This window comes from Lissotriton helveticus, chromosome 12 (assembly GCF_964261635.1).
Source record: "Lissotriton helveticus chromosome 12, aLisHel1.1, whole genome shotgun sequence".
In the NCBI taxonomy this organism is placed as follows: domain Eukaryota; kingdom Metazoa; phylum Chordata; class Amphibia; order Caudata; family Salamandridae; genus Lissotriton; species Lissotriton helveticus.
In genome coordinates, this window is record NC_136073.1 from 190,227,299 (window position 1) to 190,299,387 (window position 72,089).

The window sequence follows — 72,089 nt, forward strand, 5'->3', positions numbered from 1 at the left end:
AAAATGTATTTTTGCTTTATGATTTGTGTAAATACATGTACATAGATATATTGTTTTTCAAACATTACTGTATGGTATATTAAATCAATCGTCCCAATTGGACTTTCTTTTGTTTCATTGGTTATTTGACACGTACCGTAATGATAATTCTTTGAGGCAGTGGGCTATTATCCTCTATACTATCAAGTCTACAGATTTAGTCTGAATTTGGAGTCAATTAATTTGATTGAAGATTATGATTATTCTTATTGGCAAATCTATGTCGAGGACCATTTGTTGTCTGTACTGCTGAATACCCAGGTCCTTGGACTTCATTGGGTCAACCCCTGTTCTATAACAGCAGGCCCACTAGTAGCATTTGAATCGCCAGCCCTGGCACACTCAGTGCACTTTACTAGGGACTTCTTGGTAATACAAATATGCCAATCATGGATAACCAATCACAATAACAATTTATACAGAGAGCATATGCACTTTAGCACTGATCAGCAGTGGTAAAGTGCCCAGAGTCCTATTGTCAACAACCACAGGTCAGGAAAAATAAGGTAGGAAGAAGTAAAAAGTTTGGGGATAACCCTGCAAAAAGGGCCATTTCCAACAGTCAGCACTTGTTAATGCCTATTAACTCCATTGAGAGTTTGCTGGGTTTTTTGGGGTGTACGTGCTGATTTGATGACATGTGTAAGAACGCACCTAGCACTACAAACTCACAAGTTGTTCGAAGCTTTGAAAAAGAAGCAAGTATTGAACACAATTTTAATATGAAATATTGAATTAATTTTGACATTGCTTTTTGGTTCCCTTTATGCTGTTTGAAGTTTTGAGGAAATTGTGCATCATGCTTTCTATATTGAGCTGCCCACTCTGGCATCTAAAGTACAATTTAAGCTATTAATTAAGGAAGAACCAGTTTAAGTTGGTTCTACTTTCAAATATTCTTGCCAGGCTGATCTTCAGACACAGCCTTTGTGCAATGATGCCTCTTATAGCAAGATATTACCAGCCTGGATCACCCTCTACAGAAGCACAAAGAGGTGTGATGCTGCAGCATGTAGTTCTGTCATCAGCCAAATTGAAAGTGCGATCAATAAAAACAAAAAGCTGAGCCCTTCACCTTACACAACAGAATATGCAGGTCTAACTGCATGCATACCATCTATCAAAGGTGTCTGCTTCAGAAGTCTTCTTTAGTTTGACCAGCAGCCCTTACTAGCTTTTATGGATTTTCCTAAGGAAGGTCCTTCGCCTCATTATGTTGATCTCCACCCACAGGAATTCATGAAATACACTTCCACTCTATGGGGAAGCTGATCACACCCTCTGTGAGAGGTCCAAGCACCCTGCCTTCAGGATTGCAAAGGCCTGCTATAGGGGTGACTTATAGGTTTTAAATTAGGTGACTCTTCGATATAGTAAACCTAAATATTTAGTAAGTGGTGCATGCAACAACTTATGCAGGCTGCAGTGGCAGGCCTATAGTTCCATTTTGAATAGTCTCTCATGGGTGGCATAATACATTCTTCAGCCCATGGGAGACCTCTGGTGTACCTATGCCCTGGGTACATGGGTATCATATACTAGGGACTCATAAGGATACCCCAGTATCCAATCGGGGGTGTACCTAAGTACTGAACTAACCAATTTAGGCAGAAAGCAGATGGACTGGGGTCCTCCTGATTAGCAGAATCCCAGTGAGACTAGTCAAAAACAGCAAAACATCAAGAGAAAAAGTGGGGGTAACCATAGAAGTAGATCCTACATTCCTACACCCTCCATCTTGTGCCCTGCCATACAAGACATTTCTTAAATGGACCCCTTTGTACTTTATAACTAATACTTTGAGCAAAACCTGAGGATGATCATCAGTAGACATTCTCTCCAGCATTTACAGAATGTCCTTTCAATGTTTGCATAGAGCTAATACTTTATGCTTCCAATCCAAGCTGATTGACTCTTCTTGCTGAAACAGTTATCTAGTGGTCCGTTAACAGTGGGCTGACCTGTACCTTACTCTAGCGTAAATATATCTTCACATGCAAACACAGTCATGCATTCCCAATTTCATGCTATCTCTAAATTGTTTTGCAATATTCCTAAAATTCAGCATGAAACATTAACCTTCTCTTAAAACTTTTGATGGCCACCTCTCCTTTTTAATTCTAAGTGACTGTCTCCTTCCTATCTATCCCCTGTGTGCTTCTCTTCTGTCTGAGAATAATTTTCTCTAATTCAAATGTATATTTGCCTTAATCTTCATCAATGTATTTCTGAACATTTCCCACATCTCATTTTAAAGAGGACAACCTCTCCTATTTTGGAAAGTGATACCCTGCAACTCAGCAGTACCCAATCTCCTGTCGCACCAAACATCTTCAGGAATTCTCCTATCTCCATTTTACCAAGAATTATCACACCTATCTCCTACTATTTTAATCTACCACAAAGAAAGTGGAGTGACTGCATGGAATGGTTTGCCTGAGTGCCTGAAGACTAATAACAATAACCAACAAGAATCAATTAAACTGACTGGAATACTAACCTTTTTTGGGCTTTGTGTAAAGGCCTGGTGTGAAGAGCTTCAACCACTCCTCTGGGGTGGTAAATGCTCTATTAATGCAGCCACATTACAATATAAATGCTATTCCAATGACTCATATCAGTTCATATTAGCTGCAAATCTGCAGATTGTTCCATTAAATCATTAGTGTCCCATATGATTAGCACAATTTCATAAGCACACATTTTCACAGAGTTATTACACATTTGTAAATTGTTGCAATGCCATTAAGGAATATGCTAACAGAATTCTCACAGCACAAAAGTAAAAAGTGCTCAAGAATTATTTCTTGTTTTTTTAAATCAAAACCGCAATGTCCTTACAATGATTCTGCATACCATGTCTGGCAACCAATTTACCAAAACCTATCAACTTTAAAAAGGTTATTTTTGTATTACTTGTTTTGCATTATACTGACATTAACATATGCACACTTAAATGTATGAACTGTGTATTATTGGCATTTAGGTTGGCAGCAACTAATGTAGGCCTTTGGGTAACATCCAGTTGCCATCTTGTTTCGTGCCACATGCCTTTCTTTATTTCTAGGAGGATTCAAATTCTTTATTAGTCAATGCGATGTGTCCTTGTTTTCTTTCTCTTGTGAAATATATTCATCTTACATGGTAACTGCAGAATATGTTAAGGAGCTGTTACAATGCACCTCCAGTGTACAGCTGGTCCAATGTATCTCAATTGTTGTAAATAACTGTAAGTTTGAACGTTGGTTAAAGAAACTTTATTGTGTAGGAGCCTGAGAATCTAATGAGCTAGTCTTTTATACCAAATGTAGATCTAGCAATGTTAAACGTCTGTGGTTTAGGTTTGTGCAGATCAAAACCTCTCAAGAGGCAAGAGACATGTGCTTGTCCAATCTGAAGGAGAGTAGGCTGTTCTCTTTGTGGAAGAACTGATTTATTTAACTTTTTTTCTTTTGAGGCAACTTTGTAAATGTAAATGCGTTTGTATCTATATAGCGCACTTCTACCCAGAGGTCTCGTAGCGCTGTATTCATACTGCTGTGGAATCCATCCTGGCTTTCCTGTGAAATGTCCACTGCTGGGCATCCCCAATGTGAAGCCAGGCATCCCAGCGCTGCTGGGGCCGTTGTGGAGATTAAGCAAGCTATTGCCCAGAGTCACACCCATGATTAGACTAGGCACCGAGGCAAGAATTATCAGGTCCCGGGAAATTGAGTCGAAGAGCCGCCGAGGCGGGAATTGAACCCTGGTCCCAGGCCAGACCTCTGCATCAGGGTCTGCCGCTCTAACCATTGAGCCACGCTTCTCCACTTTACACTATGTCCTTCATTATATGATATTTAATGATTTGAACTTCATAATTAGTAAATGCATTTATGCATTGATTGGCATTAATTAAATAATTTTGGATTTGTAAAACCTTTTACACTTTATTAAACCTTTAGGATATTAAATGTAGCCACTCTATGTCTTACTTATGGAGCCTCATGTGCTTCATGTATTTTAATGTATTGATTGGATGACTAGCCTCTGTTGTAGATTCCTATTATTTGGATAGCGTTTTTGTGGGCCCGAAATTTGCATAGAGAAAAATGCTACAAGAACTTCCTTTTGTGTACACTATCCTTAGCATGCTTCCTCTCCTGCTAGTCCATGTCCTTAAACTATTAAACCCTACTTTTTTAAACTCACTTCTAAAGTGCATCTCTGCCTAGCCTTTCTATTCAATCACTCTGCCCTATTTGTACTTACTTGCAATGTTTCCAATCTGCTGTAATATTACCATTACTGAAAAACACACTGCTGATCCTTCTTCCCTTTCTATCCTCAAATATACCAATGCAGTCCATTGTAAGATGCTGGAATACCTCATGTTCTACCAACTTACTACACTCTTTAACCTTCTCAACCTCTTCCAGTTGTGCTTCGGTGCTCTTCATTCAACTGAAAATCCACTCTTTACTCCTACCCATTTTATTTTCTCTGCTGATTGTAATCATATATCTTGCATCCTTATTCTTCTTGGTTATTCTGCAGCACTTGTACTTGCATGAAGAGCTTACCTTTGCTATGGTTCTCCTCATATCCATCAGGCAGTAGATTCTCATTTCCACAGGGCTACAAGAGATCTTGCTTGGTAAGCCAATGATCCATAAATCTTCTGTTGTCCTACCCTCGCTTCTTGTCGCTAGTCATTCATCTCTGTCTGGCTCACTGTAATTTGACATTAGATGGCCCGAGGTCCTTCCTCATCTCTACTTATTACTTTTCCCATTCTGTCCAGTTGCCCTGAATACCTTGACTTTCTCCTCTGCAGGAAATCATTATGTGCCCCATTCACAAAAGTAACCTGAGACAAAATCCTAACTTTCCGACTTTTGGTATTCACAAAAGGCATTTAGTAGTAGTACTACTACTAAACTGAGACAAAATCCAAACTTTACGACTTTCGGTATTCACAAAAGGGATTTAGTAGTAGTAAAGTTAGGAATCCTAACTTTACTACTACTAAATGCCTTCTCTGAATACCAAAAGTAGTACGTTTAGTATTTTGTCTCAGATTAGTTCTGTGAATCGTCCCATATATGTTTTTTAACACTTTGCTGTGTACGAAATTGTTTATTACTACACCTGCCAGAGCAGCATAATTTCAAGCACTAAGTATGGATAAATATGTCCATGTCTAACACTTTTTACAGCTAAGCTACTATTCATTCTCTAGTACTCAGCACATTGGACTATTACCACAATCTCCCTTAACAAATTCATTTTCCCTATAGGATAAGGCTTTTAACTTTACTACAAATTCCTCATTCCACCTCCACAGTCCCACTACCACGAATTCTTTTTTCAACATGAAGCCAAGGGACTCTCAGCTACAAAAATAGCACACTCTGCAAAAAGATGATCTTCCCAACATAATTTCCCATTCCAGATGCACTAGGAATTTGCTGCTCAGATCCAGACCACCTTGTGCAGCCTTCTGATTCTGGGGTGTTAGTTCTCTGAGTTCCTGTCAAGGGAACTTGCAGCCTCCTGAGACTCAAGTGTGGCTTTTATTCAGTGAGGTTAAACTAGGCGAAAGTGTCATCACACTGAAGCAGAATGTGAGAACAACCAATGAACCACAATGTATCAAAAGTATTGCTAGCTCTTTTGTGAGACTACCTTGTAACTTATCAAGATGTTTTCATTTGCCTTTCGCTCTCTTTGCTTGTCAAAACAGCAACGTTATGCAACCCCTCTACCACCCACTGTGGTTTGTGTTGTTCACCGTATCTGCCTATCACAGTTGGATCGCTGCTGTCATTTTGTGTGACATCCCTGCAAGAAAAGTCAAGCTGATCATGCAAATAAATCAATAACTACCACACAAAGCTGTCACAGCACAATACAAGTGTCGGGTGGTGCTGCTAACAACTTAGTTAAAGTGCAAACTTAATTGTGGCTGCAATCACAGCACAAACTTTGGAATGTAAGCTTGCGTTTAACCTTTGTGAGTGCTGGCATACCTTGAAAATATCTGAGCACGGACATACCTGCGAATCTGTGGGTGTTCATATACTTCACAAGATAACCTACCCAGGAACCCTGTTCGTTCAAGCAAATTTGCTCACACATATTATCACTCTGCGCTGGTTTCATAAAATTGCTTTATGACTGTTAATTCACATTTTGTGAATACAAAACGTAAAACGAGCTATCACACCTCCTCTGCATATTACCTAGTTGTGGTAGTGGCTTTTGGAATCATACCGTCTGCTTACAAAGTGCACCCTTTGGTTTTTGAGGGCACAAAACTGGCGTTTTCAGATTTAGCCAAATAGCCAATGATAATTGTGTCAAAAAGGGGCCAGTTCTAATTAGTTGAAGGGAGGCAAATCAGATTGGCTTCAGTATCAGGTTCTTAAAGTAATTCTCAAAGCCCGTCAATCAGAATAAAATCCGTCACGGAATATATTGCACATACGGGATGCAGAACAGCAATGAAAAATATTCTCAAATTCATACATTCCCTCTGAGCGGTTACTCTTTTTTCTTGCCTTCAGTGACACATATCCATGGATATGTATGTGGATCCCAGAAACGGTCAATCTACCCCACAACGTGCATATGGTATCTGTCATTCGGAAACCGTGACTCCTGAACACATGGGTCGTTAACAACCACAGGGGCTGTCCAAAAACCCCGAACCCGGGACAATCAGTTATGGCATCAAACAATAGGTTCAGGGGGAGCAGAAAACACCTTAGAACTATACGTGATTTAACTCAGAAAAATGGGGAAAAGGAAATGGAATAAACAGTAAATGGAAAAGCCTATGGAACAACGTAATCAGTATCATTGAAAATATATTTATTATTTAAAATCATTAAAAACAACTACGCTCAAGACAAAAAATGCTGGTATACATAAAGAAACATATAACAAAAACCAGAAAAGTGGCACATAAAATCTTTACATAATAAAAAAGGAACAACAGGGACATAAACACAATGTCCTTAACAAATTTGCGCCACAAGAAAGCGTCGACGGCGTTTCGACCGCTGCTTGTTTTAAGCGGTCATCTTCAGGACAAAATCTCACACGTTCGGAACAAGTTACATGCCGCAAGTTACATGCCGCAAATTCGTCTCGCAAAATTATTGGGTGCTATGCTGGCAGAAAATGTATTGCCACAACTGCAAGATCTGAATCAACTCTACTGACTGAGTGTGGGGTTGTTTTTCGTTTTTAAGTTTTAACTCTTCAAAGTTACTTGTGGATGACCATAAATTATTGATTGGTCCCCATCATTTACTTGACAGATACTCAACGCTCAAGCAATCTTTTGTCCTGAAGATGACCGCTTAAAACAAGCAGCGGTCGAAACGCCGTCGACGCTTTCTTGTGGCACAAATTTGTTAAGGACATTGTGTTTATGTCCCTGTTGTTCCTTTTTTATTATGTAAAGATTGTATGTGCCACTTGTCTGGTTTTTGTTATATGTTTCTTTATGTATACCAGCATTTTTTGTCTTGAGCGTAGTTGTTTTTAATGATTTTAAATAATAAATATATTTTCTATGATACTGATTACGTTGTTCCATAGACTTTTCCATTTACTTTTTATTCCATTTCCTTTTCCCCATTTTTCTGAGTTAAATCACGTATAGTTCTAAGGTGTTTTCTGCTCCCCCTGATCCTGAACACATGGGGTCATCCACCATCCCTCCCAGCTCCTACACTCCACTATGCTTGGATCCCACCATGCCACTGACTCCTGAACATGTGCGATCATCCACCATCCCTGCCAGCTCCTACACTCCACTCTGTTCGGATCCCACCATGCCACTGACTCCTGAACATGTGCGATTAGCCACCATTCCTCCCAGCTCCATCACTCCTCTGTGCACGGATCCCATCATGCCACAGACTCCTGAACATGTGAGATCATACACCATCCCTCCCAGCTCCTTCACTCCTCTGTGCACGGATCCCATCATGCCACTGACTCCTGTACATGTGAGATCATACACCATCCCTTCCAGCTCCTTCACTCCCCTGTGCCCTTATTCCATCATGCCACTGACTCCTGAACTTGTGAGATCATCCACCATCACTCCCAGCTCCTTCACCCTTCTGTGTACGGATCACATCATGCCACTGACTCCTGAACATGTGTGATCATCCACCATCCCACCCAGCTCCGACACTCACTTGTGATTGGATCCCATCATGCCACTGACTCCTGAACACGTGAGATCATCCACCATCCCACCCAGCTCCGACACTCACTTGTAATTGGATCCCATCACGCCACTGACTCCTGAACACGTGTGATCATCCACCATCCCTCCCAGCTCCAACACTCACTTGTGATTGGATCCCATCACGCCACTGACTCCTGAACATGTTAGATCATAAACCGTCACTCCCAGCTCTTACACTCCCTATGTTCGGATCCCATCATGCCACTGACTCCTGAACATGTGTGATCATCCACCATTCCACCCAGCTCCGACACTCACTTGTGATTGGATTGTAGTGTAGTTCCTATATTCCCAATAGGCTCTGCGCATTGTAATAATATATCCTGTAGTTTAGACATAGGACTGAGGTCGACTAGGGCTCTACCGAATATACTAGACTTAATGGTGTATGTGCCAGCTAGCTCAGAGCTCCCTAGAAACTTTCTCGAATGAACAAGAAGGGATTAGTTTCTGACAACTGCTTAAAACATGACAACTTTGTTCCCCAAGAATAAGACATATATCTCTAGAGTCGCTGAAACAATAGATAGTGTTTTCCCTAAGTCAATCGTGCATGCTTCGTTTCACCAGAGGTGCAGAGAAATAGAGAGACAGGCGTTTTCAATAAAAGGTATTTATTGAACAGTCTTCTTTCTCAAGCATAAGAAATGAACTGCTACAATCGTAATACTTGTTGTAAAGTACAATGCATACAGTATGAAGAGTATTGTAAAATAATACTGTAAAAGCATGATATGGTTTCTAAGCCATAAAATACATAAAATACATACATTGATAAATAATGACTAAAAGTACTCAACTGGTGCTTCTAAAATACGCCTACCCCGGTGTACATAACCTAGGTCTAGTACAAGGGAAGAAGTAAGTGAGGTGTAGCTTAAGTTTAGTATTCTTTTGCCAAGAATCTAATCCAAGAATTCTCTTAGGGTCTAATCAGCTCCGTACCTTGGTTTTAGAATGTAGGAGGTCTGGTATCTCTCTCTCTCAGGACTCGATTTCCCAGCAACCCGCAAGGGTAGCCTGGAAAAAACGGAGCTGGATTTCTCGGCAGGAGAAAGTACAGCGTCTCTCAGTGCGTCTGCTGGAGGGTCGGCTTCCTTCGGCACTTGCTGCAGCAGGTCGCGTCGGGCAAGTAGATAGTCGAACTGCTCCAAACCACCATGTGTCTGTTTGGACAAGTGTGAGCATATTTATACCTTGAAAGTGCCGAGTTTGACATAGGATTGGACATAATAACGTAATTAGAGACTTAATTCTCTGAAAACTCTATGAGTTCTTGGATAAATTAATAGTCATGCAGGGGAAAGTCCCTGACTGCTGAAGTTGGGTTTTTCCAAGAAATCGTTATAGATTTTCAGAACTAGTGGAAGTAGCCAAGCCGTATTAGGACTACTTGAGCTATGTCTTAACATGGTTAAGATTTCTATGCCTATATAAGGATACAGTACTTTATACCTATATAAGGCCATAAATCGGGAAAATTACACTAGGGTCCTAAAATGCTATACAAAAGGATCCCATCACGCCACTGACTCCTGAACATGCGAGATAATCCACCATCTTTCCCAGCTCTTACTCTCCCCTATGTCCGGATCCCATCATGCCATTGACTCCTGAGCATGTGTGATCATACCTTTCAGCTCCTGCACTCCCCTATGCTTTGATCCCATCATGGCATTGACTCCTGAACATGTGCGATCATCCACCATACCTCCAAGCTCCTTCACTCCTCTGTGCACAGATACCATCATGCCACTGACTACATGTGTGATCATTCACAATCCCTCCCACCCCGACACTCACTTGTGATTGGATCCCATCACACCACTGACTCCTGAACATGTGAGATAATCCACAATCTCTCCCAGCTCTTACTCTCCCCTATGTCCGGATCCCATCATGCCATTGACTCCTGAGCATGTGTGATCATTCACAATCCCTCCCAGCTCCGACACTCACTTGTGATTGGATCCCATCACCCCATTGACTCCTGAACATGTATGATTTTTAACCATACTTTTCATTTCCTGCACTCCCCTGTGCTTGGATCCCATCATGCCACTGACTCCTGAGCCCGTGCGATCATCCACATCCCTCCTGGCTCCTGTACTCCCCTGTGGTTGGATCCCATCATGCCACTGACTCCTGAGCCCGTGCGATCATCCACCATCCCTCCTGGCTCCTGTACTCCCCTGTGGTTGGATCCCATCATGCCACTGACTCCTGAGCCCGTGCGATCATCCACCATCCCTCCTGGCTCCTGTACTCCCCTGTGGTTGGATCCCATCATGCCACTGACTCCTGAGCCCGTGCGATCATCCACCATCCCTCCTGGCTCCTGTACTCCCCTGTGCTTGGATCCCATCATGCCACTGACTCCTGAGCCCGTGCGATCATCCACCATCCCTCCTGGCTCCTGTACTCCCCTGTGGTTGGATCCCATCATGCCACTGACTCCTGAGCCCGTGCGATCATCCACCATCCCTCCTGGCTCCTGTACTCCCCTGTGCTTGGATCCCATCATGCCACTGACTCCTGAGCCCGTGCGATCATCCACCATCCCTCCTGGCTCCTGTACTCCCCTGTGCTCTGATCCCATCATGCTATGACACTTTCAGGCGGGAGCAATCTGTTTAGATTCCTCTCCCGCCTTGCCCCTACTATTTGTAAGATATTTTGTCTTGTGAAGAATGTATTTGTACAATAGGGAAGACAACAGCAAGAAAAATATATTGATTTTAATTTTTTATAAAGAAAAACAATACATGTTTTTAAAGAGAGGACTGATGCTCCACCAAACGACGTAAGTGTTGCAAAATGACTCTCTGTTCATCGGTGCATTATCATGCAGAGAGGGCGAAGGCGGGACGGGCGGTCCTTTTCCATAAGGACTTGCAAACTAGGAGACGCATTTTTCGAGCTCTTGGCCTAAATGTTCACAGTGTCAAAGAAAATGTGGAATATTTCACAGCTTCTGTTTAGCTTCTCTCCAAGCAGTATGGCTGGCATCCATGAGTGACTTCCTTTGTGTCTTCATCAGTGCAGAATTATAGCTTTTTAGGTCTGTGAGCTGCACACAAATCTGCCCAGGAGCACTGGAGCATGCCAATGCCATCTGTGCTGGAGTCTGCCGGTAGATTATTAGCTGCAAGCACAGCGCCCATTCCAGTCCATCTGCCTCAAGGCACTTCTCGGGAAAACAAATTAAGAACCCTGGATTTCTGCAGAGTAGATCGCCAGGAGACCCTTCGTTTGTTGGATCTTGACATAGATTTTCTTCTGATATTTAGTTATTGAAATCTCTACTAGTACATGTTTGATAAACCCACGACCCCTCTTGTGTTATTGTGTTACTGCAGCCAGCAGCTTCCTGTTTGAGAATTTTACTGGAAGTTCAAAAAGTCTTAAAATGCTGAAGTGTGATAGGAAAATGTGATCTTTGACGTTTTATCATCAGAGTGTGAACAGTGCAGTGCATTGCAATGACAGCCGTGAAAGAGCCGGGGTGTGTCTGAGCAGTGTAGGGTGACTTGTGTGTGAAGTGCAGTCAGAACACAATACTCAGGCCGCCCAATGTGGTGTAAAGTAGTGCAGTGTGGTCTGAGGGGTGTGTGAGCGCTGGTGTGAACTCTGACCTGGGGCGCCCGGTGTATGTTATATGAGGACAAAGTGGTTGAAAGTTGTGTAGTGTGAGTGCTAGCACCTGTTGCTGTGGTGTTACTGCTGCGTGAGCAATGTGCGTCCATCCAGAAGGCAGCCACACCGACAGACTCCAATGTTTATCCCAAGACTTTCACAATAATCCTACAAGAGCTCACAATGTCAGCACTGTTGATGCCTTATGTCAATTTGAAAGCTTTTATTCGGTTAAATAAATCAACCATATAAGCAATACAATCATAAATCAATCTACAATAATAATTGTGAGATATAAAAGTACAGGGCTAATGAAATATTTATACATAGAAATTTGTAAACATATAATAATCCTAATACAGAAAGTGCAAGTACAATAGTTCTTGTATGGACCCTAGCGATCTACATAGACATGTATAGGTCCTAATACAAAAAGTGCAAGTGCAAATAGATACATGTGAGGCCCTAAAAATCTTACAGTCAAGTGACAATGGTCATCGATTTCCTAATAGTAATAGATTTCAAAAGAAATGTAGCTAAATAAAAACACAATCCTGGGTCCTCTAATCTAAAGAGCAATTTCATGCATCTTTAGTAGATCTTATATTATAGTATAAAAAGAATGGTTTTAAATAAAATTTTCTAAAATGCAAATAAAATCTGCAGAATATTCACATGTGGCAGCAGCTTTGTCGGGAAATTCCATCACATGGGCATGGTTGAACAGAACACTGTTTCATAACTGGGAAATTAACAAGATGATGTACAGTACCCAATCTTAGGTGTGTCAACACAAATCGGTGTGAAGCTCTTGTCACGACTGACAGGTAAGTTTGGAAACTCTGTTTAAGATCCAGTTGCAGATAAAAAATAGAAGTTGTTTGGTTCTTAGTTACATGGGAGCGGGCCTCTGTTTTATGGGCTAATAGGATTGATTTTATCTCCGTTCTGGCAACAGAGTCTGCACACCCAGGATCCAACCGAATATCACAATTAAAAAGGATTTTAAACCAGTAATAAATGTAATTAAGCCAAGGTATTCTTAAACAGCCGTTTTGAGACAGTCCCGTATTATTGTTTGGGTGAACCTTGTCTCCTCTTTCGACCATATAGATTTCCATAATAGGAGAGGGCGTAATGAAGCCAAGTCTGAAATATATTTAATGCCCACTTCGCGATGAATAAGGTCCGTGGAGGCCGATGGGATTTGTTGTAATAGATTACCTTGGCAATGTCCCCAAACACCTGCGCCGTAAAGTGCAGCAGTAACACATCTTACCTCATAGATTGTCATCATATCTTTGATACGTCGGTTGCCCAGTTTAGCAGAAAATCTAAAAATACCATTATTATTTCTCATCAACTTAGAACAGGCATTTTCCTGTTCCTGTGCCCATGACCTGTTCCCAGCAAATGTAATACCCAAATAGCAAAATGTTTTAACTGTCTGGACCTTGGAACCTTCTATATAATAAGATCTAGATGTTATTGGGTTCTTGCCATAAGCCATAACAAAGGTTTTAGTTTTATTGATTAAAAGCTTTCTTTTAGTGATAATACCAGTAAAATTATCAATAAGACGCTGTAACACAATGGCGGTGCGAGAAAGTAAAACCGCGTCATCAGCGTACAAAAGGATTGGAATGGGATTCCCATTCACCCTCGGAGCATCCGACTCAAACAATTTCAGGGCTGCATCTACATCATTGATAAACAATGAAAAAAGTAGTGGAGCTAACACGCAGCCCTGTCGGATGCCTCTTTTAACTTTAAAAAGGGGGGTATATTCACCTGAATGACCGTACCGCACCTTACTTGACAGCTCCCCATATAATCTTGGTAGAAAATATACTATCTCTTTGGGAGCACTCATTTCTAGCAATAAGGGCCATAAAGAAGAGTGGCCTACAAATCAAAAGCGCTGCTGAGGTCAGCAAAGCATAAATATAAATTACCCTCCTTTGCTAGGGTATACTTGCCGATCAAGAGATCCAAGTTGACGCACTGCTCTAGTGTGTCAACTCCTTTTCGAAACCCATATTGCACTTGTGTAAGGATCGACTTCTCTATAACCCAAGCTTCTAATCTTGATAGCATGACCCTACTCATAATCTTTATAGAAGAATCCAGTAAGGATATTGGACGGTAGTTAAAGACGTCAGTTTGTACTCCGTTTTTATGGATTGGTATTATTATTGACTGGTCCCATGATGATGGGAATTGGGTCTCAACAGCGTCATTAAAAACTCTGGTTAAAAGCGGGGACCATAGGACCAATTTGTTTTTATAAAGGTCTATCGGGACCCCATCAGGACCCGGTGCCTTACTCCCCTTGCTACTAGTTATACCCTCAGTGACCTCCTCTATACTAATTCACAGGGGTATTATTGGCCAGTGAGTGGGAAATTGGGAAGGCAAAATGGATAGGGCACCTCTATCAATTGGATTAAAAAAAATGAAAAATGTTCTACCCAGGAATTGCAGTTAATATGGGAACTGAGTTCTGGTATATGATCATCCTTAAAGAAAGTACTATTAACCGTATCCCAGAACAATTTACTGTTTTTAGTGTCAGCTGCGTGACTTACATTTTCCCAGGCTATTTCTTGAAGCTCTACTTTTCCGGCTGTTAGGGCTGAAACATATTCTGCATGTAAGACCTTAATTGTATCCGGGTATCTTGGGTTACAACCCAGGGCTTGTTTAAGATGATGTAGAACCGCTGTACAATTACCGTCAAACCAGCCCACCTTAGGTTTTTTATTTCCGCGGACTGGTTTCGTCAATAGGCTCTCAACGACATTATTAATTTTAGTAAAATTGGCAAGCATCAATTGTGTATCAACCTCATCACCTAAACAAACTTGGATTTCATTCTGGCATTGCATAATGACATCATACTGGATTTTGGATTGGTCCAAGCCAGCCCATTTTATCCGGACACCATTCGGTCTAATGGGGCAATGCACGGACTATAAGAGACACCAGTTAAATTTTTAAAACCCCAATATAATAAATAAAGAGAAATACTATTATGATCACTAGTTGGTTCATCCGTTATCCAGGGTAATGAAAACAGGTTTACACTATTACACAAAGTTATGATGTGATAAATATTGGACATTGCATTACTGCCTGCAAATGTAGGACGCTTCACATTATGTTTATCAGGGGCACAGTGCAATCATTCTAAATCCAGCTTAGCAATAACACTATTTAAAGACGTGCCGTATTCACAATGGGGGAAATGCATACAACGGTCGTCATCAGTTTCCCCCCTCCTGTGCCCACAAACTTTGGTCAGGGATAGTGGACATGCTTGAACATTAATATCACCAACCCAAAGAATAATAATCGATTTCCTAATGGTGCTAATCAGCTTATCGAGTTTCCTTTTCAGGGCATGAACAAATGACTGGCGGGAAGAGTTGAACACATTATTATCAAAATTGATCAAAATAACATCTTTACCCACGGGGGATACCAACCACATAATCTGGGAATGGGTACCAACAGTAGTACAACATTTAATCTTACATCTATTCAAGTTGGTGGAGATCAAGATCAAGAGGCCGCCCTTTCCTCTGCCCGAGGGAGAAACCTGAGCTGGGAGCCAGTATGAAGTAAAACCCTCTACATATCATATTGGGCCAAAATAAAGTCAGACCATGATGGTGTACCTATTTTGCTTTTGAAACCAGAGATGTTCAAGGTGGTGACTTGTGATCCATTATCAGTATTAAACTCATGAGCTTCCTGAAGGGGTACTTCGTGACCCACCACTTCGCTAGTGGGAATTGATTCTGCTAAAATACATTCTGTATCACTAGGGGTGGTTGGTATCCATGTTACATTTGTAGGTAACATTCCACCCTGCTCTATCACACATAATTCGGCCTTTCTAGATAAATCATCATCGTTCTTGGTTCCCATTATAGAGCTTTTGAGTACATATCTTACCCGTTCTGCCTGACTAGAGTGTATAAATCCCTCACGTCAATCATTAGTATCAAGATTACTCAGGGCCTGGTATCTATTGGCTTATGGAATAGCAAAATTAGATAAAGCAGGAAATTGGGGTGGTGGGCTAGCAGAGGTTGATTTCCCTGCGTCACCATTAAATGTCTATAGAAATACCCTAGAGCAGGGGTCTTCAAAGTTTGGGGCGCGACCCCCAGGGGGGCCGTGGAGGGATGGAAAGGGGGTTGCGCATTCCCGATCACACTTCTGCCCGGGCCCATCTGACTACAGGGATTCAGCCCCCCTCCTCCCCCGTAGTGTGTCTCAGCTCGAGCTGCAGTGAGCTCCGCTGGGCTGTGTCTGCAGTCTTATCTTCAGCACAGCCCGGCACCCCTGAGTTTTTCACAGGTCGTTAACTACCATTTGCATATTTACATACCTTTTGAAAACTGGTTACTGAGGCGTAGTTTTTTTTTATAGTTCCAGTTCCCCCTGGGCCCCAACTCAGCCTTTTCCTTACATTTGTAATTTACATTTACTGCAATAGTGTGAGAATGCATTTCAGGAAAAGAAATAAAAAGTAGGGTTGCCAGAAGAAAAAAACAATACCAGGCATTTCTCTTGTAACACACTGTTTGCTACTTCTCACATTTTGTTTGCTTTATATACTTGCACAAGTGCCACCATTGCCTACGTAACGTTTTTTCTTGTGTTTGAGTGTCTGCCATTTATTGCAGTATTATACCTCTACTTGTACTTTGTATGCTTTTGTAACCTGCACACATATCACTTTTTCCTCCTGTAATGTACCGTTTGCTACCTCTTGTATTTTGGTTGCTCACTATTGTCACTTTTGCCTAATGCAACTTAACGTTTGCTTTTGTAATTTGTTCACTTGTAATTTTCTCCTCATGTAACATTACTGTTCCTATTGTGAAGCGCTCCGACACCTTCGGGTAAAGTCCGTGCTATATAAAAACGCATAAATAAATACATTCGTAATGTGACTTTTCTGTCTTTGTTCCCTTTAATTATCAGTCATGGATCATTGAGGCAGCCCTAGAACACAATTAAAAGTGCTTTCTATTTAGATTTGCTGTTCCAAGTATGCACAGATGAGTGCTGAAATATACAGCTTTAGGTGACTGCTTAATTTTGTACCGTCTGGGATATCAAAATAATGAGCAGGCAACCCTAACCATAGGACTGGAAGTATGTTGCAAGATCAGCATATTATTTATTTCCTCCACCCTCGATCTCTGATTAATGTCATAATAGCAATAGTTTAACTTATATCTTAAACCCTACGCCGCCGTCAATATGTTGAGTTACTTCAAGTGTCTGGAAATGCACCCTGCATTCAGAGAACTCACTTCTCATTCTCGCACTTCACTTTCATGCTCACCCTGCACTCACAGCGATCACAATGCACTCACACTGATCACCATGCACTCACATCATTCACCCTCTCACCCTGCACTCACAGTGATCACTCTGCAATCACAATGCACTTGCGTTGTTCACCCTGTACCTCAGCCTGCAGTCACACTACTCATCTGCACTCATCCTGCACTCATGTGACACCTCATTCACCTGCCCCCTCACTGCTCAATTTGCAACTCGCTCAAACAAGCCCATCATTAACGATGCATTCATTCATCCCACTCTGCACTTATATCCATACCCAAATTCATATGGCCACCTCACTCACCCTGCAGTCACTACTCTTTCCCTACTCGCATACTGTTGCATCGCTCACCGTGCACTCACATGGGCACTCTTCTCATCCACAGAGTGCAGAGGGCTAATGTGCCTGCTACAAAGAATATGTACTATGCAGATCACAGAACTGAGTGTGAGTAAACTATGCGTAGCACTATAAAAAAAATGTTTGTCAGAAAGGTGCTACAGAGAGATGAGGTGCATTGTTGGTGCCACTGCAACTTTAACCACCCACCAATTGCCTTGCCGGTGCGGCCAATGACAATACCTATGCAACTACCAACCATAACACTGTATAGGTGTGACTATTTCAAGCCCCCAAAGCTATAAGAATGGCATGGATGTCAGGAGTTTATCGTTTTTAATGTATATTGAATTAATAAACAGCTGTTCTGCTCATCTCTAAATTACACAGACAGAGCCACCATGTGGCAGACGGTCATAGTGCCTGTGTACACAATTAGGTGCCAGTGCGGAGCACCGGAAACCACCTGCTCTAATTAAGCACTGGTGCTGAGGTAACCGGGGATAGGGACATTAGTTCAAGAAGGTGTGAAAGAACAAACTGAGATGTGAAAGATGAATAGGGGGACTGGAGAGGTGTAAGATAAAAATAGACAACAATTTGAATGGAGAGACTTGAGGTGAATGAGAAGTGCAGATGGGCACGGGAGGTGACGGGGCCAGAGAGGCCATTAAATACTGTTAGAGATGAGGGCAGTGAAAAGACAGAATGACAAGAGGTGATTAAGGGTGAAGTGAGAAGTTGAATGGGGAGAGTTCAGAAGTTGTAAAAAGGGGTGAAATAAAATGCCGGCAATATGAGAGAGGGATACGGGGTTGGGAGAGGAGAGAGGGATGGAAGGGAGGGGGTGAGAGGAAAGCGGCATGGGTACATTCCTTAACTCTGCACAAGACCGCCAGGGTTTTAGGGACCCCTGCTGCTCCCGGCCAGGGCCAGGTGAGCTTCTAATGTGGAAGCAAGTATTCCTGCGGAGTGAAAGGCTCATCACAAAGGTTGACAAGACATCTTTCTGATGTTCATTGCTGTATTTTGGTTATAAACTTTTACTGATGGGGTGAAATCTTTCCTCTGTGTTATTGTGTGCAAAAAATGTCAAAATAATGAAGCAATTCTATCCCAAAATAATGTGGCATCACATAACATTATTTACATTTTCCTCTCACACAATTTAGTCAAGCCTTTCGTGTAATTTGGTCCTCACCTGTCTCATAATTCCAGAAGCCCTGCCTACAGGTTTAGAAATGTTTGTCAGGAGGGGGTTCTTACGCTTAAAATGTTGACATGGGGGTCTCGGCACCGAAAAGTTTGAAGACCTCTGCCCTAGAGGGAGAAGAGTAGTATTAAATTCCCGGGGGGAAGGTGGTGGTGCGTTATTAAGAGTATTGTATGCCCACCTTGGAGACCGGAAATTAATAATAATGCAATCACCGTCAAAGCAGTTTTTAAGAGGGCCGATCCAACCCACTCTACGTGTTGTTAGAATCTGACTTGCCCCTTCCATTGGGTAACCACAATTATTGGTCAACCAAAACACTACTTTGTTCATAAGTGAACCATGGTCTTCTACCTGCCCGAGTTGGAGTTTAGGTACATTAACCAGAATTGTGACATAGGCTTCACATTCAGGAGGCAAGTTTACAGACGTAGCTGTTTTTCTATCCCCAAAGCCTAGTGTTCTTAAACTATCAGGCTTTACGGGATCAAATGTAGTAAATTTACCTGACTTAATCTCTACTCTTTCCCTCTGAGGTGGGACAGGTCTATGATTATTAGTTGACTTTCCTGTCACTATGTTTGCATCTTTTTCCCCATTTACCTCCTCTACGATAGGGTTTCCTTCCTTAGAATTATTACTGAGTTCACTATCCGGGGCAGTGGTCAAGTTAATGGGGCCTAAATTAGCATCTTTCTGTTGAATTCTAATCCATACGTTTTGGAGTTTACCATTGACTTTAGCCAGGGAACCACTAATCTTATGGATTTCTCTGGCTAAAATGTCGAGTTTGTCATAGAGCGGCCTTAAGAGCTCTATCACTTTGTCAGAAATGGCCGCTAATGTTAAACCATGCTGTGGGGGGTCTGGTCTAAACAGGTTATCAACAGGCTGACCTGGTTTCCCAATATGGCTATTCGTTTTTATCTTTTTTTAACTTAGGGTTAGGATTAGAATTCCCCTGTTCTAGGATATTCTTTCTACATCTCCTGGTCTTTTTCAAGGGCGGGGTACTTTCAGGAATAGTCAGAGTAGGAGTCAAAGATTTTTGAGTGCAGTCCCCATTAATACCTCCAACATTATTGGAGTCAGTGCCTTTGTCCTCAACTAGCAATGGGTGATTGATCGATTTATCAAATCTGGTCTCACTACGAGGACTGGTAGGGGCCCAACCCTCATTCCCCTGTTCTCCACCCATATAGCTAGAACCCATAGACAGTCCCCTCTCAGTACGGTCTATTTCTTCTGAGAGAATATTAACTGCTTTAACCAAATATGAGTCAATCGTGGTACAGGGTTTATCAATAAACGGTTTAGAGGTCTTCCTTCTTGCCATGATATTACAAACAAATAAAACTATAAAAAATAAAAGATAGATAATTGGCCCCTAAAAAGCACGAACAAGGGCATAAAGAACGGCTACCCATGTTTTTAATTATCAGATTTACATATAGGTTACAAACTTCCATTCAGAAAAGTTAGAGGGGTGGCCCAGCCCGTCCTCCTCCGGGTACTGACTGGCTAGGATGGGCTCGCCCTTGGCCCGGGCTTCGCCCGCGCGTTTTCCGCGCTGCGGGAGAATGGAGGCGATTTAAGTGCGCGTCCTGGCGCGCTGCCCCACGCCAGGGCGGGCGGGAGAGCAAGGGTTGCCAGGAAATGGAGTTCCTTCTGCCGTTCCCCTGACGGCTCGGTACATTCAGGAGGAATCAAGTGCCAGCGTCGTTGCACCGTTGCCCTCACGGCGGGGGTGAAGTAAGTCCCTCTCCCCCTTTGCACAGTTTAGGCATCCTGCGCTGCAAGAGAATGGAGGTGATTTACGTGCGCGTCCTGGTGCGCTGCCCCGCGTCAGGGCTGGCGGGAGAGGAAGGGATGCCAGGAATTGGACATCCTTCGGCTGTTCCCCTCATGGCTCGGTGCACTCAGGAGGAATGAAGTGCCAGCATTGTTGCGCCGTTGCCCTCACGACGGGGATGAAGTAAGTCTCGCTCCCCCTTTGCACAGTTTAGGCGTTTATGCCTTATGTATTTACATGTAGATATACAGTAATCACTAGGTCTTCAAAAGCATTTAATTCTCTGTCTTTTCCCTTAAACTAAAATTACTCCTAAAATCTGTCCCAGACCTTTTTGAATCAATTACTTGTGGCAGTGGTATCTGTTTCCAATTATATGTTCCTTTTATCAATCACATTGTGCCATCACGCTCCTCATTTTATCATCCTGGTTAGCCTTGTGTAGATGAAAGAAGTTGATAGTACTTTTATCATGGCTGACTACAATTACCCTGAACAGGTCCTGACACCACTGACGCTTTGTGGAAGCCAATCTAAACTCATCAGACACAGGTCTTTTTACACGCACCCGAGAGAGGTGACTGAGTACTAATTCTCTCTTTGAAGATATGTGTGATGTGTCATGACTGGTCCTCCAGTTCTCTTTACGTGCAAGATATTTCTATAGAGAAATATCTGCGTACATAAGGAGTGAGGTACTTCGAGTTATGATCCCTTTGCATTTATAGCCCAGAGATGCTGTCTCCCATTACTTGCATGACCATCTGTACTGTTCTTTACCCTATTCCCTCTATACTAAAACTATTATAAAGCCAAGCACGTCTGAGTTAGATGTCCTTGGGTATTAAGGGACTAAGAAGCACCCTTCGTGTCCATCTTGACTGGGTCAAGCCAATTCCAGCAAGCTATCTGTGGCTTGAAGGATGCAACAACTGAACAAAGCACTGTGTCATGATAACACAAAGGAGATGGTCTCCTTGCATATCCTTACATCCTCTGCACAAGAAACAGGAGCCTTGCTAGTGTATCTTACTGACCAGGTTGTTGTCTTGTTCCAATCTACAAAGTGGGTTAGAAACTGCTTGCGATTTCTAATAAAGCAAGACAATCAGCGTTCATTTGGTGACTGGCTGAAATGGAATACTGTGAAACCTGTAAGAAAGACACTCTTTGGAATCATTGGTTACCATACAAACCTGGAGGACAAGTTGATTATGAGGAGTAAGTCAGCTCAGGTACAACTATGTTTGGGTATATGTCAGTTTAGAATTCATGTATTGACTTGAGTAAGTTATGAATACAAAATGGCCCCTGGCTAAGGAATAACTTGCTACTGCTGAAACTTGAGAGGAGAAAGGAGGTAGACTGCCTGGTGTGTACAGAATATGTCTTCATTCAGCTCAATGTTGTTTAATGTACAGCCACGATGAAGCGCAGTTCGATAAAGTGATGCAGAAATTCAAGACTTGCAAGTGCTGCCCAATATGACCCAAGATTGGAACCAAATACTTCAATAAGATGTTTAGAGAGTCAAAAAGGAAAGGGAAAACTGCTGGGTGAGTGCAGATTCCATAGGACTCTCTCCCCACGATGCTCAAAGTCTTGTGTTGTCCCAGAAACATGCATTGCTCACTGGATGAAGAATGTCCTGTGCCCTCGTGCTGACTGACACTGTATTGATTCCCAGTCAGTGTAAAGCTCACCTTGGAGTATTGTCTCGCACAACAAGGCTCATGTGTCTGCTAACGGCTACCTATCCTCCTTGACCTGTGCCCTCTTCGTATGAACTAGTTACCTCAAGTGGAGAGAGACCCCTGCACTTCCACCTTTATGAAAGTCACTGCAGCCACATGTGAGAGGCTGGCTCATTATATGATGTACACTTATGTAAGTGGACACCCTGCACTGATCCAGACAGCCCTTATGGTGATGTTAGTGGTCTTAGACAACCTTAGAAACCGCTCTAAATGGTAGCTGTGGAGAGCAGCCTTCAGGCTTAGTTCAGAAGGAGTGTAAAGCAGCTTGTTTTACAAGAGTACAAACTTATAGGTATAGATTAAATGAAATAGAACCACACCGTGTATTTATAAAAATATGAATTTATTATAAGACACTCACTAACACTGTTAGATATCTCCTAGACGGAGATATACACAATACTGTGCAATAGAAACAGGTAAGTAGCATAGAATACACAGTGGTCACCTGGGGGGAGGGGGGAAACCATATACTAAAATAGTGGTATGCGAACTACGACTCAAGTCAAGACAATACTCAGAGGATGCAGAAGTGCCAGGGGAGCCAAGGAACCACCCAAGGTGAGTATCTAGGAGCCCCAAAGAGGCTGTGTGCAGTGTAGGAACACAACCGTGTTCCCCGTACAAATCAACGTGTAAGTAGCGGTTGAAATTTTAAAGAGGAAGTACCCTTCCCAGTGGACCCTGAAGAAACCCTGTGAAGGACAGAAGCTTGGAGAGTCACCTCACCCATGGATACTATAGGAACCAGAATTCCTGCCCCAGGGAAGCTGGGTGCATAGGTGTGAAGTGCTGTCGGAAACCGCTGTCGAACCCAGTGGAGGACTTCAGGAAGATGCCGCTGCTGGAGAAGTTTACAGTGTTCTGTGGAACCCAAAGATGGATTCAAGTCGAGAAGCACCTGAAAGCAGAGGGGACAGAGTCTATGCCACTTGGAAGTGACCAGGAGGCACGGAAGATAAATGCCCACCAAGTCGGGTGTGGTAAAAGAGTTGACGGTGCACTTGGAACTGCAGCTCTGAAGTCCAGGCAATACTGTGGAAGAACAGGAGCCATTCATGAGCTGTCCCACATTGGATGTCGAGAGTTATGGGGTCAGTGTCCGGCGGAAGTACGAACAAGCCTTGGCAACTGCAAACAATGTGGAAGCAGAGGAAGGTGGAATGTCGGAACCAGCAAGGTCCAGGAGACTCACCACAAGCAGGGGAGTCAGGGCAGGCCCTGAGCAATAAGAGGAGCCCAGATAAATTCAAAGGTGACCCTCAAGAAGACCCACAGGCTGAGGCACTGGAGTCACAGAGGAACTTGAGCAGCTCATCAAAGAGGCAGGCAGACGGTGCAAGTGATGTGGTGAGGACAGAGATCTTGATCACTGGAGATGCTTGAGGTAGGTTAGAGCTACTTGGAGCTCAAAGATCTTGGTGGAAAAAAGTCAACAAGCCTTTGCAACTGCATGTTGACGCAGTGCACAGGAGTTCAGTTCCTGCTGCTCCGATGAAGGATACTGGCCTAAATCTTGTTGAGAGGACATGGCAGGCCTCGAGAGATATGAAGCACTACCACCTGTGTTTATGAGCCTTCCGGAGTCTGTAGGAGCTCAGGATCAGCAGACCGGTCAGCATAGTTGCGGTGCCTGTGGATGCAGAGAAGTGCCTCCTTCTCTTCATGGGAGATTCCTTCAGATGTCTTGGATGTCCACAGGCACTGGATGGGTTCCTGTATGGAGCACAGGCACAGACCTTGCAGCTGACAAGCAGAGCAAAGAGATCAGGAGCGCCATGAGACTCCTTTGGATGTGATATGTGCGTGCTATAAATGCTCCTGACTTGACTTGACTTGACAGGAGTCTTCCAGGTTGCAGCCTTAATGCCCAGAGCGAAGTCCAGCAAAGTCCCAAGTGCCCAGACGGCAGAAGTTGAAGTGGCGTTGAAATTGTATCATGTACCATGATGAATCTAAGGACCCACCCACAGATAAGCCCTTAAAATACCCTAAGGAACGGGTTGGATGATCCAGGGGTCCCGCCCTAAGGAGGGCTGGGCAAGGCGGACGATACTCCCCTGTCCTTTGTCCAGTTTCACGCCAGAGCAGGAGCCAATGGCTCCCTGAAATGGTTTGAACTGGACTATGCATTAAGGGCACCAAATGTGCACTGCAAGGAGACTGTGTGGCACTTGCAAGCACTCCAACCCTGCCCCAATATACAAAACCCTGTCTGGGAGGTGGTCACATCTCCCTGTGACAGGATGCCTATTGTTCTGTCTTCCCCTGCTCGAGCTTGGCTCAGCAGTAGGAGGGCAGTATCGTTTTCCTGGTCAGCAGCAGCCATGTTACGGTGTCTGGGTTTAGAAGATTGGTACCGGGAGCACTGAGGACCTATCGGAGGGCCTTTACCATTCTTGGAATTATACCTTCCACACTGTTTACGGTGTGGGGTATGATTCCAACATGTTTGATACCACAAGAGGGTTTGTTACAGCCAGTTTCGAGATTGTCATTGCGTAATGACGCGGTGCCCCTCTATATGTTATATGGCTGTCTCACTTACAACCCGGAAAAATGGACTCTGAAGGTTGTAGGTGTGTCCTCCTCATGCAGGGGCACCCTCACACTTAGAACTGAGCACCCTGCCCTCAGGATTAAAAAGGCCTGCTGTAAGGGTAATTTATAGGTTTTAACTGCAGTGACCTTAAATATAGGGATACCTATATCTTCTGTAAGTGGTGCTAGCACCAGCTTACACAGGCTACAATGGCAGGCCTGTAGTGATAATTTGAATGGTCTCCCATAGGTGGCATAATACATGCTTCAGCCTATTGGGGACCTATGCCCTGGGTACCATATACTAGGGACTTATAAGGGCACTCTAGTATCCAAAAGGGATGTACCTAAGTACTTACCATAACAATTTAGGGGAGAAAGTAGAGAGACTGGGGTCCTGATCAGCAGGATCCCAGTCAGACTAGTAAAAACAGCATTGCATCAAACAAAAAGTGGGGGTAATCATGCAGAAGAATCCTACTTTCCTACACCACCCTTTCCTCATCTGAGACCCACAAGACACAAGAGTAATCAACTCTCACGGCCCTCCATCACAGGCATGGTAATCATAAACAACAGTATGACATACATTGAGTCTCTACAGACTGATTTATGTCAGAGTATTGTGATCCTCAGTCGTATTAAGGGCCAATATTGGTGAATGCTTACCGAACAAGACTAAATTACCCACCAAGGTGTGGGCACATGTATCTACTTAAAAAGACCAGACATGAAACTTTTTCAATTTTTTTTTATTCATTATCATGTTGAATAATTTAGGATAAGTTGTGTATAATACAACCACATAACGCATAATATCGGCAGACCCTTGGAATTTCAATACATTGTGAGCTAAATGAATAGCTAAACAAGCACTGATACTCAATATAGGTAAAGTCCTATTTCGTTTAATGAAAACTCTACTTCAGTGTTATGTTATTGTAAGAGATAAAATGGCCTGCAGAAAACATTGTACTACCACACAACCAGCCTTCAAGATTATGTCTTTTTTTACCTCACTGACTGAGAAAGTCAAAGTTTAAAGAGGCGATATTTGTAAATTCAGTGAGTTTTCAAAATTACCTTGTTCTTCTAGTTCTATGGTAAACAGCAATACTTGTTCCAAGGTTTGCCTATTTGCCCGAATTCCACATACCCCAGAGAACCGGTCTGACACCTTCACTGTTCTAAGGCTGCTGCAACCTAAACTGCAGTTTACATATGTTCTCCCAAATTACAAATATTATTAAATTGCATGGCATAATAGAATTGAATGGGAACATATATGTGATTACCTGCTACAAAAGTAATTACCAGGAATTTACAAACTTAGTTCACTGCTTATAAGGAAACGTTTCTGCACCTATGAGGGTGACTTATGGCATTGAAGACTCGTGTTTGGAATCAATTTCTGTCAAACACAGTTAATGCCCAATTAAAAGTTTGCTTTATATGATAAAAGTCTAGGGAGCTTATGTACAAGAAACTGGTGGAGCACAATGTTGCAAAAAAATTGGCAACGCCGTGCTCCAGCAGTTTCAAAATGCAGGGATGCACGGTAGTCACAAAAAATACGGCACACCCCTGCATTTCCCCTAGCACTGGCGTGAAAGAAGCGGCCTAGGGCCAGTGCAGGCACCCTAGCACCATTTTGCTAGGTTGCTAGCATTGCAGGGGACATTGTTTATATGCAGGAAGGGACACCTTCCTTCACATAAACAATATTATTAGGCAATTTGCTCTATTCGTGTGTGCTGCAGAATGCAGCACATGAGGAAAGAGCAATATACGAGGAGAAATAAAAAAATTCTCCTCATATCGCCTGTCTAAGACCAGGTATTTTCTGGTCTTATTTTTGGGCTGCCCAATACCTTTTAAATATGGGGCAGCGTCAAAAAGCAATGGGTGTTACACCGGAACGTCCACGGCAACAACCATTGCCCCCCCCACCCCCTTCAAGCTAACTGCTGCGAGAATAGGGGCATTATTTACAATAGTGGCGTTAAGCCACATTTAGTGGCTTAAGGCCACCTTGTAAATGAGGCAAAGGACTTAACGCCACCAGAACATAGCAAAAAGTGATGTTCTGGTGACGTTAACGCCTTGTAAATATGCCCTTAGGTTTCAAATATTGTACTGTTAAATAAAAGAGAAAATAGGCATTCATTAAATGATCAAACCTTGAATCATACAAAAGTGACAGGTGCAGATATTCACATTAGACAATTATATCTGCGTTAACCAAGGTCCTTTTATTAAATCTGTGTGATAAATAATGATTCACGTCAAAATATGAAACAAAGCGAATCCATACAAGATGAAGGTGTTACCCTTCCTAGTAGATAATTGCCACAATGACCAGGTTAGGTGGCTTCCTTGTTAAAAGTTTCCAGGTTTCATATGTAAAGTGTAAATTGAAAAATATGCTTAAGGAGATTTTTGCTGATAATGCCCTACTAGATCAGTGTGCTTGGGAGACAAGTTAGGAAGAAGTAAGGAATTACTTTTTGAGATATGGAGAAACATAACATTGAATGCTGTTGCCCGTGAGAGGAATATATGAGGAGGAATGTTAATGTTCATTGACTGTTGAGTCCGAACAGCCTTTGATTCATCATCATAATTTAGATATTTTGCAGAGTCATTCAATATATACGCATTTATGCATAAACACTACACAATTCACACTGACCACATCTGTGAATAAAACATTACATCATGCCAAGTCATGTTATTATGTTCTTTGCCTCCTACCCTCCAACACACACACATATGCAAGCATGCACTCACACGTGCACACACACACACACACACACACACACACACCCTACCAGTTCAGAATTATACCATGTGGTGATGTAAAGATTGTTTTCACAAATGCCCAAAACAATGGATTATTTAAGTTGGCATGGTAAAAGGTTTCTTAAACAACTTCCTCAATGACAGAAGAAAGGCTCTTATTAAAGGTGGAAGATCAGAAGATGATGGCTTGGCCTCTAGCAGCAGAACAGAGGGAGTTGTGTTAACAGTGGTTACCTGGCAGAGATAAGCCATCTGGGAAAGAGACAGGAACCATTGTTAACACAAATGGTGGCTTTCAAAGCTCATTCTTTCAAATGGATATCCCAAATTGTGATGTCAAGAACTAAAACCATTCATACCCAGAGCATCCCTAGCCTTTCTATGTGTGTGCCCTCCCAGCAGGAGGAAATATAAGTTCTAGCTCTGGCCGAGTGGAGAAAGTCCGTCAGGAGAGGAAACTGTGAAAAGGAGGGACACGGCTTCTGTATCTGATGCAGGTGAAGGAAGACTAGGGCCTTTTTGGATGAGCAACTGTGGGAAGATTTGCAGTAAATTGCTGAAAAAAGAAGGTTGGTTTCCATGTTAAAGTTTGCAAGATTGTGTTTGGGGAAATCTCAAAACAAGGGCTAATGTACAAGATTAAACTGTCACCTCACGTCACCTCCTCAGAACATTCCATGAAGAAACATCTTAAATGAAGAAGAGTGCGTTTGACGACTGAAAGGAAGAAGACCCAAGGAAGCCTGCTGACACCCAGTGAATGAAACTGCTCTCCTATGGCCGAGTGTTTGATCTTCTGTTTCTGCTTTAATGGCACAAGAAGCAGAAGGATTCATGACTTTTAAAAGGCCAAGCTGACCCCAGTAGACTTGATATTGCTTGAGCTTGCTGAAGAGAGACCTGGTACCAAGAAGCCTGCCCTGAGGACTTTAAGGCTGTAGACGTGACCAGGAGGGGCTTTCCCAGCATTACAAATGAACTGGGACATGTCCTGCCTCTGGAAGACCTGGAAACTGAGATGAGGCTTCCCAATGAGGCGTCCCAAGGAGAAAACATATCCAAGTTCATCTAGCGCAGAGCTTTTTTTCTGTGAAGAAAAGGTATTAACAAGACTTCACAGTACAGATATCTGACATCACAGATCTATGCCTGACTGCATTTATTTTAGCTTATGAAATGGTGGTTTGGCGTGATGTACAGCGGGCGTTACAGGACAAAACCTTTGTTCGATATAACATCAGCAAATCCGAGAAAACAGCATTACAGACACTGGCCAATAACACCCAAGTCGTGATTAAGCCGGCCGACAAAGGCGGTGCTATAGTGATACAGGATAAATCTGCATATAAATCTGAGGTTCTACGTCAACTACAGGACACAAACTGTTACCAAATATTGAGATCGGACCCCACTCGATCCATTGCTACTGAGATCCTCGAAATCACCCAAGAAGGTTTGGATTTGGGCTTCTTGTCAGAAAACGAGTTCCAGTTCCTCAACAACAAACACCCACGTCTGGCAACCATTTATACTTTACCCAAACTGCACAAAAGCATGTCAAGTCCACCTGGCCGGCCGATTGTCTCTGGCTGCGGATCCATTTTGGAACCATTGGGAAAGTACATTGACTTTTTCATCAAACCCCTAGCAGAGGCCACTCCTTCATACATTCGTGATACCATGCACACCATTAATATAATTGAGAGCATCCCATTTGACCCATCCCATCAAAGATTAGCCACTTGTGATGTCGTCTCCCTTTACACCTGCATCCCTCAACAGGAAGCCCTCACGGTCATTGCCCGCTGTCTGGACACACGTCCAGCACCTGTTCAAGTACCATCGGAGTTCATTGTAGCTCTACTGAAAATCGCAATGACCCGCAACTTTTTCCTTTTTGACACCAATTTTTACTTACAAACCTCCGGAGTGGCGATGGGCGCTCCCTTTGCTCCTGACGTAGCCATTCTATATATGGCAGCATTCGAAGAGGATACTGTTCTTAGTCAACTTAACCCATTCAGAGACCAAGTTGGCCTCTGGATGAGGTATATAGATGACATCCTCTTGATCTGGAATGGGAGCCAAGATCAACTGAATAATTTTTTCACCTGGCTCAACGAACAATCTCAACACGTCAAATTCACAATCTCATCAGACAATCACTCCATTGATTTTTTGGATGTCACAATCTACCATGAGTCTGGCAAACTCTGCACCAAACTATATCGAAAACCAGCGGAGAGGAATTCCTTACTGGCGTATACCAGCCATCATCCACGAGCCCTTCGTGATAACCTGCCCTTCGGGCAATTCCTGAGGATACGTCGTAATTGTTCCGCCAAAGATGACTACTTCTCAGAATCTCAGGATCTGTCCAATCGATTGCTGAGCCGAGGCTACCCCAGACGCTTGATTAGAAAAGCCCGCAAACGGGCTTGGTTCTATCCTAGAGAGGAATTACTAGTGCCTAAACAAAGAACGGATGATCAGGAGAGCCGCATTGTTTGTGTCACGACGTTTAACACCAAAAGTAACACCATCAAAAAAATTCTCAACAAACATTGGCACATGGTCTCGGACGAGATCAGCCAACCCTTGACACCGCTTCATGCTTTTAAGAAAGCCAAATGCATCAGGGACCATGTCGTGAATTCTTTTCTACCCCCTGAATGTCACCCAACGATCAACACTCTATGGAATCTACCACCGGTAATTGGTCACTCCAAATGTGGGCATTGCAAGGCCTGTGACTCAACAATACAAACTAAAGATTTTACCTATCTTCATTTGACTGTCAAATTGAAGTGCTTCAGTAATTGCGATTCTAGCAATGTCATCTATGCTATTTTATGCCCATGCCAGAAGATCTACATTGGGCAGACTCAGCAAAAAATCAAAGCACGTGTACTGCAACACATGAGTCGTATTCGCTGTGAGGTTGAAGGTGCTCCACTTGCGGAACATTTCAAATTGAACAATCACTCACCAGAAAGCTTACGATGGTTGGTCATTGAAAAAATAACACTTGGACCACGTGGTGGTAACATTTCGGACATTCTCAACATACGAGAACTAAAATGGATGCACTTTTTCAATTCCATTGAAACTGGTCTGAATGAATCCGACAGTTCATTTTCCCAACTGGCCATTTTACCATAATATATCTGGAATAATTTTTTCCCCATTAGCAATATTTATTATTCTGCCTTCAACCGTTGTCTGCATTGTGGCCCCATCATCTGCCATGCATTGTTGCGCGACTGCAATATCTGTGTTTTTACTGTATGCAGAGCCTTTACCCTCATGCTTGAGAGGTACGCTCCATTAACCTTATTGTTTGCAGTCATGGCCAGTTCGCCTTTGTTCAGGAATGCAGCCTTACCATTGACATACGTGGCTACGCCATTGCAATACCTGTGATTTAACGATATGCCGAGCCTTTACCCTCATGTTTGAGAGGTATGCTCCAATAACCACATTAATTGCAATCAGGGCAAATCACACAATACAGCGATAATATTTGTAAATAGTGTTGTCGACCCAATATCCGCCATTGAATTTTCACCCGCAGGTTTTCATATACAGTCTTCAATTCAATTATCATTATTGTTCTTTTCCATTCTACAATGTATTTCTTGTTTATAATGTAAGTTGCCTTTGTATTACTCGACTACCCTGCTGTCACAACGATTATGCCTGACCAAGCGGTCTTTTTACTAGCTTCATTCTTCCCTGTGGCCACCACGTGACCTGTCGCTATGACTCCCATAGCAAAATAGGAAGCGCGGCATTCGCACCGCAACTCGCGCACTGAGCCGTCAAACTCGATCGAGTAAGTCATTCTGCCTCTGAGAGCTACATCCCGCTCTCTTTTAAGACTAGTATGATTTAATATCCCCCATTCTTAATTCCCTCAGACTCATCTCGTATCAGGACGTCTTAGAATAATCGACTCTTGAAACTACCGATCGCGGACAATCCCCATGCCGCCATGATATCGGTAAGCTACACGGCTCGCACAATGAGTAAGTTATTCTGTACTTAAGACCTCTCATCCTGAATCACTATTCCCTATTGTACCTCCCTCAGACTCATCCTTCAATTTCTTGAAGTCTGACAACCGCGACTGTGTGCCTGACCACGCACAATTTACATATCGCCTGAAATCGGTAAGCCGCTTAGCCGTTTTTCTAAGGTGTCCGCCCTTGTCTCGCCACAATTATGTGTTTGATGTTACACTATGACTCGCTCCCTCTTTCAGATGCGGTATTATTCTTCAACCTGTTTTTAACTATCTGAGTCTCCGCCCAAAGATCCCACTGCACGCGGACTTTTGGTAAGCGCCATACGGATATTCCCGTTTTGCCACTATTAGTGAATCCTTTTCTGACCCTTAAATGGAATTTAATTTTGTATGTCCACCATTGCTATAAATCAAATCCACGGCTACCGTCACACACCACTTATGTTGTAGACGTGCTCGCAATGTGAGTCAATGCCACCGCATGCTTGGTCACAGGCAATAACTCCTCAATCTCACCTCCACTATGAGTGTTAATGGCTACCGCTCCTGTTAGTCATCCTTTGGTCTCTCGTTGGAGGGACGCACAATTAAGTCCGTGCGGAGATGACCTACCCTCCCACCCATTTGGGTATCTTTGTTTGCATGTACTCGTGTAGCGACACGCATCTGCCCTTTCCCCAGCGTTACTAATTAATCTACCATTAATTGCGTAAGCATGAAGTACTTTTTAAACCATGTAATGTGCTTATCTGCACGATGTTTATATTAGCTTTCTCTACCTGTGTGTTCAACATAGAGGTTGATTTCTACCCTCTAATCTGAAATCATTATACCCCTATTAGGTCCTTTGCCCCCACTCCCCCACTATGGTCCTGATGAAGACCCTACAGCAAGGTTAATCTATCCTGCAGCTACAAGAGGGTCGAAACGTCGACTGTTTGTTTTGTATTGTGGCGACCTCACACCAACAATTGTATATATGCTGTACTTGGTGTCGTATGCCTTTATGTGAATAATTTACTATGTGATATGCAAGTTGTTGCTACCCTATTGGTGGCATGAGTAAATGCCTAAACAACTGATTTTACTGTCACATGACAACTGATTTTACTGTCACATGATCCCTTCACTTCACGATTTCCTCACCATCACGTTCCTTTCCCTCGTGGGGCACTGTATGACGTTTAATACAGTTTATTGCATTATATTAGTTGTACATTATACTACATCCCACTGTGAATAAAACCGTGCGGATCTAAACAATTGTTCTTCTAGTAATTGTGTTTCACTTACTCAAATAAACCCCCGTGATACACTGGGACCCCTTCCTTTCATTATCTAGTTCAACCCAGGTCCCAGTGACTACAAATGGGTATACCCCCCTGCGCATAAACTGACTGCATTTTCCAGCCTTTCTCCACTAAAGAATTTCAAGAATCAAAAAAGTAACTCATCATACTGTATGTAGTGCAGTACCCTATAATGTGCTTTGGTGTCCCACAGGAGGTCACAAAGTGCTATTTAAAAGCTACAATGCAAAACATATATAATTTGCTTGCCTGCCACTCACACCTCCTCAAGATAAGATGAGATAAGATAAGATAACTTTTCTAATCGTATTCAAAACATCAAATGCTATCATAGAAATACAACACTGTACACAAGTGTAGTGTAGCAATTGTTCAATATGGCACTTTTGACGCCCCATAATGGGATTTCAAATTCTACATAGAATACAATACTAGATATAAAGGTAAACTTGGAGGGGGAAGGCAGCAAATGTACCCCAGCAGCAAAATGAATTCAACAATCAATTCAACCTCATGGTCAGAGTGACTGCTCTCCCCTCAAGCAGCTACGCCGTTAAGGCATTGCTCTTAGCACCTTCTGGTGTCCCAGGTAGGTGTTCGAGGCCCTCCTCCATCCACAGACTTCTGCCTGTGCCTCATCGCTGGAGGTCTAGTGGAAAAGCCTGCTCTTCTGCTAGTCCGCTCTGTGGGTGTCAGCCTTTTCTGTGTTTTCGGTTTTGCCTTTCTCTTTTGCCTTTCTCCTCTGCCTTTTTCTCTTCTGTCTTTTTTAATTTTTTGTCTTTTTGCCTCTTGTCTTATTTTATCCTAGCTGCTGCTGCCCCATGGCCCCTCCCCACCAGCGTGTTCCTACTCCTGCCTCCCGCCTCCTAGCTGCTCACTTTCCCCGACCCCTACATAATGGTGCCTGCTGCACGGCCCCACCACTCGCAAGATCTGTGCCCATCCGTGACCCAACCGCAGCCAGCTCCAGGGATCCTGGTCCCCGACCCCCTGCCTCTTCGTCCCCAGCTCTCTCTATATACTAAACCCTGGACGCAACAACTGCCAGCTCTCAATGCTGAGCAGCGCCCACGACCCAATCTCCTGCTGACACTGCCACCGCACCTTCACCCACCTCCGGACCAAAAAGCCACCCCAACCCACCGGCCACCTCCGCATACAAGCCCTTGAGCTGCATCCTCCTCAATGTATGCTCCATGCACAGATACGCCGTAGAAATTTGGGACCTCCTCAACACTCACTCGAACGACATCGCCTTCCTCACAGAGACCTGGACCTATACGGATGTATGTTGATACCTCACACGCGATTGCAACACGTGCTTTCACCACGCGTGTAAAGCATCGCAACTACCATTACATCGTAATTTTTTACAACGCAGAAACAGTGATCCCTATTGCGAAGTACTTGACATCACAGAGTGTAAAACCGCAAGTCAATACAACGCATAATGTCACTGACTGTATCTTTGCCTTTGAGCCTGTAGAGTGCCCTCTTTCTTTTGACCAGTTTTTGCTACCCAAATGCTTCATAAATACATACATACATGCTCGTATAAAGCACTCTGATACCTTCGGGTCAGGTTTGCGCTAAATAAAACTCCGGTGAAAAAAACTCTCCTGACATTCAGCACTCTTTATAAATATCGCTAAATGAAACCACAGACCTCTGTAAGTGCACCTGACATACATCTCCTGTGAAACTGACCCAGCTGGGCCAGAGCCCCCCCCCCCCCCCGTGTTAACCTTCGAAACTCCTTGTGGTGAATGTGACAAACCTGTACCCTGACGCGCAGAACCCCAATTTTTAGTACAGCGAGGTTGAATAGAGTTCTGCTAGTGCAGCTCCAGCACTCCTTGCGATTCTAGCGCTGCGATCCCGTGCCAAGTACACCTTGCTATTCTAGCACTGTGATCCAGTGCCTAGCGCTCCTTGATATTCTAGCACTGTGATCCCGTGCCCAGCGCTCTTTGCTATTCTAGCGCTGTGATCCCGTGCCCAGCGCTCTTTGCTATTCTAGCGCTGTGATCCCGTGACCAGCGCTCTTTGCCAGCTCACCACAATGGAAAACTTCTCTGCTCCCCTGCAATGGTGGATCAGCAATTGCATATCCAAGTGTTAGTGCACCTAAATGCACCTCAATCCTGACTTGAAATGTGCCATGCTATTCTGTTACTGCAAGACTGCAACCAGCTCTATCAGTGCACCTCAATTCTGACGTGCAGCGTTCTCTGCCCTTCCAGTGCATACAAGAGCTCCCACGGTGCAAAGAGCATGTTGGTTTCTCCAGTTAAGGGTCCGAGTTATTTCACTTCAGCGAGGGGCCTTTCACACAGGTGAGAACGAGAAGGGGGGTCAGCCTTCCCCAAGAACAATATGCAGACCTTCAAGCAGATATGGGTGGTTGCGATCTGAGTAACAGAGCTTTAATGTATACTTCAACGTAAACAATGATTCACTCATCAGGAGCAGGTGCTACACAAGTGTTAGCAAACCATTCCATCTTCATATAGGCTCAGCAATGTGACAAACCTGTACCCTGACGCACAGAACTCCAATGCACTCACTGCCCCTTAAATGCGCCTTTGTAATCAATTTATAAATGTTCACTGAATTATTAAACGTTCACTCACTGCCACGTAAATGCATATTTGTAATCAATTAATAAACATTCACTGAATTAGTAAACATTCACTGCCACTGAAAAACGCTCACTGACACTTAAATGCGCCTTTGTAATCAATTAATAAACGTTCACTGACACTGAAATGCGTTGTGGAAACAATTAATAAACGTTCACTGCCACTGAAATTCGCTCACTGACACTTAAATGCATCTTTTTAATCAATTAATAAATGTTCACAATTCACTCTCTGACACTTAAATGCACCTTTTTAATCAATTAATAAACGTTCACTGACACTGAAATGCATTGTGGAAACAATTAATAAACGTTCACTGACACTGAATTAATAAACGTTCACTGAAATGCGTTGTGGAAAAAGCATGCATGCAAAACACTGTTCAAATCATTGTGGAAACCCGCCATGTGTTGTGGAAACCCGCGATGCGATGTGATGCGATGTGATGCGATGTAACAGCATGCGCGATGTAAAAGCATGCATTGTAAAGGATGCTTCGATGTAAAATGTGCATTGTTATTTTATTATTATTTATTATTTAGATGTTTTCTATAGCGCTAACAAGACCCGAAGGTAGCAGAGCGCTTTACAGTAAAGGGAATGAAAAAAAAAGTGAACAACATGACACGTAACAAGTAAAAGCGATCAACGAAAGACAATTTGGAAGGAGGAAAAGTTTGGACAGCAGGACTTCTTGGTAACAGGATTCAGAGTTACCACATAGTTCTGGGGATACTTGCTGATCCTAGTTACTGTAATGCACCCACGATGTTGTCTCATCGTTGTAATGGGTGTTCGCCGACCAATACCAGCTCTGCCCCAGACATCGCAACCACCATCAAAGACTGATACAAGAACCTGTAGAAAGACCGCCCCAACCACCCAGGAGGAAGCCTCGCCATCATCCACAAAACAAAACTCCCGCCGACTAACAACCACCAACTCAGACATGTCTCACCCCTCATGGAACACATCCACTTCCAGATCTAGCCCAACCCCAGAATGACACTCCGCTGAACACTCACCTATAGACCGCGCAGGCCCCTCTCCCCTTTCACCAACAGCATTGCAGACTAGATCGCTCCCAATGCCCTCGCCTCCACAGACTGCATACTGCTCGGAGACTTGAATTTCCAATTCGACAACCTTAGTGATCCCAACACCACCGCCCTACTGAATAACCTCACCAACATCGGATTGAAGCAATTTATCTCAACCCCCAACACATGGCAGGACACACTCTTGACCCCATCTCCGCTGGAGGAAACAACATTCACTTCAGGCACACCACAGAACTGCTCTGGACAGCCCACCACTGCATCTATTTCTCCTTCTCGAAATCCACTACACACAAGCGCACACCAAACCTCCCACGCATAAACTGGAACAAAGTCTCCAAAGACCACTTCACCTCCGCCCTCAGCTGCACTCCTCCCCCTACTACGACAGACCCCAACACAGCAGCAAGCAACTTCCACCATTGGATCGCCAACTGCCCCAACACTCTCGCCCCCCTCCAGAACTCCACCAGACGACACAGCACAAAAGCCATGGACCTCCCAGAATCTAAGCGATCTTTCTGACGACTGGCGAAAACGTGGAGAAACAGCAAGACCTCGGAAGCACGTTCCACCTACAAGGCCATAGCCACGGCACGCCACTAACTCATCAAATCGACAAAGAGAAACTTAATCCAAGACAGAATCCTCTCCAACTCTAACAACTCCAAGGAACTCTTCGCCATCATACAAGAATTCACCAGACCCAACAGCGAAACTACCGACGTCCCTCCCTCATAAGACCTCTGCAAAAAACTCAGCTCATTCTTCCACCTCAAGATCAAGATGCTCTACGACACCTTCGACGACCAAGACCACTACACTGCCGCAACACCCCCCCAGCGACGCCATCCAGCAGACGTTCCTCACCTGGACCCCACTCACCAAAGAAGATACCGCAGAAACTATGAAAAGCATCCATTTGAGAACACCTACTGACCCCTGCCCACCGCACATCTGCCACAAGGCTGTCATCGCACCCGAACTACGCCGAACTATCACCTGCTCCCTCGAGACCGGCAAAATCCCCCAATAACTGGAAACGCACCGAAGTCAAACCCCTCCTCAAGAAGCCCTCCGCAGATCCGACAGATCTCAAGAACTTCAGGCCCCTCTCACTGCTCCCTTTTGCCGAGAAAGTCACCAACACACAGCTAGCTCACTTCATAGAAACCAACAACATCCTAGACACCTCTCAATCCATATTCCACAGTACCCACAGCACCGAGACTGCCCTCATAGCCACCACTGACGGCATCCACGCCCTCCTTGACCAATGTTACACAGCAGCCATCATCCTCATGGACATTTCAGCAGCTTTCAACAGCGTCTTCCACCACACACTAGCCACCAGACTACACGACGCTGGCATCCAATGAACAGCCTTAGACTGGATTTGATCTTTCCTCTCAGGTTGAACACAAAGAATAAGACCCCCACCCTTCCTCTATGAACCTAGAGAGATCAGACGAGGAGTACCCCAGGGCTCATCCCTCAGCACCACGCTCTTCAAAGTCTACATGGCCCCCCTTGCAACCATTGTCAGAAAACACGGACTCAATATAGTCTCATAGGCCGGTGACACTCAGCGCATCCTCTCCTTCACCGAGGAACTTGACATCACCAGGTGCAGGTTCCAAGAAGGGATGAAAGACGTCACAACTTGGATGAGCAGCAGCTGCCTGAAGCTCAACTCTGAAAAAACAGAAGTCCTCATCCTCGCCTCCACCCCCTCAGCATGGGACAACACCTGGTGGGCCACCGTCCTTGGCAACCCACCCACCCATGCAGACCACACTCACAACCTCGGCATCATACTCAACTCTTTACTCACCATGAACCACCTGATCAACACCGTGTCCTCCACTTGCTTCAACACCCTCCGCATACTTCGCAAGACCTTCAAATGGATCCCCCCACCCCAGGAATCTGTCACCCACAAATTCATCACTAGCAGACTGGAATGAGAAAATGCACTCTATGCTGGAATCAACAAAGAACTCCTCCGCAAACTTCAGACCGCCCAGAACGCCACATCGAGACTTATCTGTGACATCCTGTGACATGACCACATTATCCATTACCTCCTCGACCTACACTGGCCCCTCGTTGAAAAAAGAATAACCTTCAAACTGCTCATACACGCCTACAGTGCACTCCATAACACCAAACCCAAATACCTCAATAAACGAATTTCCTTCCATACCCGCAAGAGAAACCTCCATTCTGCCGGCCTAGTCCTAGCCACAGTCCCCCACATCCACAGGGGCAGAGCAGGTGGCAGATCCTTCTCCTACCTCACCACCAAGACCTGGAAAGGACTCCCCCTCCACATCAGACGAAGCCATACACTGCAACAATTCAGAATGGATCTCAAGACATGGCGCTTGGAATGACCTACGGAGCTGCTTAAACTACCCCCCAGCGCCTTGATACACTTCCGTGTAAGTAGCGTGCTTCAAACATTTGTGATTGATTGAATAGATCAAAAATCAAGTGTTGTCCAGCTCTGAGCTTTTGATGCTAAAACTGAAGATTTTAGATGGAACACAGCAATCAAATATTCGACTTTAAGAAACCCTTGACAGCTTAAGCATCCTACCTTGCCCCGCGGGAGAACTTATAGCTCTCAAACATATTTTATGTCCTAAGGTAAAACTTTTAACTTGTGTTACTCATTTAGCTTACCTAATGCCCACTCCATCATAGCGAGCCTGAAAACACGGCTAGGTCCTGATTATCCATGAACTGCTTTTCAGCTTTTCTTGGCACTTTTTACCTTAGCACTTTCAAAAATGTGTATCTCAAGTCCTCTTACATGATTTTAATCATGTTGGTGTCTATTTGCTCATTACAACATTATCGACTTTTCAAAATTAGTTTGACCATTTTACTGTGCTGTGTTCTTGGCTTTAAAATTGCTTAGTACTACTTGAACTTAACATACACTTCTTTGGGAAATTGCTTTCTGTCTGTGCCATTGCTACCAAGGGTTGAGCAGAGATTTACTGAGACTGTGTTGTAACTAGGCCTGAATTAAATTAAAAATCACTTTGGCATAATATGTGTAATTTCAGGATTTTACATTATGCTTGTTTCTTGAAAATTACCAAAATCACACCATTACACAATGTGACCTAGTTATGCAGCATTCACTGTAAAAATGTACCGTGAAAAATCAGTTCACAGTAAACATTTAAGACAATTGCATGTGGGAAACAGAACAGGAATGGCTGTTAACTGTGATTTTTTTGTTTTTTTAAAACTATTTTTGCACAAAATGTGCCCTCTCATCAAAATTGACATGAGGGTGCAGTTTGCTCTAAAATATATCTCTAACTGACAGATTTGCATTTCACACAATTATGCATAATTTCTCATCATGTTGCTGTCTTTCGCATAATCTTTAAAGGTAAATAAAGCAAATTGTGCACAGGCCTAGTTGTGACCTATACAGAATGTGTTTCTTAAGTTATTAGGGGTACCCCGTCTCAAATTAATAGCCCAATATATGACCAATTGCATTGCTGATTAAATGCAATCATCACTGCAGGCAAATGTTGGTTTCAAACTACATTCATGCAACTCTTCCTACTCTGCAAACTCAAACCTACTACCCCTTCCTCTGAGTTGTGTTACAGGACCTATTTTTTTCACATCCAGATGGAGGCCTTGCTCTCTGAGCTTGATGTCCCAAGCCTGCATGGCATTTCAAGGTCCTTTTCAATGCTGCAACTCACATTATCAAACAATCCAAAATATCAAAACACATCACTCCCACCCTGAATGACGTCCACTGGCGACCCTTAGAAGTCCAAATATATTGTGTGATAGCCAACCTACACATAGCCCTCAATGTCAGACTGAAAGATGAGCTCTACGCCAAAGGACAAGAAAGAAACACTAGAGGGAAATGCAGTGTCAATCTGGAAATCCCAGTGATTGAAAAATCAAATTAGGCTTTCCTTTGACACATTTCTGAATTATTCATGTGGGACTGTGTTAGATGTATCATTGTTAGGGTGGTCTTCTCTCAACCTTTTGCCTGCTTCCCTCCACTTTTTGCTGAATCTTTTTGCAGGCCTTAGGTCCCTGAGCACTTTACCTCTGCTGACCAGTGCTAAACTGTGTGTGCTACTCCCCTAAACATGGTAACAGTGATGTACACATGATTGGCATGTTTAGCTTACCTGTAAGTCTGTTCTAAAGAGGTACACCATATACCTAGGGTCTGTGATCTTAATCCTGCTAGTGAGTCAGCCACCCACACAAGTAGCCTTTCAAACCTGTCTCTGGCATGCCATGACAGGGCGGGTGTGTGCAGTTTACTGCACCTCAACTTAGCATTTTAAACCACTTGCCAAGCCTTACACTCCCATTTTATTACATAGAGATCACCCATAAGGTAGGCCCTAAGTGACCCTTAAGGCAGGGTGCTGTGTAACTAAAAGGCAAGACATGTACTTATACGTTTTACAAGTCCTGACAGTGACACAACAGATAGATTAATGTTTCATTGCTGTGAGGCATACCTCTCTCATAGGCTAGGAGTGTGGATTCCTTAAAACATTTTTAAAGACGTAATTCATGATTAGAAAGGAGTAGATGCATCCTGTTTCATATCTTTGAAATGGTGGTGAAAAATCATGTTTAATGGTAAGGTTGAATTTGACATTAACACTTTAGAAATGTCACTTTTAGAAAGTGGATATTTCTCTGCTCTTAACTTTGCTCTGTGTGCCTGTAGCCTGTCTCCAATATATATCTGGACAGGGTGACAGCTGCACTTTGTGCATTCCCTCTAGATAGTCACAGGCACAGGAAGGGTCGGATATGACAGAGTACTCATCTGCATTAATTTGCATTCTGATAGCCTTCCTGAGCAGGAAGGGGGAGAGGTGGCTTACACTTACACCTGAATAGGCTGTGTCCTGTCTTCACATAAAGGGCTGATATCCCCCCACATATAGCTTGTCAGACAGGGCTTGATTGAACTGGATCATTGTGCACTTTAGAGAACTCCTTTGAAGTCACCCCTACATCAAAGGCACTTTTGGGTATAGGTACTAGGGCTCTGATTCTACTAAATCAGTACACTACTGGACCTGGGAATAACTCTGCTGGAGTAAAGACTGCAGTGCTGTAAGGATTGCCACTATGATGTGACTGACTGTTCTGATGAACTGCTTCTCTGCTAAGCTGCCCTGCTGCCTGCTGAACTCTGTGCTGCAGAGGACAAGGACTGGCCCATCTCACTTGAACCCAGAGTAACTCCAAGGGCCTGCTCGCTTGGCTCCTGTTTTCTGAAGTTTCAGGGACACAAAACACTTTCTTCAATCCTGTTAATACTGCTGAACTCTGCACTCTGTGAGTCCTACCCTTGCCTAAGGTGACCTCTCCAGTTGTGGGATTCAGAAGTGGGTGCTGCAGCTGATTTCTGAAAAAATGGAGGCATTGCCTGACTGTGTGAGAATTTTCACAGTATCCCCTTTCAACGCTGATGCAGAGGCTGCTTGACAACAACGGATCCACAGCCTGTGCGGCTCAATGATGACGCTCTACGTGGCTCGATGATGACGCATTACAGTCTCGTCAATGGAGCACAACAATGATGCAGGAACCCCTTTGTGCGGCTCAACGTTGACAAAAGCTCCATCCAAAGTATTTGTTCAGCAGGACCAGTCTGGGTCCTGTAGCCCGCCTTCCCTCCTTCATATTTGGCCTGAACTTTGAATTTGCAATGGTCCCTTGCAACCTCAAGTAACCTTTTGACTGCTAGTGACTTCTAATTATTATTTACACATTTAATTTTTAAAACTTCATGTCTCAACTTCTACTTATTGGATTTTTGTTATTGCGGTTTGGTTTTACTCAGATAAATAACTCTATTTTCTTTAAACCTGTGTGGAGTCTTATTGTGGTGTTTTCATTGAGTTACTTTAATTTACATGTCATACAAATACTTAACACATTTACTTCTAAGTCAAGCTTGACTGCTCTGTGCCAAGCTACCAGAGGGTGAGCACAGGTACATTTAGGGTGAGTGTTTGACTTATCCTGACTACAGTGCAGGCCCCTACTTGGACAGGGTGCAAACCTCTGCCAACTAGAGACCCCATTTCTAACAGACTGCCAATATAAAAATATTAATTTGCATTTCATAAGATATTGGTGGAGAAAAAAGATAGCTGTTATGAAAGACCTCAGCCAGAGCAATGGACTGATAACAGTTCAGAGATAAACTAATACTTATTGTGATTGGTTGCACTCTGGGCAGGTCCCAGTGAGGCATTAAGGTGTGAGGTTAATTGGAAGACGGTTCCAATTTATTTTTACTTGCAACCATTTTGCGATAAAGAGCTGCACTAGCCATGGTTTGTGAGTCCTCATTATGGCACAGGAATCAGAGAAGAAAAAGGGATAATTACTATTTCCAGATATTGACAGTTAAAAATGGAATTTAAACACACCTCTTACCATGTTAGTTTTTTGTCTATGGGTTACAATTATGAGATCTTTTGTACAGGTTTGTGAGGGCTCCTCAATTTGAGGAGGTCTGTAAGAAAACACCCTTTTGCATAGTCACTTACTCGTTGCGCTAGATTTTATTGTAGGGGTATGGACTCTGAACACTGGGGTGCTGCTGTCCAGTGCCCTGTGTATGTGCTCTGACCCCTAAAATCATGTAGAATTGGCTAATCCCTAATTGGCATATTTAACTTACCTATAAGTCTCTAGTATAAAGTACTCTGTATATCCAGGTTCTCTAGGTTAACTGTAATTAATGGACTGCAGCACTTATTGTGCTACCATTAAAGAGGCAAGTAAAAATATGACTCTAGGTTTGCCACTGCAGCCTAGATGGCAATTTTCAAACTGTGTTTTCAAACTTTTAACATGCCAACAGTTGCGGCAGTTCCTCGCCTAGGGCGGAGTAGCGTCGCCCCTTCTGCTGTGAGCGCAGCAGCTGCAGCAAATGTGAGTTTAATAAAATGGTCAATGGACAGGACCATTTGAAGTGTATTGTGTCACTCATGACTTGAGGGTGGGCCATTGATGCAGCAAAAGTGACTTGATTTAAGCCTAAAGTTTGCATGTCAGATAGGCCGGCTGTCATGAGATGGCCTGCCCGACACATGCACTTCAGACACCACATATATCAGTTGTGTAATAGCCAGGTGGACTGCAGGCACAGGATGTAGGGCCAGATGTACGACCATAGCATCTTGCAACTCGCAAATTGCGCTCAATTGTGAGTTGCAATTTGCAAGTCGCAAAATAATATGTACAACAGTGTCAGAGACACTGTTTGCGATTCCCAATGGGGTCACAAATTGCATGCCTCATCAATATTCATGAGGCACTCGCTATTTGCGCCCCCATTTGGAATGGCTGGCCCTCACAGGTATGGTGGCCTGCTGGGCTCAGCAGACCTCCATGTCTGGAACTGATTTTAAATAAAGCAGTTTTTTAAAAAATACAGGCCGTTTTCCTTAAAGGAAAATGGGATGCATTTAAAAAAAGAAAAATGAAACGTTTTCATTACATTTTTTTAAGGGCATGTAGTGGTCCCTGGGGCCACTGCCTGCCCCTAAAAAAATGTTTCCCTGCAGTCACAAAGGGGAAGTGGTCCCAGGGGACCCCTTCCCGTTTGTGTATGGGTTACCACCCTCTTGAAGAGGGTGGTATATTGTGAGTGTTTTGCAACCGCAATTGTGGTGGCAAAGCATTCTTACATAGGGTAGCGAGACGCTATTAGGAAGGGATGCCCTTGGAATGCCCCTTCCTAATAGCGAGTCGCAAATCCTATTTAGCGAGTCGCAAACAAAATGTGACTCCCTAAATAGGGTTTGTACATGGCCCTATTGTATTTTGCATGTGCAAATGGGTCGCAAACCTATTTGCGCATGCAAAATAGGGTCGTACATCTGGCCCTAAGTCTGAAAAGGTGCGCTGTGTGAGCCTGCTCAGACCAAACAATGTGCTGCTCTCAAACTGAAAAGATGAGAGCAGCTTCATGATTGGTTTGATTGTTGGCTCTTCACTGTCCAGTCAGGCTTGTGGTTTCTGTGAACAGCGGGCCTTTCTTCTCTGAAGACACCAACTCCGCCCCCGTCTCCAGGGTCTGCCTTTATGTCGGTAAGTACTTTTGTACAAAATGTAATTACAGCAAACAGCCCGGCTTTGATTATGTAACGGTTTCCCAGTGGAGGTTGTGGAATGCACGTTGGCCTGTAGCTGGTGATGTGATTTTATTTGTTGTTCTCACGCACATCTCCCCTAATAAGCCTGCCTGCGTCGCCCTCTTCTACCAAACCCAGCCAGTCATTGTGAGCTCTCCGTGTCCTGCGCACGGTCAGTGGAAGAATGTGGCTTCTCTGCATAAAAGTACCTGTGGGAAGCGTCCTAAATTATTACATTTTCATTTGCATAGTGCAGAATACACAGGTCCCATCTACTGTTTAGCAACCAACGTCTGCCATTGCAGCAGGGGTTAACAAAAAACACCACTTCCTCATATAATGCATCTGGCAAAAGTAACTTCCATCCACGGCTCTTCCTAAGCCATACAGAAATGAACAAAGTTGCAGTGTTTGGTGATAACAATGTTCGCAGTCATTTTAACACAACCTGTGAGTTATCATGAACAAAGGAAAACTAGACCCATCTTGTAGGTAACGCGGCAAGTGGCTTGAACTGGAAGGCATCACAAAGATAACAAAACAGCCTGGAATATACAAAAGCACAGCAGGGTTATGCTGCACCCAAACATCATGTGATTAAAAGAAGCAATTCTCTATTATAGTTTTTCGATTTGCAACACTTACCATCAAGGTATTTTTTCAGTCCTAGTATAGATTTTCAATTTTTCCAAAATGAATCTTTTCTCCCTGGCTTTCCAGTCTTTACCCTGACGTTCAGACGCAACAATAGCATGTAAAGACCATGCCTGCAGACAGTCTGTTTGACAGAGAGACCTCTCACTGGAAATATAAATATGTTCCCCGTATGTCTGCACACGTATACAGTAAGGATGTGTTTAACCGATTAAAAAACCTGACGTTTTTGTTGCCAAATATTGTTAGTAGCAGACCTCAGCTTGCCAGGGAATCTCTTTTCTCTTGTACAGTGCATACTTTAACAGGCCACCATTGAGAGCTCTGGAGCAAAGGCTGAAGGCAGTGCAAATTTCTAACAGTGCCTGTCAGTGGGTCATAAAGAATACATTGTCATCCAATCCTTGGCCTTTCTGCTGAATGAACAGAGCAGTGCTCACTTAATGAACAGAGCAGTGCTCACTTATTCCAGTTGTAATTGTGATTCTGTGCAACTGTGTGTTCAGGAGGTACACAGTTGCCAAAATATTCAGAAGGTAAACGTAAGTGAAAATACAGTCAAGTCAAGTCAAAAAGGCTTTATTTCGATAAAAGATTATCATAAAAGCTCACATAAAATTCATAGGTACAGTAAAAGAAGCCAGTAATAAAACAGATTACAAAAAGAATCTACACTTATACAATTATTTTCACATCATGAGTTAATTAAAAGAAAAATTAAACAATTGATTTAAGCCTTTTGGCTCGGATTAACCAAGCCCATGATAAAAATTTGGCGAGAGCACAAGCATAGGTAGTACGGCTATCAGACATTAGTATACGAATTGCGTCTGAATGGCACCTAGTGCCCAATTGGCGACATAGATGCTTAAGCCATATTTTCCTAGGTAAATTGTACTCTCCACATTCAAACATAAAATGTGCCAATGTCTCTGGTCTAGCTAAACATACTGGGCAAAGCTCTACAGTTTGTGCAGGCAGTTTCCATCTTGAGGAGAAAGTATACAATGGCAAGGTTCCTGCTCTAAATTTAAAATAAAGAGCCCTATCAAAAGGTTTGCCAATAGCGTCCAGATAAAGTTCCCGTTTTGGAGAGTCCTTAAATTTTAAGAACTCTTCTGTAAGTCTGCCCATAGAAGCATTGGTGTTTCGTTGTGACATAATCCAGTTCCAATAAAGTTTCTTAAGGGTTGCCTTTGAAGGAGAAGATCTATTAGCCCATGAATCTTTTAGGCCCAAATTGTATAGCAAGATTTTAATGTCACTCAGCCATTTGATTTTGTGCCACCCTGACAAGGACATAATTTCTGCGAGGCCTTGTGCGTATTTACTAAGTTCGGGCACTCGCCACAATCGTGCCCATAGTAAGAGTGGACGTAATCTTGCTAGATCTTCGATAGGGCGACAGCCTAAGTCAAGCATTAATGGGACCGTAGGGGTACCCTGAGGAAGTGACATAATCGCCCTGCAGAACTTCCTTCCGGACTTTGGCAAGTCATTGGTAATGGATGAGCCCCAAAGCTCCGCCCCGTACAGAGCAGAACTAACCCCTTTAGCTACATAAATATCAAGAACAACAGCTATTGGTCTAATTACACAGGAGCGTTGCTCTTTCAAAATAGCTCCTGTTATCCTTTTGTGGGATAATAACATTTTATCCAAGTGTGGGGTCCATTGCATTTTGTGAGATAGACGGATGCCAAGGTAGTCAAATACTTCCACTCTCTCCAAAGGTTCGGCATTCAGGATTGGAGGACGTGCTAATTTTTTGGGGGGATTCAGCACAAGATATTTAGTCTTGCCCGTGTTAATTTCGAGGCCCCGTTTGGTACAAAAAGATTGAAAATTGTTCAAAAGCCTTTGAAGGCCTATCGGGGATTTCGATATTAAAAGCGTGTCATCCGCAAAGAGGAGGGTGGGTATACGTTCTCCAGCCAGGGATGGTTCATCTGAAGGATGTTCTAAGAGATGCTCAACCACCCCGTTGATATAAAGAGAAAACAGGGTGGGAGCAAGGACACATCCCTGGCGGACCCCTCTCTCTACCGGGATACTGCTAGTTTTCTCCCCTCCTGGACCCCACCTAATCTGGGCAAAGCTATTTTCATGCAGCCTAACCAGTAATGTGAGTAAATAATGTGGCAACCCCATGTCGGCCAAGACTCTCCACAGGGACTCCCTCGGTACAAGGTCAAAGGCAGTCTTTAAATCGATGAACGCGAGATAGAGACTGCCTTTGCCTATAACCACAACCCTCCAATACACCATCATGAGCCTAAAAACTTGTTCGACTGTCCCAGTACCCACTCTAAATCCTGCCTGGTAGTCGGAAAGGATTTTGTTTTCTTCTATCCAGTCCAATATTCTGACCAGTAGAACCTTGCCAACTACTTTTTGAGTAATGTCCAACAGACTGATCGGTCTGTAGTTGGACGGCTCCTCTCTGGCACCTTTTTTAAAAATGGGGACCACCTCCGCCCCTTTCCATGACGAAGGGATCGGAGCACCCTTACAGTGTTCAAGCTGATTGCCCTCTTAAAAAGGAGAGGAGTCAGACTAAAAACAATATTAAGAGAACAGGAAAGCAAGCAACCATAAATTAAATGCTTTAAGAGAAGCAGCCCATAGTAAAGATGTTCGAAACTTTTTTGTTACCGGAGTAGAATCAGAGCAAATCTAATTGTGATTGGGCATGATCAATGAGTAAACTATATCAATGAGCTTTATGGCCCAAAAGCTGGTGAAGAGCCAATGGATTGGAGGATGGTAAATCCATTTGATATGCATGAAATTCTATCCCACCGGCAATGGGGAAAATAGAAAAAGGTATGCAGGGTATGAGATTCTCTGGGCCAATTGGAACAGATGAAATTCCCATCACAGTAATGGCCAAGCTGTGGTCAGTTTGTTTTCTTAACTCTAGCATTCAACTATTTTTTATCAACAATGCTGTTTCCCTTCATCTGGGACAGGAACTGTCTTAGTACCACTCCATAAAAGGGTCCAAGGAATCAACCGAATACCTATAGTCAAATAGCTTGCTAAATTCGGTTGGTAGGATTTTTGCAAAAAGTATCTTGGAGCATCTGCACACTTGAGTGGAAGAGGGTGACCTAATTTCGATGGAGAAAGCTGGATTTAGGAGGAATTGTGGTACCCTAGACCTTGTGGCTATGCTCCAACTGATTACAGAAAAATATCATTGTATATGAGGGCAACTGATTTATGTAGCATTCATAGATTTTTCCATGGCCTTTGACTGGGTGGATCAGCAAAACTTTGGAGAAAATTGCACAGGCTAGGGATATCGGGCAATTTACTACGTTTAATTATGGCTTTGTATTCATTTACCTGATGTCAAGTCCTTTTGGTTTGGGACCAGGGTTTATCTTCCAAATGTATGACAAACAATTGGATAAAAGCAGCGATGTCTTTTGTCCCCATTCTTTTTTCTTTATATTTATCAGATTTAGCTCAAATCCTTTATAGTGGTAAAATAGATTCCCCAAGAAAGGGGAATTAAGTGCCCTCTCTCTTGTTTATTACATGCTCTTGATATTGTTATCCTTAATCTAACTTCAAAGGGTATTAATAGTTGTTTATACATGCTTCATCGGTTTGCGACTTTTCATTTTTTTGAAATGAATGTCTCTAGAAGTAAAAATATAATTTTAAAGAAAATTAGGATTGGGAACCCCTCCAAGTATTATTGGTATACTGAGAATGATAGATAGTAAGTCATGAAATTCTACTTTTATTTAGGAAATATTGTCACAACTAATTTGCTTGACAATGACCATGTATCTCATAAATCTTGTAGGGCGATATCTTAGGCTAAAAGCTATGCATTTTCTATAATGTTTTTTTTTTTACACCTGTTATCTATGTATAAAGCAAAAGTACCTCCAACCTTGCTGTATGTGGGCGAAATTATTGATGTTATGATATGGTACTTTTTAAATAAATTGGAGGGTCGGATATTAAGGAAAAATTGTACCTTACACACATTAGGGGCAGTTTAAGAATTATGGTTAGACAGAAGGACCAAAGCAGCAAACCAGGTCATGCACAACGATTCATATAGTTCCTAGTACACAGTGGTGCAAACTCTTCCAACATCCGCTGCCATAGGATGCGTAATTAATGAAAATATAGAAACAAAGTAGAAGGTGCACTCTCAAAGAAGTCAATATCAGAAATTGCTTATTTATATAAATTCTTCTTTATTCCAAAATTCTTTTTGACATCATAGGCACAGCCAACGCGTTTCGTTCCTTTCTTGGCTTTTGGAACTTCGTCAGGGCGGAAATTGATAAGCCGAGAGCTGGATGACCGATACCCTATCACAGGTTCGGCGACTTATATTGCATGTTTCCGGCATTGCGCTGAAGTATTTGGGCAGGGACTATCTTTTGGGGAACCTCGAGGTTCGATATACAGTTAAAAGGCTGGCCCAAATGAAAAACTGGTTTTTAATCTCTCCACGTGAGACACAGGTTATCTTCAGGATCTACAGGCAGACAAACGCCATCTTTTACCCTTGAGAATGCACGTCCGACCTGTACAGATCACCATTCGGATCTACATGATACTTTGAATCTCCCCTTTTGGAGTCTTGAGCTTATCAATTTCCGCCCTGACGAAGTTCCAAAAGCCAAGAAAGGAACGAAACGCGTTGACTGTGCCTATGATGTCAAAAAGAATTTTGGAATAAAGAAGAATTTATATAAATAAGCAATTTCTGATATTGACTTCTTTGAGAGTGCACCTTCTACTTTGTTTCTATAGTTTAAGAATTATGGTTAGATTATGGAATAGTCAGTGGTTAAGTGCAAGGCCTAGTAGCAGTGCTTTGTTTGGGGCATCAGATATTTGTATGTGAGGAAATTAATTAAGGTACTTATATGTACTGACATTTTTGAAGGACAGATGAAAAGCTGGTGCTTTATAACAATTGTATTTTCGCTTTAGATCCATTTAATTTAAGGCAGTACACTTTTTTCTCTTGATAAGCTAACCAGTTAATATTTTTTTAAAACAAGAGTCTGGGAGATTGATTTTCACCAGGGATTTGGAATTTTTTCTTAATAAGAATATGTTTGGTATAATAACCTCCTCAGGTATGATGAGGCCTCCTCAAAAATATTTATTGTGGGATATCAATCATGGAGCTCAAAGGCTTCATGATGTTAGTAGGACTGAATGTTCTACCCTTGAATTGCATAACAGTGGCGTGTTGAAAGCCAAAGGTAACATAGAGAGTGTGTAATCTTTGTCATAATGGCAATCAGGACACAGGCCATGTGCTGTTTGTTTGGACAGCTTTGCCTCAACCCAGATCTGTGAATGGGGGGAAGTGTCTGAAAAGTTTCAGCGCCTTGTCCATCATCTCCTTGTGTTTTCTTTGTTCACCCTAAGTTGGCAGGGTATGCCCACACGTGGGTACCTTGCTCACTTTGCCACTGGATTCAAGTTAGCCTGGCTGATGAGGGCTGTTAGCCTGAAACCGGTCCCAGGATGCTTGTTTCCAGTCCAGGGAAGACATGGCTTGGCAGTTCGGGCTGGACTGTTCCATTGAGGCACAGGGTCAAGACAGATTTGCATATAACTATGTCTGAACTCGGGTGGGGAAGTGAGCCAAAGAATGATGATGGATTCAACCCAGATCTGTGACTGGGGATGAGTGTCTGAAAAGTTTCAGCGCTCCCTCCATCATCTCCTTGTGTTTGCTTTGTTCGCCCTAAGTTGGCAGGGTATGCTCAGACGTGGGTCCCTTGCTCACTTTGCCACTGGATTCAAACTAGCCTGGCTGATGAGGGCTGTTAGCCCGAAAACGGTCCCAGGATGCTTGTTTCAGGTCCAGGGAAGACATGGCTTGGCAGTTTGGGCTGGACTGTTCCCATGAGGCACAGGGTCAAGACTAATTTGCTTATAGCTGTGTCTGAACTGGGGTGGCAAAGTGAGCAAAAGAATGATAAAGGATTTAACCCAGATCTGTGACTGGGTGTGAGTGTCTGAAAAGTTTCAGCGCTGTGTCAATCATCTCCTTGCATTTGCTTTGCACCTACTGTAACATATTTATTTGAGACCTTTATTTTTTAAATATAATATACATTCAGTAGTAGAAGCACAATCACTGATAACTGCACCAGTAAACAACATTTTTTTGTATGGAATGAACACATTTTTAAATGTGTCTTAAATTTGTATTAGACTGTCCCAAAACATCTAGGTAGAAATTGGACTACTGCTTGAAGGGGCTGGAATCCTGCTCAAGCAGCAAATACAACTCTTGTTACGGTGAAACACAAGCAAACCACAAATTAACCTCTGTTCAACCCTCTGGTAGGTTGGCACAAAAGCAGTCAGGTATTTATGCAGCATGCAAACAGCATTAGAGTGAAAACATCTTACCCCAGTCTTCCAAAATAGAGTCAAATGTAATATATTATTTGAGACCAAATTGACAAAAATCCAATTTGTAGAACCAGAGATAAGCCATTTAAAAGGAATTGTGAAAATCAAGAGCTAAGAAGCAAAGAGAACCAAATGTGGCTATCTGGTTGTGGTAGACCTGGTCCAAGTCACAGGTTCAGGATGACTGTGTTGGTACAGATGTGGTACATTCCGCTTACAATAAATAGCAAATGCACAAAAGGTAAAGAAATGCACTTAGTCGGGCATTTAAAGTTTCTGGAGTGAGAATATGAATCTCTAGAGAGCAGAAAGAGCCATAGCAGCATAAAGAAGTATCTCAGAACAAACCAAAGCACATCAACACATCCATCCTCTGTGGTGGTTTGCAGGCAGTCATTTTGTTTGGCCAAGTATCTTAAAACAAGACAAGAAAATCCCATTGCCATCCTCTGACAACACTCACTCATAACAAGCAGGCGCCTGCCAAACTCTACCACTATGAACCCCAGCAGGGTAAGAAAGAACACGTTTAAAGATATTGAGCTGGAGAACCTGGCCAAGGAAGTGGTGAGACAGCATGGCTGTATAAGGTGCCATATCAGGCTGAAGACCCCACGAAAACAAGAGCATGTCTGTTATAGGAAATAATGGACAAAATCAATGGGATATTAACCGAGCCACATGATGTTGGAAGTGTAACACGCAGTTTAGAAACCTGAAAATGCTGCCTATATAAGTGAATCACCAGGTGCAAGCCCAAGTACATGGCAGCTGGTGGTGATTCTCTGCCTCAGCTCTACCTCATGATGTAAGAAGAAAAAATGTTGAGCATATTTAACCCCTCTTGAGTAGAATCGATAACTAAATGTCTCATGGTCAAAGGAATTAAAGATAAGAGACAAGAGACAAGAGAGTTGTAATGGAAGCACATGTGGTTGTTAAAAAGTTGACTTGGCTGTGAATCATCATCATTGTGAAGAGTGACTAATGTAATTTGTTACACATATTCACGTTGATCCAGGAATGTGTTGGCATAGGGCCTAACAGCTCTCTAATGATACAACATACATGAATCTAGATTGGACTGTAACATTAATAATGCTTTAAATTCTTGATGATGAATGTTTGATGTGTATTTTACTCGCCAAGCAACCAAGTATGTTGAGAGTGATGTGTTACCACAGTATGGCTAATGTTGCTCCTTCACCGGATTATGCCATTGTGGTTTGATCTAAGACACAGTAGTTCAGTATGCACAGGTCCGCATCACACAGCATCATTCTACATATTAAAGTGTGCTTCATTTTACAGTTGCAGTACGCTTGTTATGGTCTACTTAAGACCATACGGAATTCATGAGTGCAGTCAATTGACCCGAGCATGTCAGAAAATCCCACAGTGGCTAGAAGTTTACTTTGCTGGCGCGTCCATGAGGAACTGTACATGCTACTCACTCTCAGCAAAGCATCACTTAGTTGAGTATTTTTCTGAAGGAAGGCTGAAAAGTGCCATACACCAATCATATTGTCCTTTGTGTGGTGCCTGTTGCAAAGAATTCCTCGCACTGCTAAACTTTTCAGGAAGAGGGTGGCAGTGTACACCCAAGTTGGGCTCTAGAGCACTGGTTCTTAGATGTTTTACTTCTATAGCTTCCAATAAATTATTACAGAAATCCGGGAACCCCTTCTGAATCATTATAGAAATCCAGGGAGCCCATTGCATTATTATTGATATCCAGGGACCCCCACTGAGTCATTAATGCAAAGATTTGAACTTCAAAGCAATAAAACAAATATAAAAACAAACATTCATCAAACAAATACACAAATGATAAAATATTTAATTTAATACACAAACAAATAGCAAAAAAATCTAAGGGGCCTATTACGATGGCGGGCAGACTTTGTCCGCTCGCCTCCGCAACAGAGCACAGGACGACCGCTGAAGCTGCGGCGGTCCCGCCATGCAAATTAGGTTGCGCCCGCCATATTGGCGGGCGCATCCTCGACATTAACATTGTGGCGGGCGGTGCTGTAAGCAGCACCCGCCGAAATGGTGATGCCCATGGGTACCCCCAGTGCAGCCACCCACCACCCACCCCCCCTGGGACCCGCAATGGGCCCCCTCAAAAATTTCCCGCATGCCTTTACATGGCGGAGTCTCCGCCATGGAAAGGCATGCATCCTAATATACCCTTTGCCGTCCGCCGCGGTGCCCCCGCCATACTAATATGGCGGGGCAAACCAGGGACATTTGACGGGCGGATCGCCACCCCCACCCGGCGGTGGCAATCCGCACAATATCATAATTGTATTTTAATATTGTATTTTAATATATTTGTAAAGAGCATCAATCATCCCTAGTGACATCCGCAACTAGGACGAAGCTTAAAGCAATTCAGTTTGGTTTTAGAAGATCAGTATCTGTGAAACAAGGTGGTTTTCAGTTTTTTCCTGAACTGCAGATAGTCATCTGTCAGGCGGAGATCAAGTGGTAAGATATTCCAAAGGATCGCAGCTGCTTTGGAGAAGGATCAGTCACCCATCCTAACCTTTGATGTGTGTTTGACTGATGCAAGGGCCAAATGACAAGATCTCAGATTTTGTGGGGGAACATGAATTTGCAACTTAGCTCGCAGGATGTGTGGTCCATTTGTATGCAAAGTTTTGTGCGCAAAGCACAGGAGCTTGAAGCTAGCTCTCTGACGTACAGGTAACCAGTGTAATTCCTTTCGGCAATAAGATGCTTAGCTATATTTTTTTGTTATAGATTAGTTTAGCGGCAGCATTCTGGACCACTTGGAGTCTGGCAAAGAGATAGTCGGCCTTGCCAACATGAAGGGCATTGCCGTAGTCCAGGCTACTTAGGAGTAAAGCCTGGGTCACCGAGTATCTGCAATTATAGGGGATCCAGGGAAACAGTCATCTGAGCAGTTTCAGTGTGGCGAAAGGTTTTCCACATAGGTGCGTACTTGGTCTTGCATGGAAAGGGTGTCATCATAGACAATGCCCAGGTTTTTTGCTCTCACTTGGGTTTTGGGGCAGTACCTAGAGCCTGGGGCCACCAACTATTGTCCCAAATTGCCTGGGTGCCACCAAAGAGTAAAATTTCGGACTTCCCCGCATTTAATTTTAAACAGTGTTGGGACATCCAGTTTGCAAGTTCGGAGAGGCAGTTTATTAGATTGTCCTTGGTTTCAGTATTGGTCAGTTTATTTCGCAAGGGAATCACCAATTGGGTGTCGTCTGCGTAAGAGCAGATTTCAAATCCCCACTTCCTGCTAATGTCCTCCAAAGATGAGACATATGCATTAAAAAGGGTAGGTCTTAAGGTCGCTCATTGCGGTACTCTATATTTAATATTCTTTGAGGAGGAAATGTGAGATCCCATTTGGATCAGCCCCTAAATGTCCCTTTTAATGGGGAAGTTGGTGCATTTCTAAGATGAACTGAGGCCATCCATCATCCATATATATACGGGTTGATGCATTTGCACTGCTTCCTCAACTCAATTTGAACACACTAGCTTAACTTTTTGCCTAGTTTCAAATTCCAACATATTTACGGAACATTTTAAAATTTTCAATTTGACAGTTTTTTCTTCTTTATTTATATAAACGTTATTGATCTGCTAATATTATATAATTTTCTAAGCAGTCATTGACCCCCTGAGTAGGTGTCACAGACCTCCAGGGGTCCTTGAACCACGGGTTAAGGACCACTGCTCTCAGCTATCTGTAATTATAAAAATGTGTTTTGTATGGTGCCCATATTTGAGCTTGCATGTCATCTGGATGTCAAGATGGCTCAAGGTTAGGGAATCATGCCTTACTCACTACATATTGGCTCTCATCCGGCATTGAGGTAATAGATTGGTGGCCTTTATTTACATTCTTATGCTGAATGGTTTATTATGATGGAACATGGACCGAGACAAGCATAATGTATTGCCTAGCAGTGCTGTGTCCATGGTGGTGTACTATGTAGTGGACATTTGTGCTGCTGCAACCAATCTGTGAGTGATTGACCTGTCCATGGCTGGTATTATAGGTCTGGCACAATGAGTAGGTGTGTGTGTGCAGTGCTTAATTTATGTAAGAATGTGTGGCAGTCCCCAAAGCTCTGCTCAGAGTCATGCTGCTGACTCTATTAAATGTTGGGTGCCTAACATCAAGGCTGTGTAGTTTGAATCCACCTAATGTCTCTTTAGTCCACTACCAGACAATCCCTGCCCCTTTGTTTCACTCTTGCAGGGTCCTGTTTCTCACTTAATGATGTTGTGTCCGTATTTCTCGCTCTTCATCTGTTTCCCTTGTTTTTCCTTCTCTTGCAATTGGTAAATGTATAATGGAAAAAAAGTAACTGCCAGTCCCCGAAAATGAGTACTGGTTGCCCCCACTGGTAGCAACCGGCTCAAAGTTAGAATTGTGTGTGTGATTTAATTTTTCTTGGATCAAGCATTGCTCACGACGTTCTTTTGTGGATTATTGAGATGTTCTTAGTTTTTTCTATTATTTTCCAGTTGTAGTTTCATTCTTTACAGTGTCAGGAACTTTTAGCATCTGTGTTTGGCTCAGGTCTTCTGTTGCTTGAGGTGTGGCGCCGCGGCCAGGGCGACTGACTCCGGAATCTGGGGATAACGCTTCGATCCCGGTGCAGGTGGCAGATTAGCCCAGCACCATGTGACTCTGGGCATTACCTTGCTTAATCTTCCTTACGGCCCCCAGTGCCTAGAGACCCTTATGGGTGATTGTTCGCCTTTACAAATGTGGATTATTATTATTATTGCCCACCTAAGGCCAAACACCTTGTACACTCTTCTGCCAGCATCCAGTGAAGTGCTGAAGTTTTGCCCTGTACCAGATGATGCAACGTATGTATGACTGTTAGTGTGCATCAAGGGCTGTCTGCTGCAGCTGAACGAGGACACAATTACATTCTGTAGGTCAGTTGCATGCGTGCATACATGATAAAAGTATTAGTTATTAGAATGTGTAATCTTGTGCTAAATCCCTACTTCCTGCCTTGCACACCTTCATCAAATTGTTCTAGAACCAGGTTTCAGCTTCAGTGAGTGAATCATTATTTCTGTAATGCCTCGTTTTATTTTATAAATCTACGTTTTAGCTGCAGGCACCCACTCACATGGAACACAATTGTCTTTGATGTCAAATTGTCGTGTTTATTGTGCTGCTGTCCAATGGAACACCCACCGGATGTTGTAGATAATGGTACAAAGTGAATGCTGAATGCACAAAATACAAAAGATCCGCTCATACCTTTCCATCACCACCTGACTGGCGCTCTTCAACTGCAGTAGATTTTTCAGGCGGATTGTCACACAGTAGATTGGAAATGGCTCTATACTTTAGCAGAAAAATAATATTTTCTTCTCCAAACTTTTAGATCTAGCTGCGTTTGCTCTAAGTATTTCAGCCTTACTTCCCAAAACAACATCAAACAGCAAGAATGCACTCATCCCCGCACCCCTGAACTTCACCTCACCCTGTTCATACTCATGTGGGACATAGAGCACTTTTTTCATGTACAACAGCCTGTAAAGCCTGATAATAAGCACCAGGTTCCCATGAGGCACATCAAACATTGCTCCTGGTAGGAACATTTCTCGCTGGTGGTCCACTGGGAATCAGTAGTGCACTTCCAAGCAACTTCAAATACAGAATGATGATGGATGAAATTATTGAATTATTCTCAGCCTGTGGCAATCACTCGGCTCACATTCCAATCCATCATTTTTCGCCCACCATGCCACCTCAGTCTTGACCCAGCCATATTCAAATCAGCTTTGACCCTGCTCCTCATGGAAACAGTCCAGCCCAAACTGCTAGGTCAGGTCATCCCTGAACCAAACACAAACAACCCAGGAGCGGTTTCGCCTTTGTTATGGGCTCCTTAGCTTGGTATAGAATCTTCAGCCTGTGCTCCAAAGGTGCATATCACTTTGTGCTCCTCTCCTCATGGCACTCTGTGATCCCCTTAGGTACACCAACTTGTGCCGCCTGATTCATATCATCCAATCAGTGGGACTTTTCACTGTGTCTACTGATACAGTTGTATCAGAATGTTGATATGTGAGGATGGGTGTGACTATTTATGCTAAACTTACTGAAAATTTATGTCTTTTGGTATATTGGTCTGCATACGGGATCTTTTTGTGTTGAAATGTTTGTGTCTCTGGATTTAATAATAAAATGTGAAACCTATTGGCTTTGTCAATATTTTTTTCGCTAACATTGTGCCAAATACCTTCTCCCAGTCTCTTAAGGCTGCACATGTGTGTGCTAGAAGCATCTCATGAGAGATTGAAGCAGAATTGATTTTCTTCCTTCTTTTTTCTTGGAAGCCTATATTTTATCTCCAGTCACCCACACACCTAAGTGACAGCTTCTTTGTCAAGCCATTGTGTTTATTGTGCCGCCCTCCAATGGTACACCATCAAATGTTGTAGATAATGGCGAAAAGTGAATGCAGAATTTACAACACACACAAGGTCTGCTGGGAATCGTCCATCACTGATTGATTGACGTTCTTCAGCTATTAGATTTTCCAAGCGAGCTCTTTTTCAAGCACAACTGCACTAAGCTTCATATTATTCCAAAAAAATTACAAATTTATTTTCCTAAAAAGGTGGATGTTGCAATTGGTTCTAGTAAGTCTCCCTAGAAATCCACCACTCTATCCAATTTTTTCCTACAATCTGCAAAAGTATAAATAAATTCACATTTTGTGTATTATCAGTGTATCTTATTTTGTCAATTACCTCCAAATACATGGCTTCAAATAAGACATTAAGATGGAGCCGTGTGCTCATGCCTGCATTGGAAACAGCACATTCCTTGTTATAGGTTGCAGTGTTCCGGTCTGATCCCTGCTCACACAGGTGTGCCACAGTCCAGGATAGTTCACCCTATTTGTATTATGGGCGCCAGTATACCCCATCTTTTCAAGTAATAACTCCAATGTGTAAAGCGCGAACATAACACCCCCTCAAGGGTTTCAAGGCGCTGGGGGCCATCTGGAAAATTAATTGAGCTACTGACCAGAGTCACGTGATGCTGAGCAGAGCTGCCGTCGGCGCCTGGGATCGAATCGCGAGTTCCAGAGTCAGCCGCTCTGCCCACTGCGCCACACCTCTCCCTCCAAGTAACATCACATGCACATTGGACCATTCCTGAAGATCCTAACCCGAAAACCATTCACAACTCTGCCAATCCCCTCATCTCCCAAACCCTGACTGCATGTTAGCCTCACTCTAACAACCTTCCACTCTCCACCAATAGCGCAGCCCCTGTCACATGGGACGTAGTGAAGGGAAGAAATGGGCCACCCGGCTGCTGCTTGCAATACAAAATACAGCAATAATCAGGATTCAGTGAGCACCTCGGGCCCCTGGGCGCCGGCGCCACTGCACCGGCTGCACCAATGGAAGCTACACCCCTGCTCTCCGCTACGAACTACCGCCTGTGACAGTGCATACCCACTGCCCCCTTCACCGATTGTACCCTACTGGCCACAGGTAAATTGTTTTCCTTATCCTATTCTAGAGACGCTTTGTTGTCATTCCGTCCTGTTACCGGGCAACAATGTTGCTACACAGTCAAACCGGACGCACCATATAGACGGTGTGCTCACTGCCCCAAGATTGGTAATGGCTCCAAAAAGGGAGAGCTTACGTCCTCTTCCCTGTCCCTTGCCCTATTAAACTGCCGATCTCTGGTTAAGCATTCGGATGAAGTTAATCTAATGATCCAGGATCATAAAATTGATGTTCTGTTTCTTACAGAGACATAGCTTTCTGACAGCTCTGAGTTCGATATAGTTAATTCTTTGCCTAAGGGCTACGCGATACAGTGCCTGCACAGGCCTCGTGGCATAGGTGGAGGGCTCGCTATAATTTATAAGGAGACTCTAGCCTGCAGGATAGAAAATGGCAAGATCTCTGACGCAGAGAGTATCAGGTTTTCCATCCAACTATCCCCTAATTACTCGCTGTCAGGGCTATTGATCTATCGACCTCCTGGTGGGGTCAAGCATTTCATTAGTTCTCTGCTGGAAACAGCACTTACACTGGCAGCCTCAGCCCCCAATTTCCTTCTTTTAGGAGATTTGAATCTCCACTTGGAGGACCGGGGAGATAAGGTGGCTGTTGATTTGCTGGCTGACCTTGAAGCATGTAATTTGATCCTGCACAATAATGAACCCACGCATTTGAAGGGGCATCTACTGGACCCTTTATTTTCCAATGTTTCACTCCTGGAGGCCTCACCACCATGTCCCCTCCCCTGGTTAGACCACTTTCTTATTCATTTTAATTTGACAATTATGATGGATTCTAGATCTGAATGTAAAGGCTCTATTCGTTCTTCTCATAGACCTTGGCCCAAACTGTCCTTTGACGACCTAACCACTGCCCTTGAACAATCTATTCCTGACAAGCTTTTGAACCCCCTTGAAGCAGATCGCAATTTTCATAATTGGTTACTAAAAGCACTGGATTTGGTGCTTCCTAAGAAGTGTAGTACCAAGAAAAGTAATGGGTTTAAAAACCCCTGGTACACAACTGAACTGCGCGACCTTAGAAAAGTCTGCAAACGTCTGGAACGCGCTTGGCGGAAAGACTGGTCTAATAATAGTAAAGTCTCCTATCAGGAAGCCATGAGGCTTCCTGATAGGAGCCTGCAACCGCACGAAAGCGGCCTTTTATGAAGAGAGAATCAGGACTGCTTCCAGCTCATCTAGAGAGACATTTACTATAGTTAAGGAACTCGTGAACACCCCCTCTCCTTCACTGCCACAAGCTACGAGCACAGTTCGGTGCAACGAGCTTGCACATTTCTTTGATAACAAGGTCAGGAAAATTCTACAAAGTATTCCCCTTAGTACTCTTCCCTCTGAGTCATCCACGCAGGTCGTGAGTGGTGTGAGCCCTCTGTGGGAAGTTATCACTCCCATAACTGAGGAAGACTTCCGCAAAGAATTAACCAATCTTAAAAGTGGTTCCCCCTCGGACCCTATGCCCATCTATGTTCTTAAGCGGATTGCACAGACCATCTCCTCGCGGGCCACGGATCTCTTGAACGCCTCCTTTGGATGTGGGGAAGTTCCCCCTAGCTGGAAGAAGGCGATGGTTAAGGCTCTCCCTAAAAAGCCAGGACTTGACCCTGACGATCTGGCGAACTTCCGCCCTATTTCTTTGTTGCCTGGCCTGGGCAAAATTGCAGAAAAGGTTGTCAACCGCCAGCTGTCCACACTCCTAGAAGGCCACAACCTGCTCAAGCACTCGCAAACAGGCTTTCGCCCTGGCCAGGGGACTGACTCTGCCCTGATTGCAGTAGTGGAGGAAGCCCGACGCATTCTTGATGCAGGAGGATCCGCAGCTGTGGTCCTCTTAGACCTCAGCGCGGCTTTTGATACCGTCAATCACGGTATCCTTATTCAGCGCCTTACCAGGTTGGGAATATCTGGCCAGGCTTTAAGCTGGATTACTTCCTTTCTGACTGGTCGGTCCTACCAGGTCTGTGATGGCACCAACGTGTCTGAGTCGATCCCCCTCCAGTGTGGAGTCCCGCAGGGCTCCTCGTTGAGCCCAACGCTTTTTAATATCTATATGGCCCCACTGGAGGATGTGGTTTCACCTTTCGGGGTGAAAATAGTGACCTATGCGGATGACACCCAGCTTGTCGTCTCGCTATCTCACCATGAAAATGCGGCAGAAAGATTTGGGTGCTGTCTGACAGCTATCATGGCCTGGATGACAGAATCTCGGATGAAACTTAATGGTTCCAAAACGGAACTTATGAAGGTGGGCAACCTCTCCACCTCCCTCCCCAAAACCATTTGGCCCCCCTGTCTGGGTGAAGCGCCCCAACCCAAGAATGAGATTAAGAGCTTGGGAGTGTGGTTAGAGCCAGACCTGACGCTCAGAGTTCAAACGAAGAAAGTGGCAGGGATCTGCTATGGTTTGTTACGCTCAGTCCGAAAGGTGTTGCCTCTTCTCCCCTTCAGTTCAAGGAAACTCCTGATTCAGGGGCTAATACTGTCAAGGCTGGACTACAGCAATGCCTTGCTGCTTGGTGCCCCTGAATCAGCTATCAACACCCTCCAGCGAGTACAAAATGCGGCGGCCAGGGTTTTGACAGGCACTGCAAAAAGAACTTCGGCTAAGCCTGCTCTTAGAGCTCTCCATTGGCTCCCCATCCGGGAGAGAGTTAAATTTAAGGCCCTTTCCATCGCCTTTAAATCTCTCCAGGGAATTGGCCCCCCTATCCTCAGGGACCTGATATGCCCCTACAAGTCCTCGCGTTCCCTCCGCTCTGACGGGAGCAACTTACTGACCATCCCCAGAGTAAAGAGAACTCGCTCAGGAGGCAGGAGGTTCTCTGTGAACGTAGCCAAGATCTGGAATGATCTTCCTGCTGCTCTCCGTCTGGAACCCTGTCTCCAGAAGTTTCGGAAATCTTTAAAGACCTTCCTTTTCCCACGAGAAATATGAGTTCCGTTCCGAGGATCTTGGAAGCTAGCTGTGTGTATCAGCGCTGGGACGCTCTTGGGCAGCCATGCGCTTAAGAAATCTAATTTCATTTCATTTCATTTCACTCTCCGCACAGCTCTCGGCGCTACAACATTCCGTTGGTTTGTGGCTCGGACCGTCCCACTAAACGACGTTCTTGCACGCACCCGGCCACAGTCTCCTTTCAGGCCTAGCTCTGTAATTACATTCGGATAATTAATGTGAAATTCAACTGTGTCACCTTTTAACAGCGACGAAATTAGTTGAATGTAAAACGATTCTGTTTTATCATAAAGGGAAAGGAGTAGGCAGGTGATACATATCGGGCAAGTTTTATGCTGAGGGAATCCGAGGGAAAGTATGCTCCTGACAGCACATGTGAACTTTGCAAATTACAGGCATTCAACTATATGCGCTCATTTCTGCCTCAGTAATTATATACGGAGACAGAATCATTCAGCATACAAGGACGCGCACGCTCACGCACGCACGCTCACAATCTCTCTCTCTCTTACGCTGTGGAGTTGAAAATTCACCAAAATGTTCAGCTCATAGTATTGTTAATAGGTGTGAAGGTGTTCCGGGTAAGTGTATAAATAGCATGCACCAGAATCGAAGGAGGCATACACTCAACAAGAGATGGGTAGAACATGCATATGATGAGAGTGCAGAAGAGCAGACTTTCCACCTGAGGAATGACTTGCAAAGGATATGACCATGCATGCAGGCGGCATCAAAATCAGGGGCGGTTTCTCCCTAATGGCGGAGGAGCGTCGCCCCACTGGCCAGAGTCAGTCACAGAAAAATAAAATTATATTAAAATAATAATGTCATTTTTTTTCCTGTGAAGAGCTCTGGCTGACAGTGAGTGCATGCAGGGCGGGGCCGGGCCATGACAGGCAGGAGTGGTGGGCACTTAGAAGTGGGCATGTAAGTTTGGACAGCCGTCTTAGGCCAGCCAAACCGACATGCGCACTTCTATTTCTCCAACCCGGTTGTGTTCACAGCGGGTTGGAGAAATGGTGCAGACTCCCAGGCAGTGTGTGAGCGGCAGACCAGGCCGCTCAGACCAATCCTGGTGCTGATCTCATAGCATGAGAGCAGTGTCTGGATTGGGTGGGAAGCCTGTGCCTTCCCTGAGAATGCTGAGAGTGAAGCACCGAGGCAGCTGTTGGCATCTAGAAGTGAGAGGGAGGTTTTATTAAAATAGTACTTTTACCATCAATTCCTCGTCCTGTCCTCTTCCCTCACTGTTCCCCCTCCCACCCCCACTTTTGTTGTGTGGAAGCCACCACTGCACCAAATCGTGTCTCCAGAAAACAGCTCACCATGCAGATCAGCATATTTTGCCAATGCATAGACAAACCAATTACAGATTGCATGTACCAGCTGAGAATGTGACTGGATGGACAATAGACCAAGTATTAGAGGAACATTCATTTTCCATTCCTCACTGAGGGGGCTATTCATGGAACGCAGTGCAGAAAATAAATTTACTGTGCTGAGATGCATGAGAGAAAGAGAGCTGAACAGTCCAATTTCTACTAAAATATGCCACTATTTTTCTCTCTTGCTGTGCTGGTGCACTTTAGACTGTCTTAAGCCAATGCACACACATTGCACTATCATGCGAGGGTGAGTGCCTGATGTCAAGTATAAGTAACATTGCGCCTTCCACGAGGAGGCATGTTATGTTATTGGCACTTATAGCATGCACAGCTACTCCAAGCAGTGTCCCGACGCGAGCCTATGAGGTAGAATACTGGCTCTGGAGCGCTTATCTGAAGAGAAATATCTTCAGCATCTTCCTGAAAGTGCTCGGGGCACAGACAGCTCAAAGCTCCTCTGGCGGTTGATTCTAAGCCAAGGTGCCCAGATGGGTCAGAGAGCTACCACCGAGCCTCTGTTTGAGGGCCCTAGGAACAATCGCCAGTAGCTTGTTAGACAAGCGAAGCTAGATTGAAGATAGGCTGGGCCAAAGCCATATACCGCCGCGTGAACCGTCAAAGGGCCTTGAACATCACCCGCGCACTCACTGGCAGCCAGTGCAGATTTCTTGGTGCAAATCCCTATCTGCTAATATTAGTGGATGTGGATTTGCATAAAAACTCATGGGTGATTGCATGGGAAAGCCTATGTACCACCCTTGGAACGCTATGATAAAAAAGGAACAAAAGGTCCTATGTGGAGCCACAGCGAGTGGTATCCTTGTCACACCTGCCCATATGTTACCTGTCCTTAGTCAGTGATGCCAATCACACATAAGACAAAAACCTCTATCTATTCGTTTATCAGTGAATATACTTTATGTTAAGCACTTAATTAGTCCCAAAAACACAATGTTAAAGTAATACATACAACATAATCTTATGAGCAAAAGGGATAAGCAGCAGTGAAAAAGCAAGACAATTTATGTTACTAGCAAAAATTGTTTTTAATCAGTAGTTCTGTGATCAATATAAAAACCAGAATATACACAAAGAAATATTCATATACAGTACATGATATTATTAAAATATACAAATTAAAAACAAATACATAAAATGTTCAGGAGGAACAGTTGTCGACGCGGCGTTTCGGTAATGTGTTTAAAACCTTCATCAGGACAGTTTCTCAGTAACTAAGAGGTATGATGATCTTAGTGGTGTACTGGGATGATGTCCAGAATAGTAATAAAAGCAAGAAAAACAAATTCTTGAATTTTTGGCTGAACTTGAGAAAAATCAATCTTTCTAGGTTATGTGACTGATTCACGTTGGAATAACAGGAGCCACCGATCTCAGGATACTGTCTTAATGGAAGTATCAGGTATCATTGTATGGCAAATCAATGCAGTCACGGACTTTTTATATAGGTTCCACGTGTACGCAATGTTTGAAAGGGGGAACAAAACCTCCCTTGCTTGCACCGATATTTGATTAAATTGGGTCGGCCTCCCTGCTCCTGTTCAATCCAGCGTCTCGGGGGTTCCGGGTAACACCTTTGGAACGCACCATTAATGTGAAGCAGCATTAGTTTGAATTACTTTGGAGCTATTTTCCAGCACAAAATATGTTTTTCGAAAAGAGAACCTAAAATCAACACTTTGCTCAGGTTTGCATCACAAAGTGTTCATAACTTTTTCCCCTTGTGGGCACTGATTTGTGATGAGCAAATGGGTAATTGCTTTGTGACTTGTTGTAGAAGACAGCAAAGGAAACGGTGCAGCATTGCATGTAAAAAACTTAGTATTCCAAGTATTCCTGCTTCGGAAAATCCTCAATCCCCCTGTAGATGTGACTTGCTAAAAGAGGGTAAGACAAATGTCCAAGGGAGGTGCATGTGAGAAAGATGTGAAGCCATTTTTAAAGGTTTTTGTTTGACCTCTATTACAACTTTTAGTGGGTTGGTCAAGTTTGCTTCATTTTGAAAGCGGCTGAGAAGACAAACACAAACTACCAGCCCCCACACCCTCTGCTGCCATAGGTATGGATGCAGGAGCTGTGAGGGACGGTGTGCATGGCCATGAAACTGCTGTCCACTCCTCAACTTGTGCCTATCTGTATGCTATGGCTGCTAATAGGCTCATAACCTCACCCTTCCTGCCCTTCCCTCGACTCAATCACAAGATAGCCCACAGTTGTAAGTGTTTGTAGTGTAGTTCCTATTATCCCAATAGGCTCTGCGCATTGGAATAATACCTTCAATAGTATAGGCCTAGACCAGACGTTAACTAGGTCTACTACTGTCGATATTAGACTTAAAGTTTTGGGTTTGCCAGCTAGCTCAGAGTTCACTAGAAACTTTCTCGAATAGGCAAGGAGGAGTTGAACCTCCCTGGATAGACAAGAAGGGATTTAGTTTCTGACAACCATAGAACATGACAACTTTGCTCTCCCCTAATCAAGAGTGTATCTCGAGAGTCGTGTGAACAAAAGGCAATTTATTTTACTCAGTCAGTACGTGCATTCTTAGTCTCATCAGTTTGTAGAGAAAAGGAAGAGACGGGCGTGTTCAATAAAAGATGTTATTTATTGATCAGTCTCTTTTCTCATACAAGAGAAATGGATTGATATTATTGCAATACTTATGGTTAAGTAAAGTGCATACATTAAAAGCAGAAGTATAAAATAATACTGTAAAAACATTGATATGGTTTCTAAGCCATATGAAGGTTTAAAATGAATAAAATATATTACATACACATATACATTTGGTTAATCGTACTCAACTGGTGTTTCTAGCTACGCCTACCCCGTGTACCTGACCTAAGCCTAATACGTGGGCGGGAATAGAAAATTACAGTTTACGTTAAGTTTGTTTTGCCAAGTAACTGACTAAAGAATTCTCTGTGAGGGGTTATTCAGTTCTGTACCTGGAATCTAGGATGGATGAGGGATGGTATCTCTCGTCTCTGGTCTCGATATTCCAGGCTGCCTGCGAGGGCTACCCGGAAGCGCCGGAGCTGTATTTCTCGGCAGGAGAAATAGGCAGCTGCTCGTTCTCAGCGCGTCAGGAAGGCGGGGCTGCGCCAGCGGGGTCTGCTCTGCTCTGGGCTTCGGCAAGTCTGGCTGCTCCGTTCTCGTCACCACCGCGTGTGTTTGCATAGGGCAATATCGGTAATATTTATACCTTTAAGGTGCCGAGATTGACGTAAGGATGGACATAGATACGTCAATAAGGATGTCATACGACCAGGTCGTTAGCACATTCTTTTGCTGAAGTTCTCGGTGAAATCAAAACAATGGCCGCAGGGTTTTTCCCAGGTTGTCATAGGTTTGATTTGTTATGAGAACTCCGTATGCCTTATCAGGGGCTGGAGGAATATCGCTTGTCTAATTAGATGGCAAGCGTTATGACCTAATCAGATAACACGTTCCTGTGCCGTAGTGTGGCTTTATCAGATAACGGTTCCTGCATCATGGGGGTTTTCTGCCTCATGAGATGGCTGCTAGTTAACTTGTTAGTTTGCTAACCAGAATAGGGTCAGGAATAGGGGGATCGATACGGAATCTATAGGAATACATCACATGTTCAGCTTTGGCAATATATTTCATTTTAAAATAATTATTGGAAGACATTGGCTCAATTTACAAATTTAAAAATACACCTGTGTATGTATTCAGATGTATATTTACTACTACACCTAGGTGAAACTCTCCATGGTTTTGCTATTTTTTATTTTGAAGCAGAGATTTACTCATAGGTGTATACCTACATGTCTCCACCTGCTCAAAGAGGCAGCGGAGACTCCTACGATTGTCATTATGACTGTACTGTTACTACAAATAACTTTACCTCCATATTTTGCAATCCGCCTAGTTGACTGGAATTTCTGCCACTAATGCTGGGACCTTTGCCATGGAAATGGAGACAGTTGGTTTCTGTTTTAAAGTGGTCTGTGGTCCAGAACATTTACCAATGGTGGAGATTTGCGATGGGTATGACCAGACACCAATCATGTGCTCACTGTTTCACAGGAATCAAGCATTTCCTCACTGATGAGCCCTACGCAGGCTAAAACTGGTCATGGGTTGCTTGTACTTCCATTAATAGGTAAACTGTCTAGGCCTTCAGGCTGGACTGCTCTGATTGAAGTCCCCCTAAGGCTGATTTGCATCCAGATGGCTTTCTCTGGAGTTGCATTGTTACCAAAAATAATTTATTGGAATGAAAACTTTAGTAATCGCTCGTGCCTTGGACGATGTGCAAATATTATACCCATCATCTTTGTGTTTTCCTGCCCAGGCGTGAGTCCTGTGTTGTCTGCCACAGGTCTCAAGCTGTCCTTCAATAAGGATATATGAATAGGCTGAAACCACCCTGTAGTTGCTTTTGGTCCCATTCAGAGCTGACATGGTTTTGCAGTTCAGGCTGGACTATTCTTATCGGTGTAGAACTACCGCTAATTTATGCAGCTCTTTTCTTCGGATGTATGTCATTACATCGCATTCTAATACCACGCATACCATTACAACGCGGGTATTACAACGTGATGACAATGACATCGCATGCCATTACATCGCATACTTTTACCACGAGTATGCTTTTACCACGCATGCCATTACAACGCAAAGGCATGCGTGGTAAAGCTATACTTATGGTAAAAGTATGCAATGTAAGTTACATCTCTATCCCTACACCTACACAACAAACTACTCCCACCCTTACACTACCCCAACCCAAAAACACTACCACACTACTACACTACCCACACTACCCACACTACTCCCACCCTTACACTACCCTAAACCCTAAAACACTACTACGCTACCCACACTACTCCCACCCCTACACTACCCTAAACCCTAAAACACTACTACGCTATCCACACTACTCCCACCCCTACACTACCCTAAACCCTAAAACACTACTACGCTACCCACACTACTCCCACCCCTACACTACCCTAAACCCTAAAACACTACTACGCTACCCACACTACTCCCACCCCAACACTACCCTAAACCCTAAAACACTACTACGCTACCCACACTACTCCCACCCCTACACTACCCTAAACCCTAAAACACTACTACGCTACCAACACTACTCCCACCCTTACACTACACTAAACCCTAAAACACTACTACGCTACCCACACTACTCCCACCCCTACACTACCCTAAACCCTAAAACACTACTACGCTACCCACACTACTCCCACCCTTACACTACCCTAAACCCTAAAACACTATTACGCTACCCACACTACTCCCACCCTTACACTACCCTAAACCCTAAAACACTACTACGTTACCCACACTACTCCCATGCCTACACTACCCTAAACCCTAAAACACTACTACGCTACCCACACTACTCCCACCCTTACACTACCCTAAACCCTAAAACACTATTACGCTACCCACACTACTGCCACCCTTACACTACCCTAAACCCTAAAACACTACTACGTTACCCACACTACTCCCACCCCTACACTACCCTAAACCCTAAAACACTACTACGCTACCCACACTACTCCCACCCCTACACTACCCTAAACCCTAAAACACTACTACGCTACCCACACTACTCCCACCCTTACACTACCCTAAACCCTAAAACACTACTATGCTACCCACACTACTCCCACCCTTACACTACCATAAACCCTAAAACACTACTACGCTACCCACACTACTCCCACCCCTACACTACCCTAAACCCTAAAACACTACTACGCTACCCACACTACTCCCACCCTTACACTACCCTAAACCCTAAAACACTACTACGCTACCCACACTACTCTCACCCCTACACTACCCTAAACCCTAAAACACTACTACGCTACCCACACTACTCCCACCCCAACACTACCCTAAACCCTAAAACATTACTACGCTACCCACACTACTCCCACCCTTACACTACCCTAAACCCTAAAACACTACTACGCTACCCACATTACTCCCACCCTTACACTACCCTAAACCCTAAAACACTACTACGCTACCCACACTACTCCCACCCCTACACTACCCTAAACCCTAAAACACTACTACGCTACCCACACTACTCCCACCCTTACACTACCCTAAACCCTAAAACACTACTACGCTACCCACACTACTCCCACCCCTACACTACCCTAAACCCTAAAACACTACTACGCTACCCACACTACTCCCACCCCTACACTAGCCTAAACCCTAAAACACTACTACGCTACCCACACTACTCCCACCCCTACACTACCCTAAACCCTAATACACTACAATAAACATACACTACAACACTACACTACCCTAAAACCTAAATCACTACACTACATAAACACTACATTACTCTCCCTAATACACTACACTAAATAAACACGCCACAACACACACTAAAACGTTTTTAAAAAACACAAACATTACCACACTACTTTAAAACTGCCCTAAACCCTACATAAGTAACCCCCACCCCATGCGCAAAACCCCTTACCTGTCTCCTCTCCAACGTCGTTTACGGATCCCGCAGAGTTTAAAAGCTACACGTACAAAACCATCAACCAAGGCAAATTTGAGACGGGGTCCACATGATAAACAGGGAAGAGCTCGCAAATCAAATTTTTCACAATTAGCTGAACCACAACTGTGGCAGGTTCAGCGCGCCTCATTTTCATTTGTGAGCTCAAATTTGGTTATCCGTCCGCTTTTATGCAAATGTGATGTGACAGGTGAAGCTGGGAGCACTCAAGCAGCCCGATCACTCACCACGGGGGCTGCGGTCGCCGCAGCTGAGATGCCCGAATTAAATGGACTGAGCGCTGATGGATAAATGACACGCGCTGCCCTGAAAGGGGAACAACAATTACACATTACATCGCATGCGTTGTAAAAGCGCATGCGATGTAATGGTATATGCGATGTAATGGTATGCGTGGTTTTACCACACGTTGTAACATCACATGTGTTGTAATACATGCGATGTAAAAGCAACGCGTGGTAAAACCCGCGTTGTAATGGTTGTTTCCCCTTTTCTTCTAGAGTGGCACCGGGGGTGAAAATGGAATGGTCCTTCCAAGCTATAAATTACTGACGAGGATAAGTAGGGTAACACTGGTCTAGGTTTGCTTGTGTTTCCATTTAGAGGGAAACTTGATAGGCAGTTTAGGCTGAACTGTTCCTATTTCAGCAGTCCTAAAAGGCTGATTTGCACATAGTTTGTCTCTGTTTGGTGTGCCCTAGTGGGCAAGAAATTATGCCAAGTTTGGGTCCTTGGTTTTGTCAGATGCGGCGTAGTCAGGTATAATGTGGAGACTGCCTTGTGTTTTCATTTCTTACTTTCTTTCTCCCATATTTATCTCAGCCGCGAAAGAAGTGAGCAAATAAGGTAGAATGCGACTTGTTTCCATTGCACTCACAAAACAATTATTGTATTTATCCATTTGGAGCTCAAACGATTGTTTCCAATGAAACCCATGGATTAAAATAAAAATAATTCTTTTGAAAAATCACAAAAGGCACAAATTAAAAAAACATTGAAAATGCATACATCTCTCTTCTTGGTCTGTAAGCAAAAAGGTAAAAACATGTTTACCTTTTCATGCATGTTTCTTTTAATTGACCTTTTTTTCTTCTGTCTTCTATGTGCTAAACATTCTCTTCCCTGTTTTCCTTAGATTTTCTCGCAAACATTTATTTTGGGATAAAAAGCTCTCATCGTCTGTGCATTTAATAAAAGGATTTTTAGAGTCATTCATATATTCCTGTTTGCCATCTTTTATACCCTTTCTGGTTACCCTCCCTCCACTCTCCATCATGTTTGATTTTCGTGCAGCCCCAGCCATTACGCACGCTGTGAGACGTCTGTTTCTTTCTCATCTCACATAAAGAGATGTCCTGCTACTCTTACACAAGCCACCCCTGCAGTCTTCAAATGTACGAGTCATGTTTTAATCTGAAAACATGTTGAGATGCCTGTCATGGATGTTTGTTCTAATCGTGACTTTTTGGAAATGTCACAGAGTCTTATCATTTTTATATTATTTTAACTTAGACATTTTCAGTTTTGCACATTAGTAGTGCGCAGCAGGGCAGATTTACATGCTCCTTGTG